This window comes from Herpailurus yagouaroundi, unplaced genomic scaffold, assembly GCF_014898765.1.
Source record: "Herpailurus yagouaroundi ecotype Mexico unplaced genomic scaffold, PumYag 187, whole genome shotgun sequence".
NCBI classification, from domain to species: Eukaryota; Metazoa; Chordata; class Mammalia; order Carnivora; family Felidae; genus Herpailurus; species Herpailurus yagouaroundi.
Genome location: NW_024412418.1, coordinates 17418131 through 17489532, shown reverse-complemented (window position 1 = coordinate 17489532; position 71402 = coordinate 17418131). Strand labels below are relative to the sequence as shown.

General features: G+C 46.0%; 1 protein-coding gene across 4 annotated transcripts; it reads left to right on the top strand.

Moving 5' to 3' along the window:
• The first annotated feature begins 12498 nt into the window (after nt 1-12498).
• On the top strand, nt 12499-52914 carry EHF (ETS homologous factor). 4 transcript variants are annotated; one of them, XM_040495472.1, is made up of 9 exons: nt 12499-12656; nt 33036-33135; nt 36903-37148; nt 39325-39387; nt 42239-42307; nt 42425-42493; nt 47559-47621; nt 48865-49060; nt 49150-52914. In XM_040495472.1, exons 2-9 carry the CDS (start codon nt 33039-33041, stop codon nt 49247-49249), a joined length of 903 nt encoding a protein of 300 aa, XP_040351406.1. In that variant the 5' UTR covers nt 12499-12656; nt 33036-33038; the 3' UTR covers nt 49250-52914. The 4 variants fall into 4 exon arrangements, with proteins under 4 accessions (XP_040351406.1, XP_040351405.1, XP_040351404.1 ...); XM_040495471.1 differs by lacking the exon at nt 12499-12656 and adding an exon at nt 21977-22082 and having other exon boundaries at nt 47562-47621; XM_040495470.1 differs by lacking the exon at nt 12499-12656 and adding an exon at nt 21981-22082.
• The last annotated feature ends 18488 nt before the right edge of the window (nt 52915-71402 follow it).

The following is a 71402-nucleotide window of genomic DNA, read 5'->3' as shown; positions in this document are numbered from 1 at the left end:
AGCCCAATGGAATAGGGAGATGGTGATCAGTGGAAGTCGTGAAAGACAGATGGCTAAGTCCTGGGGAACAAGGAGGCAGAATTCAGCATTGTAGGAATCACGCATAGAATAACGGGCAAAAGTAGCCCTTTACATGTGTTATCTAACTTAATCCCCTTCATTACCCATCACAGTTAGTACTGTTCTAGTCCGCATTTAACAAATGAGGAAGTGAAAGCTCGGAGAGGTCAAGTCACTCGGCCAAAGTCACGCAACTGCAAGTGGCATATGGAACGAAAACTGACGTCTCGCTGACTTGCGACCAAAATGCTGAGTAGAACCTGCTTCGGCAGGGCCGGGCTCACCTTGGGGGTGGAGGATGCTGTCATGGATCGCTGGATATGATAGAGGCCGGTTTTCAGTTTCTGTCTTGAAAAAGGATCTATTTCTGTCCCGTTGTAGGGCAACACGAAGACCCACAAGTTCCGTTTTTCAACCACATGGCTGATTTTTGTATATTTGACTTTCTATTACACTCCCAACAGTGTGATCAGAGCCCTCCTCCCACCTTTTTTGAGAATATTGGGTTAATGGTGGGGAATAGCATTGGGGTCTTTGGCATGGACTTCGGAGGGAAGAGAGGTAAGAAGGTTGTGTGCTGTGCTGGTCGGGATGGGGGAGGTTTTTACTTTTAAAATTCTAATTGGGTCCCCGGTGGCCTGGTGGAGCCTCTAGATCTCCAAGTCTTTTTTTTTTTTTTTTTTGTAAGTTTATTTATTTTGAGAGAGAGAGAGCATGCGCACAGACACATACAAGCAGGGGAGGGGCAGAGAGAGAGAAGGAGACAGAGAATCCCAAGCAGGCTCTGCACTGTCAGCACGGAGCCCGGCTGGGGGCTCGATCGCACGAACTGCGAGCCGAAATCAAGAGTTGGCGCTTAACCGACTGAGCCACCCAGGCGCCCAGGCCTCCAAGTCTTTGAGGTTATGACCCATTGCTCTATAAACTAGTCAGCCCTTGGCCTTCATGTTGCCTCTCCAGACTGTAATTATCTCTGCCACAGGTTGCTGTTCAGCAGGGAGATGCTCTTTCCTTAGTCCCTGGGGATCCCTGTCACTCTCGGGCTCACGTGTGCTTATCAGGAGTGGGGAACCCCTCGCTATCATCTGGGAGGACAATGCAGTTAGGAGAGGAGGAAGTGCTCCCACGGGAACGTGCTCCCACCGCGAGGGCCCTCCCACGTGAGGAGATGGCCCCTCTTTCCAGGCACATTTCAGGAACGGTGGGGCCGAGAACGGTGGGAGGGAGGACGCGACCACAGGGAGGCTGTGAGTTGGGCACGTTCACGTGCATCATCCCATGGAAAGCTGTGCAGTACGTGCTGCAGGAGACAGCGGACAGGGGTGAGGAGGGAGAGAGAGGGGGAGGGCAAGGTTCCTGGACAGCCTGGGTTCAGACCCAGGCTCTGTCACTTGCTAGCTGTGTGACTTCAGCCCAATTTCCTAAGTTCTCCAAGCCTCTATCTCCTCAACCGTAAAACAGATTAAAATAGTGACCTCATCGGTGGTCTGGGTGGCTCAGTCGGTTGAGTGTCTGATTCCTGATTTTGGCACAGATCATGATCCCAGGGGCATGGAATTGAGCCCCGAGTTGGCCTCCAAGCTGGGAGTGGAAACTGCTTGAGGTTCTCTCTCTCTCCCTCGGTCCCTCTCCCTTGCTCGCAGGCTCTCTCTCTCTCAAAAAAGACAAATAGTGACTTCACCAAGGAGTTTTTGGGAAGAGTCGCTACAAAGATGCAAGTATCATGCTTAGCTTAGTATGGGTATTCCGTGAGGGGTGATGCATCGGCTGATGATGCTGGGATGAAATTCACACCCATTTTACAGATGGGAGAACTGAGCCTCAGGTTGTCCCAAGTGGCATAGCTAGTAAGTGGTAGAGCTGAGATGAAAATTGTCTAAGTCAGGAACCCTTGCCTCTGTGATGGACAGCCTGCAGGAAGGGGTCTGTGTATTGAGGACTGAAAAACAATCTGTCCGAGCTACAGTGGCTCATTGGCGTGGGTTGGTTCTATGTCCTCTCCTCGGTCTGAAGCTGGGAGGATGTAATGAGATTATGTAAATATCTATTCGGGGTTTGGGGAAACCCAGCAGGGTTCAGGGTAAGCCATCCCCCAGCAAGCAAGGGCTCACATGCCAATTCTCCTTCCTTTCAAGGCTGATCAGATTGCTCTGTGCCCAGTCAAATGCCAGTTTCCTTCTATGTGTGTTGGGGAGAACAGCAGTCAGCTCCTGCCGAGGCACGGGGAGAGGATGCTTCCTACATAGGGGCAGGTGGTGGTTAGGAATCTAGGTTCTGAGGTCAGGCAGCCTTGGTCTTTGTCTGTCCTTTCCAGAAGTGTGACCTTGGGCCCGTTACTAACCCTCTCTCAGCTCGTTTCTTCGTCCTTAAAGTAGGGGATCACAATGAGGGGCTGTGTGAGGCTTAAGTGAGAAATTGCTGGTAAATAAAGTGCTTAGTATCGGGCACTTAGTAAGTGCTTAATAAAAAGAACAAGGCAGAGCTGAGTAGATGCCAGGGTTTTTACAGTGCTTTGCTAGCAAGCGTCTTGTTTCCTGACCAGTCAGAGACCCTGGTGAGACTGTCTGTTTTGGCCACAAGAACCTTGGCACATCGGTCTCCAAAAGAGATCCACTCAGTGGGCATCAACCAGCTCACAGGTCCTTTGGCCCCCCTGCAGCAACCCCTTTTTACTCTGCCATCTCCAAAGGTACTAACGGCAACCATTTATGGTGTGCTGGTGGCCCCCTAGACCTCCTACATGACTTCTTCAATCCCCGCCTCAGCCCTGGGGCATAACATCATCTCCATTTGCAGATGAGATGGTGGTAACTGCCCAAGGACACAGCTGTTAGAGAAGAGCAGATTGGAGCACAATCTTTGTCACCTTCAGGTAGATTGACCAACCTTCCTGGGTTGTTTGGACCACGGGGTTTCAGTGCTAACCCTGAGGAAGTCTGGGAAGTCTGGGAAGTCTGGGATGGGTTGGTTAGCCTAGCCACAGCCTCCCTGTCAAGGCTTGGCAGTGGTTCTGGAAAAGAGGTGGGGGTGAGAGAGAGGAGAAGAGAGAGATGCACGGTTTCTGGAAAGATGTCCAGGGCTTTTCCTGCTCCTGACAGTGTTCTCTGGGGTCCTCCTTCCCCGCAGTTGCTACTGAACTTTGCACAGAGGGACTCAATAGCTTCTGGGGATTTGATTTCCAGTGGGGATTAGAGTGGCCTGTGTCCAGAGGTGTCCCTCTCTGAGGCTTGAGGAGAGCAGTTGCGATGGCAGGAGGAGCCCCCGGGACCCGTGTACCTGACCTCAGGCCCCTGCCTGCCATGCACTGAATGACTTCTGGAGAGATGCTGAGCCTGATGGGGTCATCAGTTCGACTATCTTGTGTGCATCACATGTGATGCTGGCAGGATCTTAGGAGATACACGGAGGTACGAGTTTCTAAACCACCAGATACACAGGGTGTGTGGGTTAGGCCACTGTTTCTAGACACGTGAGACTCGGCTCTGGGGTTTCAACCTCTGGGAACGGCCAATTCAACGTCCCGCTCCTTGAGAGGGGAGTCATGTCAGGCCTTCCTGGGAATAGGTCAGTGAAGACACTGTCTGCCTGGGTTCCCCAGGCTGGCTGGAGAGGGGAAAAGGCAGTACCCCAAAGCGGCCCCACGTGGCAGAATAGGAAACATGCTGCCATCTTGCTTCATTAGAATGCCCATTCTGTGATGGCGGGAATGTTGCCTTTTCCTCCTCTTATGGCTGAATCCCCATTGCCTCGCACAGAGCCTGGGACATGGGAGAAGCTCAGTGTCAACTCTCAAATGGTTCCAAGTATAGCTCTTCTTCAGCGTACTGTGGGGGTTACATCCGGGTAAACCTATTGTAAATTGAAAACATTAAGTCGATAACGCACTGTTTTGGCAGCCTGACCTGTCAAACATCCTAGCTTAGCCTAGCCCACCTTAAATGTGCTCAGGACACTTATATATTAGCCCACAGTTGGACACAATCATCTAACACAAGTCTAGTTTTATAACAAAGTATGGGATATTTCATGTAATTCATTGATTACTGTACTGAAAGTGACAAGCGGGGATGGCTGTGTGGGTGCAGAAGGGTTGTGAGCGTATGGGTTGTTGGCCCTCGTGATCGCGTGGCTGACGGGGAGCTGTGGCTGCCCAGCCTCCCGAGAGGATGGCACCCCGTGTCACTAGCCCGGGAGGAGACCTGAATTCAGAATTCAAAGTATGTATGGTTTCTACTGAACGTGTACCACTTTTGCACCATCGTGAAGTTAGGTCGAATAGCTAGGTCGAACCACGGTAACTTGGGGACCATCCGTACAAACTGTCCTGGGAGATTTCATTTCTGATGCAGCAGCTGTTCAAAGCGGAATGGGGAAAACAAGTTGCGTTTCACTGGGCAAAGACGGGGAAGGATGGTCCGAGTGGCGGGGCAAGCGGGAAGCTGGGAAGCACGTGACACACGTATGTGGACGTGAGGTGGGTCCACCGTGTCTGGGATGCACCCCGTGAAGTATGGTCGGGGACCGGGGGACTTAAGGCATGGGCGGAGACCTTGGGGGGCCGGTAAACGGCCTGCCCCCAGGGAGTTAGGACTACCCGTCTTTAAGCCATCGTTTCTCAAATTTCAGTCACTTACACGTCCTGAACACTATTTTCGCCATGTCTGTGTACCCGCCTATTTGTCGTCTTGCTTCCTACCCTCTGTAGGTGCACTGCCCTCCGAGGAGCACCTCTAGGGACTGCAGAACTGGCAAAGATTTTTGAATACGGCAACGATCTAGTGGCTTTCTGAGAAGGCTGCAAACATAAAGAATGGGAGTGTGTGTATACAATTCTGGTACGGTTGTGACTGAAACGGTAAGAAGTAGTACCAAGGTGAGTTTCTGGGGAATTTCACAGTCTCTGTATGGGCACTAGGATGAAACACGCAGGACTGGCTCTCTGCCTCTTTCTTTCTCGTGCCACCCTTTTTTCCTAGCAGCTCAGCCCTCCTGCCTAATGCTGGCTGCTAACAGCTCTGGGGGCTGGAGAAGGAGCACAGTTGGAGGAGTGGATGGTCCACTCCGAGGGGGGCTGTGGGCCGTGCCATGACCCGTGGGGGGTCCGGATACCTCTTGATTGTATCCACAGTGTTGTGGCTTCCTAGCCTTGTCTTACCTGGCTGTTCAAAGAATGTTTCCCCCAGCCAAGGCTCAAGTTCACAGAGCATTGACCCATCCCCTAACAGGCTTATTTTCCCTAGCTGTGCATTTAGCTTCCAAGTTAAGGTGACCTGCCAAGCTGGAAAGAAAACGGATCAGCAAAAAGTAGACATTTGCCAAGGCTACCCCTCCTCCACCACAACCACACACAATTGTGAGACCTAGGGTTGGCCTCCCTGAGTCTTTCTGCTCCGGTGGCTTTGGCAACTCGGAGAAGCACAGACTGGTGAGTTAGAGGACTATGAACCTTGCGGAGACTTTGAAGTCTTTTGGAAAAAGTCCATCAACACCAATCTTTGCTATTGATGGAGAACGTCGCCAGCAAGATGACCGTGACTTTCTCACACAGTTGTCTTGTCAGGAGTGGTTCCTGTCCCTGGCCCTCCGCATCCCATTCTTTCTAGCATAACAGAACTCAGTGGCCTCCACGTTTTCCACTGTAAGGAAGTGGGTAGACTGTGGCTGGTCCCTTTCACAGCAGGGCTGTCCTCCCTGACAGAGAAGTTTTCAGATGAACCGACAGTGCAGATTTTTGGTTCAGTTTGCAAAGAAGGAGTTCCTTATTTCAGTTTTACTGTATACCCACCTACATAATATTTTTTGGTTCTCAGAATTTCAGAGCCATTAACCTCCAACCTTAAACCAGGATTCTCATAAAACTTTCCTGGGGCACCGTCATAAAAGAAACTAGGTCTCAAAATATGACTGTTTGGTACGCTGTCCTTGTCCAGGAAGACAGATTGACTAATTTCAAACCCTGAACTCACATGTAGTTTTAAGAATGGGGGTGGGGGAGAAATAGGGGAGAAAAATCACAGATATGCCATGATACATGAGGGAAAATTTCATCTGGATTTCCCCCAAATATGGAATTATTCAGAAATAATTCCAAACGCTTCTCTGTTGACATTCCACCAATGTGTGGATGCACATGTTTTGAGTGGACCGAATGGATAATTTCTTTATGCAAATATGTCTTTTGCACGGTTCCAATGGATGCGCTTGTCATCTCTCAGATATTGTTTCCTTGATGTGCTCTTTCCAGAGGCGTGACCAGATCCAGAATCCTTCATTTCTATCTGAAATACATTTAGGGGCAGAATCTGGTGGATTAGCATTTCGTGTAACCTTGAGACGCTCTCAATTGCTTATGAAGAACGGGGATGGAAGAAACTAGAAATTGATGGCAATTTGTACCCTCAACTAGATTCCACTCAATCTTCACATTTGATGCCTTTATCATCACACTGACTCTTTGATCTATCCCTCTGTCATTGCTGGACCCAGATGCCTACGATCTTCTCGCTGTGGTATGCAGCCTGCCCGGTGCTATTAAGCCTGGTGGGTGGAAGAGTGACCTTTCTATCAAAAGAATCTCATGATTTCCCAGGCAAGACCTATTCACAACCTTTCCAATGGGTTTCCCCTCAACTCTTATTCTGAGCATTTAGCTCTTTAAGTATTTGACATTGAAGGGCAGGGGCAGAAGGTTGTCCTATTGAGATCCAGACCTGTCTGCCTATTTTATACTTCTTTCACTTCAACTTTACCATCCCAATCTTCCAAGAAACAGTCACATTTCCAACAACCTTCCAGAAAGGAGCTCAGTTTTCCATGCCTAAGTAACGTATTATAGTCCAAATTTCAACAAGCGGTTAAGCTTCTCTTTTTTGGCAGAGGGTTGTGGTTAGGAGATCTTGTTTTGGAATGACACTGACTTTGGCCTGAGCTCCCGTCATTGGTTTTACTGTGTGACCTTGGTCAAATTGCTTTTCAGGCTTATGAGGCTTAGTTTTCCTAATCTGTAAAGGAAGAATAGTAATAGCCCTTTTCTGATGGAATTTCATGAGGATTAAACGAGGAGGTGCAAATTAAACTCTTTAGGCCAGTGACTAGGATAGGACATGGCTAAAACTTCGTAAAGATGAGTAGTCATTTTTACTCTGTCTTTCCTAAGACTTTTCCAGTTTCACTCCCTTCTCCTCTTTTGTCTTTTGAAACATGGAGAGTTCATTTTCTGACCACTGTGTGTAACCTCCTATGTCACTAAGGGGATCGCTTAAGATTCAAGCTTCACACTTCGAGGAGACAGTAAACATTTCCTGAGAGCCCACCATGTGCCGGGCACTTTGCTAATGCCTTGTACAGTTTCTCACTTAATCCCCTACAGCTCGCTGAGAAGTTAATATTCCCAATAACACAGACAGGGCAACTGAGACCAAAAGTTTAAATAGATGTGGTAAGGTTGTCCTCGCTCCCTCTCTATCACACCAGGCTGCTCCCGAGGAAGCTGAGCCGTCTTGTTTTTCTAGGGTAAGAGAGCAGGTTCTGAGCACTCCCAGTCTTCCAAAGCCACAGGCTCTCCCAAATAAGTAGGCATTTAGATGGTGATTTTATACGTTTCTCCTTGGGTCTGAGAGTTTGCTGTCTCTCGTGGTCCCTGGGTGAAAGAAACCAGGCACCGAGACCTTCACCGGAGATTGGCTCCATCAAAATGTCCCTTAAATGTTAGAAACCCAGTCTCCTGGTTTACCATCCGTAGAATAATATGGGAGCCTACAAAACATGAATGGATCATGATGAATGAGGAGCTGATTATTGTCTCTGCTATCACCCACCCACCTACCCGATTTGGTAGGTGTGGGGAGGAACCTCTGAGTTGGGAGGGTGGTTCTGGTGCTCCATTGGCTTAGAGCAAAGAGCGGAGTCGGAACGACGGTCTAGTGGAGAGAGCTGTGCGTCAGGTGGATGTCGGGAAGGGCAACGGATTAGGGGAGGCGCCAGCTCTGTCACCCCCAACCCACACACAGCAGTATCTCTTCGTTCTGTGTTCTGTTTGGGGGCTCCATGGGAGTGGAAAATGAGTTATCATGCTACAATAATAAACTAATATGTAAACACACCTGCTAGAATTATAAGAAACTTCTCCAGACAAAAAAGAAGAAAATACTGGCTGCCGGAAGGTTTCCCGGAAGGGGCCAACGTTTGCCTTGTCTTCTCTCCTGCTCTGAGACTGAGAAATGTGCCTTCTGGAAGACCCTGCTGAGAGGACGGTTTAGACACTAAAGCAGTTTGGTTCAAGAACCAAAGTGCTTATTTCCACAGTAAAGTTGGCACTGAGTGTAGAGCAATTTGTGAGGAAAGATAAGGCATGATAAGCACGATACAGTGAAGAAACAGAGCAGGGTGATTTAAGTTAGGCAAGACGGACTTGAGAATAATCAAATATGAAAGGGGAGTTCTGAAACCTCATTGTCGGTGCATAGCTGAGACTGGGGACATATTCTGATGCCCGAGGGGTATCTATGTGTGTGTGCGCACGTGCATGCATCTATGAAATGGGTCCTTCTTTCCAGAAATGGTGAGCCGCCCTCCCCCACTCCACACGACACCTGCCCGCCACCTCAAGCAGTTCAATGGTAGGTGCCATTGGTGTAGGATTTGCTCAGCACAGACGTGATGGCAAAGGGCATGATCAGGGGTGCCACACAAATCAGTTAGGACAGCTGTCAGTGCCAGACCTCCCACATAGAACTCAGAGGCCACCTTCAGAGCCCAGAAAGCTTCTCCTCAGGGTATTTGAAGATTCTCCAGGTATCTAATCTAAGTCAAAAAGTAAGGATTTTGGAAACGTGGCGTTTAGAGGAGCGTAGGGTAAGAGGGAAGATGGCATTTATTAATCCTAGTTCCTTATTTGACACCAGCCAAGGTAATTAATTGATGGTAATGTTCTGCTCTCTGGAACCTCCTCTCCACCACCGGACAGGGCTTCTCATTGCCATCAGTCCTACAGTAATGCTCTTGTGTGGCTCTCGCTAAATAGTTGTCAGGTTCTGCCCTGAAGGTAACTCCATGTCATCAAGAGGGGATGATGGACAGAAACATACACAAACACATACTTGCTTTCAAAAATAAATACAGGGGGCCTCTAGTTAAAAGGTGCTGTGTAAAGTAAGCAAGCATCCTGTTTCTTGCAAAGCAAGCACAGAACTCTCATTAACCTCATAACCACAGCCCGTGTTGATATTAAGACTCAGACCCCTTAGGGCTTGATACTTGGCTTAGAGAGATTCTTTGTCTTGGCCTTGATTTAGGAAGTAAGGTCCCTTGAGGTTCTTTGGTTCTATGTCTACGACAAGAGGTGAGTCTTCTAGTAGACAACCCAACTGAACTCAGGGTCGCCGTGCTATCGCACACGATGTGGTCTTTTCCTCTGGGGGAAGGAGCACTGGGACTTGATTCAAGTGTCTTTGTGCAGATCTGGGACAGGGATAGGGCCTTGGCCTGCAAGGGAGACCAGGAAGAATAATTGGGTCTGTAGGGTTGGTTCCTGTTCCCCAAATTATCTTGATCTTGACCTGAGGGCAGCCTGTGTTGCCTCACTTTCTCTTATGTGAGAGAAACACTCTGTAAATCCCAGGCAAACAGCTCTCCCTCATCACTTCATTCACATCCCCACGTCTTCGTCAGTCTCCCAGGGAGTCCCGGGAGCACAGAATGAATGGAATCTGTGCTAGGATTGAAGGTCTGACGTGACAGTGAGACCCTTGGCTGATTCTTCCTCAAGAAGGTTATGACTTTTAGGAAACAAATGATGTATCCATATAAGAGCTCTGGTGCACTTGATGTTTCGTGTTTACACTTTTAAATTTCTTGTCTGTGAGAGACATGCTAGATATATTTGAAACTCTTGCGATAGAAGGTCTCAGCATTAAGTCCAATTTTTAGCATTCTCAGTTAAAAATTGGGACTTCTATCATTTTTTTCTATCTCTCATTCATCTATCTATCTATCTATCTATGTAATCATCAATCCATCATCTATCATTCATCTTCTTTGATGCAAGTGCTGTCTTGTTGAAGCTGACCATAGATTGAAGGAATTTCTCTCTGGACTTAACATGCCTAAAAATCTACCTTCCCTTCTTTTCTTTTTCTTTCTTTCTTTTTTTTTTTTTTTTTTTTGAGAGGGGAGGTGTTGTTTTTGTTTTTGTTTTTCTTCCAGAAGTTTTGACTAAGACCCACGTAAAGAAAAGAACCAATACTTAATAAGAACCCACTAAGTCCCAGACACGTTGTCAGGTGCTTTATATACATAAAGACTCCACAAATAAAATGTCTCGTGAGTATGAAGTGACATCTCTCCATCCCCTTCCACCGCCATTCCCAAACGACCCTGGTCAGGAATTGCCTTAATGGATCAGTCCTTTGATCTAAAATAGGCAGAAGAGTGGATAAAGGAATGGAGACGCAACCAGAACTCTTCAGCCAGAAACGAAAGGGACTGTAAATTCTAAGTAGTTGGGACTGGACCGGAGAGCCACATCATTTTGGGGCTTGCTTTTGAAATGTGCCACCACCTCTTGACCACACAACCTCTGCCTGCCACCTACCCCACCACTGTCTCAGGTTCATCTCAGGCAAACTTGTAAAGAAGGCCAAGTTTACTTCCTGGAGTCACACTGGTACTAGTAACAGCCCACAGTAACCACCTCCCCTAACGTGTGCGCACGTGTGCGCGCGCACACACACACACACACACACACACACAGGCACCCATGCAAATACCCTGTAGTGGGTGGCGGTGCTACTTCAGACTGCTCCTGATTCATCTCTCAAGCAAACCGTCACCAGCCTATTCCCCCAAGGCCCTGCTCTCAGATCTGGAGCTGATAGACTAATTGGGGCTAATGTGATAATGGGCAGTAATGACATTTACTGTTTTTATCAGACATTTGAATTTTAACAGGGCCCTTGGGAAATGCACAGGTTGACAATAGGGGACAGTGGCAAGTTTGGTGAAGGCTAGGAGGCCAAGGGGCTTTTCAGGGCCTGCCTAAATTGCACTCCCCAAACCTTTAAGACCTTTGAGACCCGCCTGAGTTCCACGACCCTCCCCAATCCACCCCTGCTCTCCCACTGAGTTTTTCCCATATTCAAAAACCTCTGCATTCGTGTTATGTGAACTAGGAACACGGGCGAGAAAGGAATATGGCTACCACTCACTCACCATTTCACCTGAGTAGGACAACCGCGTACTTTTTGTTCTATTCCGTCTTTGCCCACGTGCAGACTTTCTTTTTTATACAAGGAACTTCTTGGTTTTGATCACAAAATCTTTGTGTCTTTGCCAAAACTCAATTTCCCTTTTCTTTCCCACAAAGGGGTGTTCTGATGAGTTGAAGAAATTTGCTTGGACGCTTAGCTCATGCCAGGTCAGTGTCCAGGAAGGCTCAGGAGAGAAAGTTAATGGTTAGGGGATGGTATTTTTCCTTGCCAGGGGCCATCACTCACTTACACAGTGGAAGTACATTTGTGACCTAGTGAAGCAGGCCCTTGGCCCAGGGAGACAGGGCCGCAAGGACACTTGAAATCCATAGCTCCTCTCCGGGATTCCGCTTTTTCTTGTCCAAACTGTTCTCTTTCATTTCCAGTTTCAGCATCTTGGTCTTTTTCTCTCTAGCTCCTAGGGAGACGTCCAGGGAGCGTCAATAATATAGTAAAAAAAGACCATGTAAGTATCAAGAAAGAATAAGAACCTGGATAATCCACCAACTGGATAGCCAGCTCTTGCATTGTTGAGAGTTGACTGTTCCACCTGAACAACTCAGATTCAACCCTCTCTCTCAGGACTCTCCCTTCAAACCTCCCAAAGCTCTTATCTGGGGCCAGGGGAGAGATTGGTTTTTCAAAGTCCATGGAAATTGCCAAGGGTCACTGTCAAAGAGACAGTCATGGCACCTGGAGAGAGCCGCTTCAGAATCTGGTACCTGCACAGCCAGGGCACTGATCTTGATGCCAAAGGAGAGTGGACTAAATACAGATTAGTACACAAGACAGGTGTTTAAGAGACCCCCCCCCCCCCCGCCATCATTTCCTCCAGATTTGAACTTCTGCTTAGCTTGCTTTTACGCGCACCCTTCCCGATGGTGTTCTGGGGGAGCCAGCGCGGTGCTTTTCACCTGAAACAGCCTCTAAGCTGAAAAGAACAGTCACCAAATCAATTCCTCATCCATTAACAGGTTGTCTCTCTGTTCTTGAGACACAGGCATAACCTGGTTAGACCTGTTTTGTTTGAACACTAACGTGTGAGTTGGCCAAATGCAAATGAGCCGATGTTTGTAATCCTTTATTTTATTTTTTTAAAGAGCCCGGCGGCCAATCAGCAGAGGGGGAAGTGACTTAGGGAATTCCCGGTTGGTGGCTTATTGCTTAACATCCTACAAAATGATTTAAAATTATTGTCATATGCATTTATCTCCACTCTGATGAGGGCTCAGACGTGATATCACCCCTGGTTCCCTATCCCTGTAGGAGCTGGTGTGAGTGCTACATGCTGTCTCCCCTCCATTAGCCACAGCTATTGGATTTCCCACCCAGAATCGTTAGGTAAATGAGGTAAGTCTTTATTTTTAAACCTTCTTTTGAATCTGGAGTTCAAACACCTGAGTGGAAAGAGAAGCCTGCCTTGAAGCAGACAGATGAAAATAAAACAGACTCCCGGAGGCAGCTGGCAGGAAGTGAAGCTCGCCTCACCTGCGCTCACCTCACTGGGTCTTATTAGAATTTTATTTTGGAAGGCAGCCGGGCTTCTTTGGATATGATCTGTGAATTGGCTGCATTGAGTTCGGACTCCCACTCACTGTGGATTTAAAAGCCCCTTGGGTTCCCTCTGCGTGACAAAGCCATTTCCCTGGGCTGAGTTCTGAAACCAAAAGGAAGCTCGGGACAGGTGACCCTGATATAGCTCAGTGAAAAGCTGGTTGGTTAAATGGCTGTTGGGGCTCGGAGCACGCATCATCACTTTCGAGAGAGGTCTTCTGTCGGTAACTTTTCTGACTCATTGGTTGTAGGGAAAGGCAGATTTGTCTGTAACATGTTCTGTTGTTGGAAAATGGCTGGGAACGGGCAATGGCGCACGCATCCACACTGGAGAAAGTGGTCGGGCAGTCCAGGTAGGCAAGGACACTGGGGAGAAATGTACACCTAAAAATGGCTCTGTCCAGAAAAAAAAAAAAAAAAAAATTGGCAAAGAGTTTTGCCATATTGCAAGGGGACAGATTAACCCTTTGTTTGTGCCATGATGGGCTACTGAGACCAGACAGGCAGTTGTGAGTCAGCAGCACCAAATGCCTTCCAAAACAGGGACTCTTTTAATATTGTTTGGACACCATGGAGAAGTGTTGGCCTCAGTGTGGATGGAACTGGGAACAGTGGGGAATTAATCTTGTTGGTACGTGACAACATGGTGTTGGGAAGTAACATTTTCACCATCTGTCTTTGAGTGGATTTAGTATATTCCCAGTGTAAGTGTAAGTAAGTGACTGGATTGAGAACTTTCCGATGGAAGGTCTAATTCAGGAATTGGTTCTGTAGGCATAGGCGTGAGGATGTGTTCAGATAGAGCCTTTCTGTGTGTAAACGGGTAGTCGGGGATCACGAGTGGTCATGTGCTAATTCCACGAGGTCGAGGGAAGCGCCAATTTCCAATAGGAAAGACGAAGTCGTTAGGAAACGTCTCGTGGGCTAGAGACCCTACCAGAAAAAGGCTCTTAAAAGATTTCAAGAATAATTTTAATAACTGTATTTGGAGTTGCGGAAGGCTTCTTCGCTTGTCCTCTTTATGAGATCTAGAATTCCGAGGCTGTGAAATAATTCATCCATTCCATGTTCTTATAACACAAAGTTGTGTAGGGTCACATCTTTTCTACACCAACTGCTAATGACTGATATGGACAGCTTTTAAAAACAATGGGAACAGGAAATGAGGGTCTTTTGGAAGTCTGTGATCACATTTGAAAAAATTACAAATATAATGGAGACAATCCTTCTGCATGTGTCCGAAGTATTTTGCGGAGGCATTTTAAAAGAAGGTGACTTGGAGGGAGTAACGCTGCTGTGAGTTCTCTCGCGTTGTTGTTCAAGATGGCAGTGTTAGCCAGGCCCTTTCTAGGGTGACCGTGGGCAGGGCAATGAATTTGATTCAGGCCTCATATGTATGGAAGATCTAAAATTCAATTATATTTGTTCTTTTGTGTTAAAAAGCATCTAGTTGTTAAATTCAAACAATGTTGTTTTCATTATTTTTTTCCATTTTTTAATATATCGTGAGCTCCCCAAATGGAAACGCCTGGGGCCTTTCTGAACCTCTGAAAAGTCCTACACTCACACTTATAGTTCTGTGTTTATGCGCCCGTCAATTTACCTAGATCCTCTTTCAATATCTTTTTGACCCCTTGAGAGGCTGAGATAATGCATCCAATTAACTCATTGGAAACTGGAAGGAACTCATATCAGGTCCTAGGTCCAAACGTGAGTGCTCTGGGCCAAAGTTCACTTTCAGGAAGGACAATTTAGCTCTCTGCAATCTTGTAATATTTTATTTCCTCCTCGTCCTTCCCCGATCCCCTAAATTAGGGAATTTTAGCACTGGGCTGTGTTTTTCAGACCCCCTCGCTCTTCTGAAAGCCCAGTGTGAGAAGCTTGCCTGATGTGAAACAGCAAGCATAGACGGAGAGGTTTATACAAATCAGTAAAAAGCCAGTCTGTTCCCCTTTCTCCAGACGGAGGCATCCCCACACCCTTTCTAACAGATGTGATTTTCAAAGACCTGTGGGAGATGGGGTGGGGTGGATACCAAGAATGCCAGGGCAGAACCTGCCAGCGCACTTGAGAAGCAGTGCCACAATTTTGAGGGACCAAATACAAACTTGGAACCTGATTTTCAGTGACACCTTTTTGCCGCTGTTTCAGCCTGTTTCTTTTGTTGACAGCTCTTTCTGGTAAAATGGAAGCGACAGTCATTTCTGTTGTGGGTGGAGCCCTGGTGGGGAGGCATTGACTCCACTTCAGGCTCTATGTTTAGAGACCACGAGTTCTCACCCTGGCTTTGTTCCTGAGTAACCGATGAAGTGCGGTGGCTTTCGGCTTGGGTAAACTGAGTCCGTGGGGGGTGGGGGGGGATTGTCATCTGAAGACAGAGGCAGGAAGGCAGCCATATCTTGCCAGTGTTCTCTAAAATATGTTGCTGAATAACTGAGGAGATGAAGAAGATACTAAATTTTTCTTAATGTTTTCTTATCTAATTAAAAAAATTTTTTTTAATGTTTATTTTTTGAGACAGAGAGAGACAGAGCATGAGCAGGGGAGGGGCAGAGAGAGAGGGAGACACAGAACCTGAAGCAGGGTCCAGGCTCTGAGCTGTCAGCACAGAGCCTGACGCGGGGCTCGAACTCACGAACTGTGAGATCATGACCTGAGCCGAAGTCGGACGCTCAACCGACTGAGCCACCCAGGCACCCCTCTAATTTTTAATAGTATGATTTTAAATTATATGATCTGTTTTAAGGTGCAGGCTCTTGCTAGAAATAGGTGGCTATTCTGTTTGTTTCCATTGAACAGGGTTTTAAAGGGCCAGACTCTTAGGTTATGCAGGAAACAAATAGTGCAGTGGGGAGAATGGCTCCCGCAGCAGCTGATATTAGGATGAGAGGTATGTTCAGGCCAAATGGCATTGATGTCAGGAAGCCGAGATGTGCTGGAATAGAAATGTCCACAGATCCCTCAGAGTTATTTGACAAAAAGTTTATTGGACTTCGGCGGGGCGGGGTGGGTGGGGGGGTGGCGGATAGGATATTTCTTTAAGAATCTTCCCTGAAGAATTTCAGACTTACGCTTTTGAATGATTGGGGCACAGTGTGTACAAGGCAGTATACAGGACTGGAAGTCAGGAGACCTGGTTGTCTAGTCCTGGTAAAGCTGTGTGCCCAGACCAGCACGCTCCAGCTTTCTGGGCTTCCATTTCCTCATTCAAACAAAGGAGTTTGAACCCGATTATCTTTAAGATGCATTTCCACCCTCAAATGCTGATGACCGGGAGAAAGCAGGTAAGCCTAGTGGTCAGCTGGTTTAGCTTGAGTGGCAGCAGCTGAGAAGGGGTGGGAGCTGCCCTCCTAAGGATGAGATGAGAAAGGAAGGCAGTAGGAGCCCTCCAATGGCTTCCTTAAGGTCTTCCGAACCTTGGCTGAGGGATATACCTGGTGGAGGTATTCAGATCGGATTCCTGGAGTCTTTATGAAGGGCGTTAGTATCTGTTCCCGTGGCAACGTCCCGTCTTTATCGATTCGCCTCATGTGTCCAAAGTTGGTGGGAGTATAGAAGTGGATGAAAACCAGGTGTTTTGTGGCAGCCAGTGGACACAAGCAGGGACTCTAATGATATCTTCTGTAAAACACCAAAGTGGCCTGCTGAAAGGCGAACGTTCAGGCACCCGTGGAGTCTACTCCATTTGTGTGGTGCTGATCAGCTTGCTTGACTGATTGCCCATGGATGATTGGGTAGATTGGATGGATATGGACTCACTTGTTCTAGAGGAAGACCCAAGAGGTAATCAGAAGGGGAGTGTGGCTGGCCCAGCCACTGGGCAGCCAGCCTGGAGACTTGGTGCTCTCAGAGGGCCTCAGCATGACTCTGGAGCAGCCGGAGCTTACAACAGGGTCAAGCAGAGTGGCCCATTTAAAGAGGCTCCAGGGGTTCTAATTGGCCTTGTTTTAAAAGAGACACCCTGTAAAATACCCCTTTGAAAATTGATTTCACTAGCACCTAACCACACTCTGGTTTGTTTTATGGGCTGGGCCCCCTGTTCTGGTTCATCGGATTCACATTACCTCTTCTCTTCCGATCTTTCCACACACCCTTGTCCTTAGAGCCTCCTTCTCAGAAGCATCTTCAACACTATTAAGAGTATCTGCCTATTTATTTAAAATATGGCCAGCATGGGGGCATTTGAACATGTTTTCGGAGGAAAACGAAGCCAAAAATAAAAAGAGAATGAAGTGCCTTGTATAATATTTTGATTATTACTCTTAATAGACCACCTGATTAAGCCCATTATTTTAACATAGCTATGTATTTTTACTTTTGTATGACCCTGTCTCGATGCATTTTTTTTTTTGAAGTTGATGTGATTGTGGTGAACTTAAAATTTCATCTTTTGTCCCTTCCACCTCACTCTATGTCATGGACACAAAATGAACAATCTTGGGGGCTGGGCCCTTATTGGCCCAACCGTGATATGAGAAATTTCCATCACCCTGCCAGCCCTTTCTCAGCTTGGTACAAATTTCTTCTAACAGTCTATTGGCTCTTTCTTGGAATACGAAGGGGGTCTTCCATTTTTTGTGTATGACAATGGAGCTTGGAGAATATGGCTGTCTTGTGGAGATTATTTTGGGATCCCTCTTAGGAACCTTTCAAAACGAACCTCCCTCAATAGGGCAAATGATATATTTTGGTGGACATGGTAAGTGAGATCTGGAAGGTGAAGGCTATTTTCGGCACTGTCTTCATGGTGACTACTCACAAGACTTGTTTTGTCTTTGAAAGGGGCTTTAGATTTGGCTCCAAGTTCAGCCTCTGTCTCAGTTGTGTTCACTTAGAAACTCAGACAGAACTTAGCTCATCTTTCACCCAACTTAACTCCACCAGCCAGAAGGCTGTGGGTTGAGGAACACTGATGAAGAGTAGACTTTGACCACTTGTGTATCGGAACGGGCAGGAGGCTGTGAGTTTGTGTTGCCTGGAAGCAGCTGGAATGTGGCACAGAGAACACCAGGTGTAGCGTCAGAGTACCTGGGTTCAAATGTGACCCTGCCACTGAGTAGCTGAGTGACTCTGGGTGAGTTATACAAGCTCTAGACTCTAAGTTTCCTTTCTGGAAAATGAGGTTAATCACATCTGCACATGGCTATCGTGAGGATTAAATTAGAGCCGCCACCACCCCCCGCCCCTATCTAAAAACACCTGGACAAATGCTTGTAAGTAAATACTTAGTAATTTGTGGAATGGAAATTGAGGCTAAGTCCTCAACAGGGGTGTTCTCAAAGACTCTTGACTGGGTGAGAGTGGATGGATAATTCCGGGATTTTGTTTTCAAAGTGATCAACATTGGTTTTGCACTTAGCCCATGGAAATAAATGCCATAAGGTTTTCACTGGAGAAGGCAGGCAGCAGGGACATGGAGTGAACCGTGTTCGGGGGGGGGCTTCCAGATGGAGCTTGTCCTAAGCTGGCTGCATGCCACCGCCTGTGGGAGTTCCAAGCAAGGCTTGGTGCGGGCACACAGCATGTTCCTACCCATGTGTCTTGATACCTGCCATAGAAGGGGCCTCCAGAAGAAGCTGATCCCCCACAAGGCAGTTCACCTGACTAGCTGCAACCTCATAGACCATTGCCCACCCCTAAAATTCTTGATATTACCTCCGGGTGTGTACTAACCGCCACCCTGGGTGTTCTGGAGGCTTTGAAAACAATTGCCGAGATACCATTGCCAGACCCAACAGGGGTCTGCCTCTTGGTAAATTGGTCAGATGACACTTGTAGTCATGTGGAAACGGTATCTAGAGGCTCTTTGAGTCGAACAAGAAGTGTTTGCTGTTAATAAAACAGCAAGACTCTAACCGGGGATCCAAGAGGCTCCTGGTGTACATGGAGAAAATACAGGTGGTTTGTCAACCTGGATGTGGGGAAAAAAATGGTATTTTTGTTTTTAATCATCTAATTAAAATCTGACATTTTCTTTCAGTGTAAATGTAGGCAAAATTCTACAGTAATGTTAGCTGTAACTGACTGTCACCAAGAGAAATTACAGACATTTTAATATACATTACACCTGTTGCAGATGCCTCAAAATATCGATGTTCGTCATGATTTTGATGCCATGGAGGTTGTTTGACCTGCACTAGATATTCTTATTTAATGTGTTAAGAAGCATATATACTATTATTATATCACATTAATTGTAAAAGTATTTAAAAAGCCGATTGTTGTATTTCAATATAAGCTTCCTTCCTAATCTTGCTATTTTAGTTTGTCATTTAAAAGCATTATTTTGAGGAGGGGTCCATAGGTCAATACCAGACTGAAAAATGGGTCTATGGATACAAGTAAAAGGCTAGGAACCCTTAATTTAGATCATTCTCTTGCACAGGGCCAGTGAAATGATTTCTGAATGACTTCAGCTAACAGATGGTCTCTGTAAAAACAGGGGTATATGTTCTTCCCACTCTTTGCTTTTGCCTATGGGTAGCTTTGGAGTTGTGGAGGGACCTCGGCATAATGAAAATAATGATTAATCATAATTAATAATAATAATAGTAATAGTAATAACAGCTAACATTTGTTGGGTGCCGGCCATAAGCTAGGTGTTATTAAGGCATGTTCAATGTCATATTTTACTTACTACTACCAAATGCTCCAGGAGATCATTCCTGGGGCAGTGACAAAAGATTTCCCTCTTCTCCTCATGTTGATTGAGTATAGATGCAGGTGAAGACAGGGGATGGGACTGACCCCCTGGACCGGGCCAATGTCCTCAGTATACAACCTGTGCAGTAACTCAGGGCTCCACATTTAGAAAGGCTCTGTGCTTGGTTTCACGCTCTGAAATTCATACAGTTTGAACAAGGGGCTCTGCATTTTCCTTTTGCGCCAAGCCCTGCGAATTATGTAGCTCGGTCCGTCTCTGGATGTGACGATGTTGTAATGTGTGACAACTCCTGATACCCGGAAGCTGGGACTCTACTGTGGAGATCCCCCTGTTCCTCCTTACTCATCTAGCTGACCTTTGGTGGAAAAGCTGAGGCCTGTCACAGAGGGAGGCTGTAGTTTCTGAGTTGGTGAGTTTTATGATTTTTTTCTTTTTTTTTTTCTTTTTGAACATCAAAGATTTCTTTCCTCTGAAGCAACTAGAGGAATGTCTGAGTAACAGGCTGGAAGGCACCTGGTTCCCTACCTTTCTGGTAGGGAGCTGCCTAGGTTTGCTGATGAGTTGTCTTCATTTTTTTACTTTCCAAAGTGTGCTCTGCAAGGGAAAATGAGCCCCGGTGTGCCGAGAGCCTGTCATTCTTGTAGGAAGGTGCTATGAATGAACTTGGCTTTCTTGCCCACTGTCATTTAATGGTTATCTGTGGGAAAAGAAAGCCCTACTTCTAAAGAGGAGATCCCCTCGTCTGTGAGGAAATTCAAATAGCATTTGCTTCTCAAGTTCAAAGATGATCATGGAATAAGCTTTATGAGGTTCTGTCTGCATTTTACAGCTCTGTTTTTACAAACTGTCCCAGGATCATGGACCTGGTGGAAGATGGGGGACCTTTCCTAGGTTCGTTTGTCAGGGTGATGGGATTCAGGCTCTAAATGACACATGCACATCCTTTCTTTCATTGGTGTGATGTCTACAACACAGCAGGTCTGTCATCAGGACCTATGTGTGACGGCTCAGGCATAAGGTGCTCTTCCAAAGGAGCCATAATTTCCCCTTAATTTTTCAACAGTGTTTTTTTCCTTGTTGTTATGACTGCTCTTTTATCATGGCTAATAAGCCTGAGGTGGCTTCGAGCAGCCAAGCCCAACCCCTGAGTCAATGCGGGGCTTTCGACGAGAAGCCGGACTAAAGTTTGACAGATGGGTTTGAGGGGCCATGTGCTTCTGTGTCTGTAGCATCTGGGCTGATGGACACCAAAGGCACGTTTCGTGGTATGCCACCAGGCTGATTGGTGTGCCTCCTATCCACATTTAGGGCAAAAATTATGGGAGCTGTCCTTAAAGAATCTCAATTTCCAAAATAAAAGCGTGAGGTCCTAAAAGACACCCCCGCTTCAGAAATACAAAGGATCCGTTTCAAAGTTACAGAGAATTCTGTTGCATTTCCTGTCATTCCCAGAACCCCGCTCCCGGCCCCGTACATTTATTGAAATATATCCAATCCCCTATTTACTAGCTCTGTGTCCCCGGGCAAGTTGCCTACCCTCTTGTGCCTCCTCAGCTGTAAAATGGGGATAATTATTAGTACCAACGTCCGGGGTTATGGCAAGGACTGAACGAGATCATTTAAAGTCTAGCTCAACTCCTAGCACGTCAGGACTGCTCGATAAATAGAAACTATCGTCGCTATCATAGTTTTGGTTGTTGTTTTGTAATTAGTCTGAGAGATTCCACTTAGTGGCTATCGATCTTCCTTTGGCTGCAGCATCTTGGTTTTTTCCTGGAAAGAAACTCGAATCTCGACACGGTCAAATCCATTGTTCCAGTGCATCCCAACCCCTCCCTGGCTCCAATCCCCACCTCTTACCTCTCTCCACCCTTCCCGCATTCCTGCACAGTCGGTCTTCTTTTTTTTTTTTTTTTTTTTTTTTTTTTTTTTTTTTTTTTTTCAGTCAACTGAGGGTGTTGTTAAATCTTTTATTTTTCTGGCTGCCCAGTTTGGTTCGGAGGCACTCCACTCCCGCCCTGCTCATGACAAGAATGCTAGGGAATGCTCAGCCAGCCATGTCCCTCCCCTGTCAGAACACCCAGCTCTTAACGCTCCCTGAGAAGCGGCATTTCTGAGGCCCCACCTGCTGCCATGACTCCCCCATTGAGCCGGTGGTCTGGTGATGATGAAGACCGAATGGCTGAGAGAAAGCCGGGGGTAGGTGGTAATCGAGGGGAACATCACACATTGCCCACGTCCTGTGCTTGCTTCTCAAGGCTTCGAAAGAGACACTGAGAGGCTTTCTCTGATTGTGTACGTTGAAGGCTGGGTAGCGATGCCATTGCTTAATTAGTGTTGTTGTGATCTACATTTGAGTGATTTGTTTAGCTCTTTGTGGCCCTTTTGGGCTTGAGCTCATCATGTGATATTGACAGAGTGATGAGAAATGGGAGGGCAATCATGCTTGAATTAATGCGGAAATCACATCCTCAACGTCTCGGGTCCTTTCCACATTGGACGTGGGACCTCAAGTCACTTGGTGGGACATGAGTGAGTCTACACAGCCCACCTTCGAGGTAGGTATGGATAGCCTCGTTTCCCTGATGGAAAAACTATGGTCCAGGGACCAGAGGTTTTCACATTCTGCTTATTGCCCAGGGCTGGACCGAGGAAATCTGTGGGAGAGGCTGGACTGAGACTCGACACGCTGAGTCTCGGCTTTAGGAGGTAACCTGGAGACCACACCTCCTCCCTGAGCCGTGTTGACTTTCGGAAGTCAACCATTGGGAAGAGCGGGGTTTGGGTTTTGATCGTATCCTGGCAGCCCCTTCTCTGCCCTTCTTAATCTGATTCATGATCTTAACCTGGGCTGACTGGAGGCAGGCCGTGTCACTCTGCAGATCTTGGACACCCCTCAGTGCCTTCGCAGAGCCAGCCGATGGAAAAAAAATAAAAGACTGGAAGCCAGTCTTCTGGCTTCGTGGCCCTGCCAGCTCTGGCCAGTCTATTCGATACCTCCTTTTCTTCTGAGGGAGTGGGAAGGGAGCATCCAAACTGAAAGCACAGGTCTTTCTTTGGTTTTTATAGGAAAAACAAATTGGCATGAATGCTCAGTCAAACCAGCTCAGGCTGTTCGGGCAGATGCCTTTCTTTGCCTTTTTCTGTTTATTTTCCAACAAATCAATGCTTAACTGCGTTGTTATTGGAGCAGAGCAACAGGTGCAAAAAAATAACTCTGCTGCCAACTCAAATGAAAAGGTAGGGCTTATACCCTCTGGGAGGTATTCAGAAGATAACAGAAGACCCTGCCAGCGACTGAATTAACAGCTCTGTTTACGGTGGGTTTTATGTTAACAGCTTGCTCCTAACCCTCCCACACAGAAACGTGCCATTGTCTTGGGGACGGACAATCAGCCAGCCAGACAACTAACTACCTTATTCTCTCCCGAGCGGAGATCGGTTTTGGCTGAGGCTGCTTTGTGACAGTCGGGGGCATTATCCTGTCTGCCAGTTCGATATCTTAGTACGGGTGTCCTGTGAAGGCAAGGGCATGGGGTTGCCAGAGAGAATCCGTCCTGCTTTTAAATGTAGTCACGGTTCTTTCCAAGGTTGGTTGTTTCCAAACGCCAGCAGGCTGCCTGGCTCCCTCTGCTCTGGCTTCACTCTCTCCCCAACAGGAGGTGGGGAATGAGCTCAGACGACTTTGGAAAGAGCTACCATTGTTTCGGAAGTGGTGTCTTTGCTGAATAGTCCATCAGGGGAGGGCAGCGTCTATGTTCTGTTCATTTTTGTGTCCCCAGCACCTAGCAGAGTGCCCAGCACCTAGTAGACATTCCATAAATGTATATTAACTGAAGGGGATGAGTAAATATGTACATTAGCAAGACAAGCATTTCTTGATGACCATTTCTTGCCACTGAAGGCTAAGACAGCAATTTTCTTGGGTATGAAGCCTCAAATCTAGGGTGGTTGAGTAATCTTTTGAAAGCCTAAGATGGGGAGTGGGTTGGGTAAGCTAGCCATGAGATTTTGTGATGGAAGCGATCGTCATCTAAATCCTCTGCAAAGGCTATGTTCTGAGGCAAGGTTTGTTGGTTCAGGTCTTCAAAGGCTCATACTTGTGAATAGCTGAGCACTGTTGAATTTAACAATTCAGTAGGACTGAGCATTAGGGCCTGCTTTATTTCAAGTTAGCAAATAATGTGATAGACTCTCCACAGGTGGCTTGGAGCTTGAGTTCTCTGGACTGCAGGCGTTATCTCTCACTTTGAGAGGATTTCCACTCCGAGGTGTTCCCTTCAAAGATAATATCTCCCGGAGTTAGCTATCTTGTTGTGAAAATTTGAGGGGAGACAAGTAGTGAGTCTAGGACCAGAAGTTCTAAACCGTAATATTGCTTAAAGATTGGTGAAGGGAGCTTCTTAAAAATGAAGATTCTGATTCAGAGGTTTGGGGTGGGACCCAAGAAAACTTTAAGTTTAAGCCCTCCTTAGGTGATGATGATACGGGTGGTCTATAGACCAAACTTTGAGGGACACCTGTGTGACCTCTTCAGCCTGGTTGGAAAACAAGCGTCCTAGGAGTAGCCGTGGATGCTCTAGTCTCCACACCTGGGTCTTTCCAAAGACGTGTAGACACCTGTGGTTGTAATAGGAAGTGAGGCCTGTTTTTCTTCTGCTATACAGTTTCCTCTCTATTTTATGATCATTTGGTTTTAGACTGGAGAAAGGGGATTAGCAGGGAGACAGATACTGATGTTCAGGGTGTGGGGAAAATGGTGAATTCTTTACTGCATTGCCAAACAGAGGTCCAGAATGAATGAAGCCTTGTTCCTACTTCAACTGCCGATGGAGGGGGTTGGTGGGGCTCTTCCTGTTATCACCGTAGGGAAACAGGGTAACGTCCGTGCCAAGTAAGAGGGTAAGAATAGAGTCTCTCAGGCTTTCTCTCATGTGTCAGAATAAACTTCTGTCTCCTGGCCCTGACTCCACTACAAAGGTTTCTTTAAATTTCAATCTACCATGAGTATAAGAGAGATTTCTTAAAGATCCATAGCATACAGAGATCTGTAGGAGTCAGTGGTCTTTAGAGGGCCTGGGACCCACAAAAATATATGCAAAGCAAGGTGTGAATGTGCATTTTTGGGAGAAGAGAGCCCTAGTTTCCAAAGGCTCTATGACCTTTGAAGATTCAAAGCTTGCCCTATTCTTAGTTTGTCATATCTGAAAGGGATTGATAAAGGCCCAGGAGGTCATATAAGGCAATCTTTTAATCAACTTTGGTGCCTGTCCTCTGTCAGTCTCTGCATCTTGTATGAGTCTGGCACCAAGAATGATAAAGATCAGCATGATATGTATATTTCCAAATGGCTTACAGTCAGTAAAGTGTATCTATAATGGATCAACACTTGACTTCCCAACACTGCATCATCACTCATGAAAACGCTTGAAAGCACAGGAATAATGCTTCAGATATTGCCCCTGGGAACGTGAAATGTCTATTTCAAAACACATTATGAGGGTATGAAATTACCTGTGAGGTAATCCCAAGAGGATCAAATACATTCCCCAAGCTTGATTCACATTTTGATTCATTTGGAAAACCTGAATTATTGCCTGTCTTACATTCAGTTAAATTTCACACGTACATGAATTTTCTTTTCTCCTCTTTGGGAGTAGTTCTTTTGAAATGACAGTCGTATTGAAACAGGAAGTCAGGAAGCTGGTGGAATATCCTCAGGGCAAATGCTGTGAATTCACCTGCTGGTAACTTTGATTAAGGACCCAGAATGGTCTGAATATCGCCGTCATCACAAAAGTAATTATTTAAAATGCCTAATTGCTCCTCTGGCTTGAGGAGTAAAAATACCCACGAGGCAGCCAATTCTGTGGCAGTTCGGGGATGATGTGGTTGAATGAATAAAGGAGTTGGGAAGAGGGCAGACCATGACTTTGACTCTTCAGTCCTCTGGGGCTGGGGACAGGGAATGCAGGCCGAGCCCTGCTTCAGATCTACTCTGTGACTCTGATCGCTCCCAGTGTGTTTTCACCCTCACAGCAGGAGCAAACCATGTTTTTTGTCCTGAGGTCTCATTCAGAGGAAGAAAATAATTATGGGCTAGTTTATTTCCAAAATATAAAATACAAATTACTTTACTGAGTCATAGAAAGAGTATTTATATTATATGTGTATACATGTTCATATAGATGGCATACATATCCACATATATACGTGTGCGTGTGCGCATAGATACGTATATATACATAGATCTGTTTTAATGGCTATAGGGCTGTCATGGCCCAGTTTTCAGGCTACTAACACATTCCTACCTGAGCATCTTGTAGAAGTGGCAAAATGAAAGCAGCTTTCTATTCTTTCATTCTGAAGGCTCTCTCTGATATACTGGCAAGAGAGAAGACAGAGACTCACTGGGGGTCCTGGCATGCTTGGATGGACCAGAGAATTTTAGAACCTTGGAGAAGCTCAATAAAGGTGTGAGGCCCCAGATGGCACAGGGAGAATGCTGTGACTCTGTATGGAAAGGGGGGAGGGGTTGAAAGCAACTCTGTCTTCTGGCCAAACACGCGCTTCTCAGCAGAAAGCGGCTAAGTTCCCAGAGATTTATTGCTGGACGGTCCGAGTTTCCATTCTCTTTTGGCTCCAATTCTTGCTAACCTGTGTGACCATGAACAAGTTACCTGACCTCTCTGAGCCTCAGATAGGCCATCTGTTAGGTGACATAATACCTTATAGGGTTATTGTGAGTACTGACTGAGATAACGCATTTAAGACTATCATCATAGAGTTGGCACATTTTAAATGTTCACTAAGCCCTAAGGGCTATACTATAGTTGTTGTTGTTATTTATTTATTTATTTATTTTACAGTGTTCGGTCCTAGATCTCAGTAGCCACACCATGGATCGAAAGACCTACATCCCTCCAGATGAGCATGCCCAAACTAGGTCATGTTTGTCTCTGCTAGCAGGTTCTCTATGTATATTTAAGAAGAGAGAGTGGCACCTGAGCAGCTCAGTCAGTTGAACACCCGACTCTTGATTTCAGCTCAGGTCATGATCTCACGTTTTGTGAGATTGAGCCCCATGTCAGGCTCTGCACTCACAGCATGGAGCCTGGTTAGGATTCTCTCTCTCTCTCTCTCTCTCTCTCTCTCTCAAAATAAATAATAAACATGTAAGAAAACAAAAGGAAGAGAAATCAGTTGAGCAGTGCTTGGTCTTCTTAGGAGCCCCAAGACTGGGCAGAACCTTCTAGGTTCTAAGGTATATGGCTCCAGCTCCCTGCCAGAGTCCCAGCCGTGCCTCCTTCCCCTTGCTTTTCTGTCCCTATGAGACTCAAATCCTAGATTTGCAGTAACCGAGCATGCCTTGGGCCAACGGGCCCCGTAGGATAGAGAAGCCCTCTGGCCACGGTCTTCCAGGAGCTCCTGCCCTTCTCCTCCGCACCTGCAAACCAACTGGTGTGTGGAAGTACGATGCCAAGGCGGTAACGAAGAGCTGGTGGGGTTGTGCTGTCCCACTGCTCCCGGCAGCATGGCGTGTCTGGTAGGAGGAAGGAGGAACAGGAGGGATGGCTTTTAGTCCCTGAGCAGGGACCATGCCCGGAGGGGCAGAGCACAGCTTCTGTGAGCAGAGGCTGAGAGATGCTGGTCATAGCTCAGCCTGATGGCGCATCCATAGAGCAGTCCAAAATGGGAGGTGGGGAGGCCGGAGATCCAGCCTCGACTTGACTATGCTGGCAACCTGGGATTGCAAAGCATTGTATGGATGGTAGAAGTTACAAGCCTTGCTTGAAATGAACTTGGCTCTCAATTTCCTCCTTGGAGATGCAGTAAAACAACAGTAATCACACGATAAAGAATAATAATAATAATAATAATTATAAACACCACCTGACATCTATCGAGTACTTACTATGTGTCAAACACTTTTCCAAGGATTTTACAGGCATCATCTCATTTTGTCTTTCAACAACCCTTTTCATATCATCTCATTTTATAAACGAGAAAATTAGGGCCCAAAGAAGCTGAATAACTTGTCCAAACTTGCCCCATTAGTAAATTGGCAAAGCCAGGATTCGAACCACGTTTGTCTGACTCCAGAGATGAGAGCTCCCAACCATTACACTATCCTGCCTCTGAAGGATCTACCCTGACCCCAAGAATGTCCTCGCAAGGCGATCAACACAGTTTAACGAGAGACTCATGGGCAGAACTTAGAACAATAGCTGACATTTTGGGGGCACTTGCCATGTGCGAGATAATATGTGAGAACTTTGGAAACATTCTCATTTAACCCACACATCAGTCAAGCTGGTACCAGATAGGAACTTAGCCTTTGATGAAAGCCTGGAGGAGGACCGGGGGAAGATAGTGACTCGTCTGCACATCTGACTGGCACAGAAGTGGTCCTAGTCCTTAGCAACTGGGGCACCGTGGGGGTTTGCGTTTCACCTGCATCTTCCCATTGACGAAGTGGGAAGGAGAAAGTGGCCTGTCTCTCCCCCATCAATGTGGGCTGTGGCCACCCCGGCACAGTGCAGTGTTATCTCCCTGCAGAAATGGGTTTTGGATTGACCAAATGCTAGTGGCTCATCATTTACAGGGCAGTTGATGCCTAAGGTTGAATAGGTCCGGGCTGGAAGCCTGGCATGAAGTACTCATCTGTACAGGGTCTACTGGGTAGCGTGCCTGGCTCTCCCTCTTCAAATATAGAGCGGACTTCTGTCTCCAGAAGTGTCAGTCTTAGAAAATGCTGCGCAGGGGGCACCGGGCTGCCTCAGTGGGTGGAGCATGCAACTCTTGATCTCGGGGTTGTGAGTTTGAGACCTGTGTTGGGTGTAGAGATTACTTAAAAATAAAAACAATTTAGAAAGAGAGAAAGAGAGAGAGGGAGGGAGAGAGAAAGAAGGAAGGAAGGAGAAGGGAAAGGAAGAAGGAAGGAAGAGGAAGGAAGGAAGGGAAGGGAAGGAAGAAAAAGAAAAAAGAAAAGAAGAAAGAAAGGAGCTGCTGCACAGAGGGTGATTTCTTGGGTAGATGTGGAAGTCTGGGCAATCACTGGGGCACAGAGTCAAATACCATTCTCTCCAGTTGTTGTTGCTCATGAAGGGAGGGATAAGAGAATGCAGATGGAAAAACCCTCTGGGTAATCCGCATTTCGTTCCACTTTGGGTTTGAAATAGAATTCACAGGTTGTGTGCTTGCGCGTGCAGGCGTGCGTGCGTGTGTGTGTGTGTGTGTGTGTGTGTGTGTGTGTATGAGGTAATTACTCTTTATTTGTACCAAGCACTGCCCTAGGGGCTTTAAAACCCCTTATCTTTTTTAATCCTCTAGCAAACTTATGCTGCAGGTACAAATGCCAGGCCTTTTTCCCAGGAGAGGGCACAGCAGTTCAGAAAAGCTAGGGGACAGCCCAAGGTCGCCACACCAGCATGATCAAAGCCTGAGCTGCAGCGGCCGGCCTCCACGGGCTCTCTTTTAAGTAGTGTTCTCAACTGGGGGTTATCTGGCCCCAGGGGATATTTTGAGAGTGGGGGCGGGTGGGGGAGGGAAGCTGGAAGGGGTTGCATCTGGCATCTAATGGCTACAGTCCAGGGATGCAGCCAACACCCTACAATGCCCAGGGCAGCCATAGAACATTCCCAGCCCAGGATGTCAGTCTCAGGCAGACTTGAGAAAATCTGCTTTTCACCCAGAGCACTTGGCTGAGGATAGTTGCCGGAACCCCCCCACCTTGAGCTGGAGATGAAGAGAGGTGGGTTCTGTTCTCCACGTGCTTTTGACTTGAAAGGTGGAGTCATTCTTATTTAGGCTCTGAATTTACTTTTTCCAACCTCGGAAGAAGTTAACTATGTTCGAGAAACATCTTCAGAACTGATACTTAAAGAAGGGGAAAGGAACTGATTTTTCATTGAGGCCACGTGTACTGTGCCAGACCAGACAGCTTTAACTCCATTGGGTTATTCATCCTTCAACACAGGACATCAGCATTTCCCTCCATGCCGCCTTTGAGGCCAGAGAAGAAATTGAGTTTGGAAAGGTTAGCATACTCCAGATCACATGGCCTCGGATGGGGAGTCTGGATTCTAACCCACACCTCCAAGGTTCCAAAGTCTCTACCTGTATCTACACGATACATTTTCTCAAAGAAATAATAAAAGCTATGCTGAAGGTAAACTGGGAAGCTTAAAGAGGAACATTAAATAATCCCCCTACTTTGTAATTAAAAGGATTTCTTTTTATACCCCATAAAGTAATCACCATGTACCATAGAAAGTCTATATTAGTATATGGGAGTGTGGGTGAGTTGGTTATAGTAATGCTTTTTTACAATTCTCAAGACACGTTTATTATCTATTATCTCATTTGATCTTCTCAAGACTCTTGGGAGGCTGTCGGTGGGGGGCAAATGTCTTCATTTTCCACCCGAGGAACTGGGCCTCAGAGGGAATAGAACTTGGGGAAAGTCCTTCAGCTATGCTAGCCCCGGGCCCTCTGTGCCCACCTCCAGGGCACTGCCCAGGCAGCATGCCATGATGGGTTGGAGACGCTGACCTTCTTCCCTCATAAGCCTGGGTGAGCTTAAGTGAACTCTGACTCAGTAAGGGTTAAGACACATAAACTCTTTTATGAGTAGTAACCATTTACTGCGCCCCGTAAAACACAAGAGAACAAATGCTGGGGGCCCCTTTCTGTTCTGGCTGCTTTCCCTAGCAAAGGGGGTACCAGCAAGGAGCAGCAGTGCTCATGGGTAGAGGAGCCTCTTGGGGCGGGAGGGGGGCAGGTGGTAATGGGGCAGCTGTGGCCGCCTTATCCTAAAGGCTTCCCTGTGGGTTGAATAGTTCTGGATGCAGTCAGGGGATTGCAGACAGAAAAGATGCCTGTCCCAAGGAAAGGGGCCGTGGGCACTTGGTCACGAGTGGAGAACTGGCCTGCGTCGTCCCGTGGTATTTATGGGATCCCTCTTTACTAATTGCTAAGCTTTCCACATGCACAACCTCATCTGATTCTCTCAGCCCTGTGAGTTTGCGACTGTTCTCAATTTATAGGTGGGGAAAGTGAAGATCAGAAAGTTTCTGGCTAGACAGACGTGGAACTTGCTCAAAGTCCCACACAGCAGGGGACCCGGGATCTGAGCCCAACTCTCCCCAGATCTAAAGCCCGGTTGCTTAGCCCTCACATCAATCTGCCTTCCAGATTTGGGGGAAGTAAGTGGTGAACAGAAACCCTGAGCTGGCCGAGAAGTAGCTAGCTGGTGGTTGGCCCAGGGCACATCTGGGTCCCACGGAACAGCCACTTTGAAACAGCCCTGCAGGCAAACCCTTGTGAAAGAATTTCAGGGAAGACTTCCCCCACCCCAGCCCTGCAGGGCCGATCCCTCCATGCAGATGGGCTGGGCCCTGAGCTTCGGCTCTTGCAGGGTTAAACAGTAACCTTTCTACTGCTTGTGGTTGAGCAAATGCTGGCGAGGAACAAGCCCAGCCTTGAGCAAACAGGAGACCTGGCCGTGCCCCTTCCCTCCCCCAGCTGCCCCTTTGGGGGCCTGCAGGTTTCTTTTGCCCTGAAGTCGCCCATTGGATTTCTTAGCTGAGGGCAACTGCTCTAGAAAGCTCAATGGGAAAAGAAGAAGAGGGCTTGCCTTCTCTGAGAGAGAGAAGCAAAGAGGTTTCTGGAAGGGGACGTAAGAATCGATTCAGTCACCTTTTTAAAATTTTTGCACAGGGAAACTGAGGCCCAAGACTGTTTCTGGTTTGGGTTACCAGGGGGGGGAGTGACTCTCCTCCTCATAACACCTGCCATATAGCCGTGTCTTAATTTGTGCCAACCGCTCCAGGTATAGAAACTCAATCTCCAGCCAGCGCACATAGTAGGTCTGGTGATCTGCGTTCTGCCTGTGAGGAAACAGGTTCCGAGAGGTCAGTGACTTGTCTGAGTTAATACTAACCGGCCGGTAAGGGGTAGAGCTTGGAATCAAGCCTGTTCCTTCTGGCTTTGAACCTCATGTATATGGTGCCACCACACAGATCCCGGCTCTGCCCACCTCCCGGCCCCTGGTCTACTGTGGTGCTCACCATTCTCTTCTATATTTCTTTTGCTACTTTCTACTTAGGCTGGATTCAGGCCTAGTTATTTACCAAACAGCCATGATGATGTTAATACTCATCACGAATGTTCCTGTTTGGCCTAGCTTGACTCCTAGTCACAGCTCTGTCCCTGGTGCCTGGAATAGTACCCAGCCCATTGTATGGCTGGTAAATATTTGTTGAGTGAATCAATATGCGAATGAAACTTTTATGCCTCTTCCAGACCCCCTCTTCTCCCCTCTGAAGCCCTACCTAGAACCGGAGGAGTAGGAGCTAAGTTGGAGGAAGGGGTTTGGGGGCTGGAAGCTCTCTACTGGAGCGATTTCAATCTGGGGGATGTTGGTGACACCCAAGGATATGATTTCCCTAAAACAGGCAGAAAATTTTCCATGAGTCGCTGCTATGAGGCTACCTCCCCTCCTCACCCCAACATTTTAGAAAGAACAAGTTATCTTTACAGGCCCTGGGTCATGCTCAATTGCCTTCTGGAACAGGCCGCTCTTCTTTTGAGTGACTGAACCTACTTCTAGGGCTTGGGTCTAAAAGGAGGAGAGCGTCCGACTTGAGAATAGGGAATGTTATAAACGCCGAAGGGGTGAGACGCATTGTTCTAAAGTGTAGAATATTTATGTTGTTTAAAAAACCCAAACAGTTCCCCATGAGAGAAAGGCTCTTCTCCTGTGTCCTTTGCTGAGAAAAGGAGACTGAGAGAGCCACCTTCGGGTCAGTTTCCAAGCCCGTGGTATTCTTCAGGGCTCTAAAAGGAGAGAGAAAGCTCGTCAGAATTTTTACTGGGATTCCTGACATTATCATGGAGCCAAATACTGGAGGAGCTCTAAGTACCTACGTCTGAAGTTCTTTGACACGTGGACACGGGCTGTGGCAGGTATCTACACTGAGGAAACTCGGTTAGGTGTTCGAGTGCAGGGCTGCTCAGTTGTGTTGGGACTTGTGAACGTCTGATTTCAGATCCTAGGGCCTGTGCAGGTGCCGGGTCTATGCCGCCACCGGCTTGGATTTTATTGATTGCAATTTCACTTTACATGAAATCTCTTTGGCATTTTCACTTTTTTAAAAAAAAAAAAAAAAAAAAAAAAAAAAAAAATCATGGCTGCTGGCCAGACTCGCCCTGTGAGCAGGTATTGCATTTTCCTCCTGCTTCATTCCTGATCAGAGATTATTCATTTATGAATGGGTGGCTGTAAAAACTTGCCTCATGCATATGAAAGTTGAACCTGGAAATTTTTAATTGCCAGTGAGTTTTGCTTTTACTGAAAGGGCTGTGGTAACGTGCTTTGGAGGCAGTGGATGGCAGGACAAATTCTTTTTTTTTTTTTTTTAATTCCTGAATTAACTCTATGATCTGTGCTCCCAAATGACGTTTGTCCGAGAGGCACTGACCGAATGAACTGTTTGATCCCCTTACAGATCATGATTCTGGAAGGAAGTGGTGTAATGAATCTCAACCCCAGCAACAATCTCCTCCACCAGCAGCCAACCTGGACAGACAGCTACCCCACGTGCAATGGTAAGGGGACCAAGTGGGCGTCAGTGTCACGCCCCGTGGGGCTTTTTCCTCTGTTTTAATTACGCTTCGTTTCTCCACTTAATGTTTGAAAAACGCAGGTTTTATTCAGCAGGGGTGTGGGGACGAGGGGAAATGGAGCAAACTGCGTGCTGGAGGTCCCCATAGGCTCTTGGGGCTCCAGACAGAAGCCGGCTCCAGATATTCCATTGTTTCCTCCCAATATTCAAGGCAGCCTGGCAGAGAGGGTGGTAGAAGATATGCCCAAAGGGAAGCTTTTAACAGTGTTTGGCTGGGGTATCAGGATAGGATAGCAGAGAAAAGGGTGTGTGTGTGTGTGTGTGTGTGTGTGTGTGTGTGTGTGTGTGTGTGCGCGCGCGCGCTGTGTGGCAGCGTGGAACTTAAGGAAGACAGGGTTACAGCAGCTTATTCTATTTCATCTTCCGTGACCAGCCTTCGTAAGGGGAGAGATTTGTGGGACCACGTGTCTCCCTTTGGGGCTTTCATTTGGAGCCGATTGATTCGAAGAGGGAGGGCCTGCTGATGCGGCTTCCGGAGGGTTTGGGGATCAAGCCCACGGCTTACTGTAGAAGTGAACTGGATGAAGACAGTAGCTGAATCAGGCCCCACCCCCCACCGTGAAGGCAGACTGCCGTGCATCAGACTGCAGCGGGTTTAAGGAGCTCCAGGCTCCTCTCCTGCCCCAAACTGGCTGCTAGTCTCCTTGCAAGAGAATCTGCTGCTCTTGGTCCTCCGGAGATGTGGAAATGTGCTGTCTGCGGGGAGCACATCCGGAGAAGCAGAACAGGAGGATAATGGAAGGCTTGTGTTCTCCAACCAGCGGTTGATCGAAGTGCAGCTCCACCCCTTTCAGTTTGGAACCCCAGTCAAACAGGGTTGGGAAGCATGGTCAGGTGACCTTCCCTCATTTGGCCACCTGTCCACAGAACTGCTGCGCTTTCCGGGCAGTGGCATTTTCTGATGCAGGCCTCAGATTCCTCGTGAGGACCTCAAAGGAGGATTCCAGATAGGGTAGGAAGTTTCTTCAGCCTGGAGAGTCTTTGGCATCCCCAGTCTGGACCCCGGATTAGGACAGCCTTCTTCCTGTGTGCTTTGGAGAAAGCTGGGGCAGTGTTTTTTAGCAGGGAATAGAACTTAGGGGCCCCAAAGAAGTCCCAGTCCCTGGTCATGATTGACAGGGGTCAGTTGAATAATAGACAAGAGTTGAACTTATGGGATTTTCAGGGATTCTCCTAAAACTTGAGGAATCGGATGAGTCCCCTGGCAGATGGGGAGAACCCATCTTTAGACAAAACTCTCTGGTTCTCCCAAGTTCTAATAGGATACAATATCAAGAACTATCCTTTATTCTAGGAGTTGGGAGAGGAAACGGAGAGGCCTGTTGTCGGGTTATTGAGAGTTATTTCTCTTATTTGTAAACTCAGAGCTATACTGTCACAGCAGAGTAATTATCTTGGGGAAAAAAAGATCAAAGACTCAGGGAGCCACAAAAATATACCTCATCCCGAAACAGCTGTTTTTGTGAGACACCAAAAAATTGGAGGGACGTGGAAAGAGCCAGTGTAAGCTCTGCATGTTTGTATATTTGGGAATATTTCTGTGTAATTAAATTTTGGGACCAGATTGTTCCAATCCTTGTCCTTGTTCCCCATCACAATTTGCTTCCCCTTCAGGGCCCCAGTGGAGGGTTTAGGGCTGCTTTTGTCTGGCCATGACGGGTAAAGAGTGAAGCACATACTATGAGTGTAGATATGACCCGTGGCAGTCACCTTCGTACCTAAATGACCTCTATCTCTTGCTGTTAATGCTTCTGGGCTCTGGAAGCAGGGGATGAATTCAGACGGGGTGAAACATTCCCCCTTCAGCCTTTCTGAGGGGTTGAGGGCTAGGCAAACAGCATTAAGGGAATCAAACCCTTGGAGCTCTTTAGCTGCTTGTCACTCAAACTGTATCCACAGACCATCGTCATCATCACCATCATCATCATCATCATCATCATCATCATCATCATCATCTTGTGGAAGCTTGTTAGGAATGCAGAAACTCAGGCCTCGCCCTAGATCTATGGAATTTGGATCTGCATTTGAACAACATTCCCTGGTGATTGACAATCATATTAAAGTTTGAGAAGTACTCACCTAGCATGCCTTTGAAGAAACAAATTAGAGATGGTTTTCTTGCGCTGTGCTTTCCCGTGTTGGTCCATCATTCAGTTTGTGGGAGTATCTGTGTGCCATGTTCAGTCAGACTCCCTTCACCTTGGTGGGCTACAACAGTGTTTTCCCCTTGTCCCTGTCCCTCGTTTTTCTTGGATGAGAGCTCCTCCCCTTGACCTCTGTTTTCAAGGGGACTGTAAGATCTCAGCCCTATTACCATGTCCCCAGGCACAGATTCCACCAAAGAAATAGAAAAAAAACCCTCTCCATCCACCCCCCCACCCCCCGCCAAGGACCAGGACTTTGGGGTGACTTTGTGAGGTTCTCTTGAGTGAGACAAGAGAGTCACAGATGCGGTAGGTTAGCCCACATCCAGGTCAGTGATATTTGTTGCCTTTGATGAATTTTACTTCTTCACTGGTATTTAATTTAACCATCTTGTGAATGCACCTCAAACTCGTCTAGAGTCCTACGTGATTTCTTCTTCAGCAACAAATTCCACCAAAGAAATGGAGAGAGACCACCTACGATGGCCTAGTCTCTGAGTCTCTTTCGGTAGGAGATACAAAGATGAGTTAGACAGAGTCCATGACCTTGAGTTTTGCAATTTGCAAAGAAGGATGAGGCAGAACTTAGAGATGTGTGAAGAAAAGCAGAACATGACAACAGCCATCGGGAGAAATGCCAAGCACATCTCCTGGAGACTCAGGGGACATCAAGCCCTTGCAGCAAGCTGGGGGGATTTGTGATGGCTTTTATGGGGTGGCCAGCATATGCAGGCTGGGTAGGACTTCAACAGGGAGTGATTGGCAGGATACTAACCAGGCCCAAGGAACACCTTCAGAAGTGATAGATCGCTTGAACAATAGTTACTGAAGAGCCCCAGTGCTGGACTTGTCAGTTTTGCCCTTAATTTCGGTGAATAATGGGAAGCCACTGAGGGTAGCTGAGTAGGAAAGTGACGTCATAGAGGCTGTAATAATCCATGGGGGGCAGGGGTATATCAGCACCGTTAGCAGATGGCTAGTCTGGACCACTCTGGGGAGAAGCAAAGGTATCAGAGAGAAAAGAACCTTATTCTCAGGCTTCATTGTTGGTTGAAAACGGTCTGAATTTGTGTGTGTGTGTGTGTGTGTGTGCGCGCGTGCGTGCGTAACAGAGAGGAAAAAGTGGGAGAGAGAAAGAGAAAAGAGAGGAAGGGAACTGTGTGGGTGTGGACAAGAGGCTATTAGGTTGCTGACACTGTGGCGACACTTTAGCTTTCATGGCACTTTGCAGGAGGTGGGAATGAGCTCATGATCTCAGAGTACTTCAGGTCAAGTCTGTGTGCTCACGAAGTGCCCAGGGGTAAGTGTTATACTAGGGAGGACACGAACTGGCAGGGAGGCTGACGATCAGCCCCTGCCACAACTGAGGAAAGGACTGGGTTTCTGAGAGCCTCCTCTCCAGGGCCCGTCTCATGCCCCAGCCCCCACGCTGCCGTCCCCTGACTGTAGCGGTGCTGACGCCTGGCAGCCGGCGGTGCATCTCGTGTCCGAGATGATGTCCGGGAAGAACCACGGGGCGCTCACGGGACCGCCTCCTGTTTTGCAGTTTCCAGCGGGTTTTTTGGAGGCCAGTGGCATGAGGTCCATCCTCAGTACTGGACCAAGTACCAGGTGTGGGAGTGGCTCCAGCACCTTCTGGACACCAACCAGCTCGATGCCAGCTGCATCCCTTTCCAGGAGTTCGACGTCAACGGCGAGCATCTCTGCAGCATGAGTTTGCAGGAGTTCACCCGGGCGGCGGGCACGGCGGGCCAGCTCCTCTACAGCAACCTGCAGCATCTCAAGTGGAATGGTGACTATCTCTTGTCTACCCCTCTGGGAGCCGGCTGCAGCGAGCAGGGACCCCTCAGCTGGCAGGGCTCCTTGTCAGGGACATCAGAGGACGGTCTCACCTCCAAATGACTGGGTCCTGAGGGAGGGACGGAGAAAGGAGGCGAGAGAATAGGCACAAAGTCTAGGGTTCCAGGTGTGTCTAATCCCATATAAACCCAAGATCATTTCATTTCTCCTTCTGGTTAATTTTTAAACTGGATATTCACAGACTCGCCATCAGAAAACCTTTTCTTCTTTCCCTCGCAAGCAGGTTTCAATAGCTTAATTCCCGATCACTTGCTTGTTAAGATCATCATGGATACTTTTTCTTTTTTTGAAACTTCTGGACCTAGGTTCTTAACATGGGACCTACGGGGGGTAAGAAGAAATGCAGAATTAGGTCTATGTTTGTGTTTTGGGGACGAGATGGCTCGCGGTATTTCAACAGATTCTTAAAAGATCTGAAACTCAAAAAAAGGGGGAGAAGTGGGGTTAGAACTAATAGTCTGCGCACGTGTGGGATGTTTCTGCAGCGATTTCCGGAGTCAGGGCCGCCCTAGCGCCCCAGATGTGTCTTTCTTGAAGCCTTGCCTAGAACACAGGCAGGCTACCCTTTCGCACACTGTGCATCAGTGATAGCTTATTCACACACCTTCCATACTGGCTCATCAGACACGCTAGGGCAGACAACTCACCTTGCAGAATGTCTTTGACACTGACATAAGGGTCTCCTGATAATACCAGTAAAAACCTAGCTCTTCTGAGAACCGTGGGCATCTTGGAAGGCAGTAACTTGTAGGAATTGCGAGCTGGCCTGTCCACATCAGAACGGGCATGTCTGTCTTAGCAGAACCTATGTTTGGGCAGGTAGCTGTAACTTTGGGAAGGCGTCAGTTCCAGGGCTCTGAAGCAGAGTCAGACTGTGACAGCCGTTACCAACACTGAGGAGGACCCAGGGTCTGGCCTCAAAGCTGGCAGCTGGGGTGGCCATTTTGGATGACCTCATCCAGCTCCCGGGCACTCCCTTCTTCCCAAGTACCTCACACAGACGGTTGCTCATTTTTCTTTTACTAGAACCAGACCAAACAAGGCTCTATAAATAACCCTCGGGAATCTTCAGAAGGAGCAGACTTACACTTGAAGATTTAAAAATATTTACCTCCCTACCTGCAATTAAATCCACTCCTTTAAAGCTTCGCCCTGATTGGAACCTAAGGCAGACAGGCTTGGGAGGCAGAGAGCGAAGGTGCTGCGGCCATCTTTGACCTCCTATGACTTGTCTGGTCCCACTGCATTCTGTTGGTGCCTCTGAGTGCCTGATCACCAGATTTCTTCCCTTTGTTTCCTTGTTCGCCTTTTTGTAGACATTATATTAACTTATATTCTTTGAGTGTTTATTTATACCGGACACTCTAAGTGACTTGATTCATTTAATGATCTTATGACAAAAACTAAACATTGTACCCATTTTACAGACGGGAAACCCAAAGGTCAGAGAGGTTAAAGGTATGACCTCTTCTCTTGAGATATTTAAAATCTGTCTGGAGAGGACACACATACTCAACTCATTCACGTGTGTGTGTGTGTGTGTTTATTTTTGGTATTCATTTATGTGGACATACCTCATAGATTGAATCTAATCAAATGGGTTTCATTACATTTAAGATCAAAGAAGAATCAAGCCAGTCAAAATGGTTTCTAGCCTATTTTTGTTTTCATTTTGTATCATATCTTAGTAGGGGAAAGCACCTTAGAGGCCATCTAATGACTTTATCTAGTTTAATCCCCTAAATTTACAGATGACGAAAGCAAGACCCAGAAAGGCGAAGTGCCTCGCAGCTATTAGTGGGAAAACTGGCCCGCTGACTTCTGAAGTTCTATTTCCATCATACTGGATGGCGTCCCTGTACAAGGCCAAATAATTCCATCCGATGTAGATGCCCTAGCTACTGATTTTCTGGGCCGGGACTCCAGGCTCAAGTTTGTAGGTGCTGAGAGGGAAGCGCCCTCGCATAAGCCAACAGAGGCGGACAGGTGGCAGGACTGGCGTAAGGTCTTCCGAGAAGCCAGCTCTATCCTTGTTTAAGCTTTTGCGGCTTGTTTAAGTTTTGGCTCCACGTGAGCCGGCTCAGACTTTCCCAATCTGTCCTTCACAGGCCAGTGCAGCAGTGACCTGTTCCAGTCCACACACAATGTCATTGTCAAGACGGAACAAACTGGTGAGTAGCCCCAGACAAAGGGAGCCAACTCGGTAGGCAAAGCCCTGGGGGAGGACAGTTGGAGGGAGTCAGGAGAGCGTGGGAGCAGACGGATCCAGTGTGATGGCAGGAAACCCAAGGATGCCTCTTCCCTGGCCGCCTCCAGCGGGCCACTCCACCATGAACCTCGTTCTTTGCCTTTGGGACCAGTGACTGCCATCTATTTCTGATCTAGACTGGTGCTGCCCACACTTCTCTGCTTCCCACTACTGGTCAAGGCACCATGCAGGCTCTGGTCCAAGATCAAGGAAAAATGCAGAGCCTAGGTGGGGCCGCCTCCTCGTAGGAAGAGAGTCAGGGCGCTGGGCTGAGCCGAGTTAGAAGAAGCAAGGGGAGAGAAGAGACAAAGGCCAGTGTCTCCTCCCCGCTCCTCTTTAGATGGGGGTATATTTCACAAAAAGGAGGAACATACAGACGTGCTCTTGTAGACACTGTAGCTTCTGGAAGGCCCTGGGGGGACATCTAAGAGCAGCTGCAGAACTCAACTCCTGCCTCAGGTGCATTTTTAGACAAAAGACACTATTCTAGGCTCTGAGTGGCCTGTGCCATCTCATAGTATCTACATTTACTTTTGTTCTTCCCCTGACCAGTCAACCCTCCTTTCTCTGTCCCACATCTTTCTCCTGGGGACTTTCTGCCGGTCTGTAGGACTTGCAGAGGGCAGGCAGGAGCTGCCTTGAGAAACTGCGCCCCAGGGCCTGGCACCAATCAGAGCTCCTTGCATATTGGCCTTTGGCCTATGACCTCTCCATCCAGGGAGACCTATGCAAGTCCCCCAAAGTCTACTGGCCACGATAAAATCGTGCGGCTGCCGCTCCTCCAGGGTCACTCCCTACAGGCACGTCAGTGAGATTGTGGGACGAGTTTGCCACAGGCCTCCCTGAGGGTTGCACGCTAGTCACGGAGGACAGGATTTGACCTGGGGTGGTTTGTGAGTCCCTAGGGGCTGAAATTGACCCCACACGTTATTTGCTCTCTTTATTTGAGGCTAGTCTCCCATCAGCAAAGAGAAAACAATAGCTGCTAAGCATGTTAATTAGGTTTTCCTAGCCTTGCCCTCCCCTGCTCCCCCAGAGACCAGCGCTTGGGTTCCCCAGATGGTCTGTGCTTCTGGGCCTGATTGCCCTAGAGGCAGACACTGGACTTGTCCCAGAGGCTGGGATTCCACCCCTACTCCCACCAGGACCTGAGAGCCCCACTGGAGGAGCCAGCTGGTATTGGAGAGGGCCCAAATAACTTGATAATTCCTCCTTGACCATCCAGACATTCTTGTGTTGCCAGTTCAGAAAAGCTAAGCCAAAGGGTGGAGAAGAAGGTCCACCCTAGGAGGAGGGGAGAAGAGGCTCAAGAGGGGGCAACACCCCCCAAAACTTTTCGGTTCAATTTGTTTCCAGAGACAACAACAGGTGTATGAGGTGACCCAACAAGGAGAGAGGGTGTGACCCCAGGAGACTGGGCTTGGGGTGGCCAAACACGTAGCTATTAGCTAAAATACCAGCTAAATCCCTATGGCGTAAACAGGAGGACTTAGCCAGTGAGTCAGGTTTTATGCCATCTATGCTATAAAAACAAAATGAAACTCGGCCAGTGGCTTACCACCCTGACCCTGAAATTCAGAACCCAGACAGGAGGGGAGCTGAGGGCAGCCTCCATCGGTGAAGAGGGAAAAGCAGGACGTTCCTGGTGGGGACAAGGTGAGAGCTCCTGCCAGGTCTCACAGCTCTTGGCCAGGAAAGAAAATGCTTCTGTTGGCGATCAGCCCAGACGTGGGGGTTGTGTAGGAGTTGGGCTCCATTTGGGGTAGGTGGGCGGGAGTTTCCTTCAAATCTGAAATCTGAAGAGTCAGACATGCTTACCCAGCACACTGCAGGGGTGGGGGTGGGGGGAAGAAGCACGCTTCTTTTCCAAGATGAGGCAATGGGGCCTCACTCTCCAAAGTCGTTTGCTTGATTAGGTGACACGCTCTTCTCCTCTGTTTTGTTTTGAGAATTTTACGTTGCCCCTTAAGATAATTGGAGAAATCCTGGGGGGAGGGAGCTGTCATCCAACTGGAGGGGGACTTCCAGAATTTCAGCCACAAAGACACCGTGATAAGACTAGCTTGGGGCGCCTGGGTGGCGCAGTCGGTTAAGCGTCCGACTTCAGCCAGGTCACGATCTCGCGGTCCGGGAGTTCGAGCCCCGCGTCGGGCTCTGGGCTGATGGCTCAGAGCCTGGAGCCTGTTTCCGATTCTGTGTCTCCCTCTCTCTCTGCCCCTCCCCCGTTTATGCTCTGTCTCTCTCTGTCCCAAAAATAAATAAACGTTGAAAAAAAAAATTAAAAAAAAAAAAAGACTAGCTAGACTTCCTGCAAGGAAACATGAATTCTCCCAGGAAGAGATTTCTAGGAAAAGACGCTCATTAATTAGGAATTATTTGTCGCCAACAATTTCTTTTCCTAATGTGAATTTTATCTAGTAGAATGCAAGACAATGCCAGGCTCCCGAGCCCAGCCCCTGCCATGTGCGGACTGGAAAAATTCCCAGGAAGCCAAAGCGATGGTCTGGGACCGGGTCTCACTGCGGTAACTTGTCTCATGTCCCCAAAGAGGCAGCAGGTATAGAACATCTGGCTGGGGCCGTGATAAAGCCCATTTCCCCCAGGACCCTGGAAGAAAAGTGAGTTACATGTGGCAGAAACAGAATCTTACCCTTTCTCTGTGAGGACCACCCACTAGGTCCCGCCCCTCTCTGAGGAGCAGGGAGTTAGAAAAGGCAAACTCATCACCCAGGGGAAGATGCTTGCTGACCATTCCCGTTTTCCGTCTTTTGTAGACCCTTCCGTCATGAACACCTGGAAAGAAGAAAACTATTTATATGACACCAGCTATGGTAGCACAGTAGGTAACTAACTCCCTGACACTTAAAGGCCTTTGACATTTTTACCCTGTTTTCTAACAGCCACGAAGTTACATTGTAAGGTGGGGGCGCCTGATGTCCTTTGTCTTTTCATTGCCGCAGATCTGTTGGACAGCAAGACTTTCTGCCGGGCCCAGATCTCCATGACAACCACCGGTCACCTTCCTGTCGGTAAGTTGTCCTGACCTCAGGGCCCAAGTGTGCCACCTGCAAGTCCTTACTGAGAATGAATGAGAATCACCCGCATCCTAGGTTTCCACTTTGCTGGATGGAGTCTTTCTGGTTAAAAGACTAGGAAAGGAAAAGACTTACTCTTTTTAAGAGGCTTGCTTGCCAGCCAATATTTGTACCTCGAAAATGACCACCAGGGAAGCCTCTAGGAAAAGTGTTTGTCTCCTGTGAAACCAAGCCACCCTCTCGTGACAACAAAAACCTCTCTTTTCAACACGGACTTGCTCTTGGGAAACTATCTGATAAAACTATTCAGACTTGGGCATAGTTATGGGGGAAGAAGGCTATATCTAATTTTCAACAAACGATATCTGACTTTAGGGGAAGGATATCTAAAAGTGGCCTTCAGAGATCAGCGAACCTTTGCTGATGGTCTCTGAGTAGAAGGGTGGCAGTTGGACATTTCTAGAACCCTGGTTTTCACAGGTCAGTTTTTAAGTCTGCCCCTGATGGCTCAGATTAGTCAGACCACCTGCACTTTATATGAACTACGTTCACATTAGTTGTGTTTGCTTAAAATTGGATGCAACTGGGGGGCTACCCTTAGCTCTCGGTCAAGGTTCCACTGAGGGGGTTGGTTTGTTGGGAGTCTGGAGAGGCGCTTTCAGATTCTCTCTCCCTCCCCTCACAAACAGGGACATTGGCAGGTGCCATGTGAGAACTGGGGAGGTGAACAGAGGGTTCCATGTTGTCCCTTGACCTGGGTACGAACCCGTAGCTCTGCTTGGGTCTGTGAGGTTCGGAGCTTAGACTTGTCATGAGTCAATTGCTCTTTTGCCGGAATTGAATTCGGGGCATCTTAAGAATTGGGATTTAAATGAAGAACTTGGAATCAAACGGCCTCTCCTCCCCTGACCTCCCCCTCCTTTTTTTTTTTTTTTTTTTTTTTTTTTTTGCTTTTGTTCACTGTGTTTGAGAACTGAAGTAACAAGATTTCAGGTTCTGTTTTCGGGTCAAACCCCTTGAATGAAACAGAGCTGGGAGCCGGCGTAAATGCATCTGGAACTGAAGTGAAGAACGAAGGCCAATTCGTTTCCCTACTTCCCCCTCCCCTGATGGCCCAGAGTGTTATGTGTCACCGGAAGGATTTGTGTAACTTAGGAAATAGATCAGACACTGGAAAGGCTCTGCAGTGGGTTCGCCATTCTGGGGGAACAGAAACAATTGGGGGGAAATTTCTGCAGCAGTCATTGCCACCCAGTCCAGACCCAGGATTTCAGAGCTGAGGAAACCATCCGGTCGCACTCTGACTCCCTCTCGCGCTTTGCAAGGCGGCGCCTCCTGTGTCCTTCCGGTTGGGTCTCTGGCTTATGGCGAAAGACGGCAGCTGAGAATAAACTTGCACAAACCACTTCCTAAGCTCAGAGGTTGTTAGGTCTTCGGGCACCTGGGATACATAAAAGCCATGTCACAGCTCCCCTGCCCTCACGGCCTGTCCAGGCTTCTCTCTTCTGCCTCCTGCCTTATCTTCTAGAGTCTCAGAACCAATAGGGGCCCTTTCCGCTTTCACATTTGCAGTAACCGGGAACTCACCGTCCCCTTATCCCACCTTTGAATCATCCTGAAAAATGGACTTTGCAGATCTGCACACCTTTGCCTCCATTGATCCTGGATGCCCCCGTCCGCTGTTCCTATCCTACGATGGAACCGCAGCGAAACAATCCGGGACCTCTACCAGAATCATTACTGCAAGAAGCAGCTCAGTGTCTGGGCTTGGGAGATTCTTTGGAGGAACGGCCCTCCAGTGGGATAGTGAATTACAGCCTTGTGTGATGGGGCCACTCCTTCCAGAAAGGTTTAGTCTCTGCCGAACCCCTGTAAAAAGACCTTTGTCATTTGTCTGAGTCTTTAGATTTTCAGTTCCCATTAAATCGGGTGCAGGTAAATATCTTTCTATGTTTTAATGCCAGTTACAAGCCAAGCGAAGGCGAGGCCCAACATAAACTGATGCCCTCTGTGATAAACGCAGGTGGGGAAGCAGGCTTTGTTTTGATTTCTCTGTCATCTGCCCATTTCACAAAATGGCTGCTGCCAGTGTTCCTGATCTGCCCGATAGTCCTCGAGCCAATCATGCCAACTCGGGCTTGATGTGTTTATTCACTGACTTGTTGAGCCTAGAGCTAGGGTGGCACGGTCTATTATAACACTGACATTTGGATATCCCGTAAAGAAATGGCTCACAGCTGAATCACATGCAAATGCTTCTAATCTGCACTTCTTGCGAAGCGACTTAGCTGAAGTCATGCTCTGGAACTTGCGTCACACACCTGTGGCTTGGTGCTGCCCTTGCCCAGACTGGACCTTGGCCTGAGGTACCTGGGAGCAGAGCAAGAGAAAGCCAAGCTGGACAACTTCCCCAGAGCGAGCCATTATTTTATACGAGTGAATCACTCAACCACATGGCTAACTTCAAAGGTTTTGACTTTTATTTTGGGGTGAGGGGAAGACACAGGGGGAGAGGCCATCGTATTAAAGTGAGCTTTCAGATCAAAAGACTTTAGTGCTAAGGCAGGTTGGTGATTCCACAGCTTGTCCACACACACACCAGGGACAGGAAGAGGAGGCTGGAAGAAATCTCGAGTTTCCTTTTGCCTTTGGCTGTATAGTCAGTCCTCCGTATTATTTATGATGGAAACACTTTTATTAGGAGAGTTGTTTTATTCTTTGTTTTTAGTTTTTCTTGAAGCTGGATAGAGGTCCAGTCTCGGTAAATGGCTGACATCTCACAGAGGAAACTCCCTCATGGTCTGTCTGGTCTGGGGTCTTTAAGTCTAGAGTCCACAGACTGCTAAGTGAGCCTAAACCCCTAAAGTTGTTCACAGATTCTCCCTGAGTATGCACATATGTGCATTTTTTCGGGGGAGAGGGTCTAAGGTTTCCATCTTATTCGCTAAGTTACCTTCCCCCCAAAGTAATTGACTCTATGTCAGCTTGGAACCCCTAAATATTATTTAGGCCAATATTATTATTGAGGCCAATAAGCCAAGAAACACTTGGGTTTTTCTGAGTTCAACCCTGGCTCTGAAATAATGGCCCCATATCCCTCTTGGATGCCATTGGAAAATGAGCTTTGCTTGTGGCCTCCTGGGTAAATGCCACTCTTTGTCTGCAGAACAACGCGGCCCTGTCAGAGTGATGTATCACTTGGAAACCGGGGTGGGTGCCAGGCCTGTCGCAATACTGTCACATCCTGATGGGATGTTGCAACCTCACCCTGAAACCTACAGGGAGGGAGACTGGAGTCTCCTCACATTTCCTGTGAATTTGCCCTTCCAGATTTCAGAGAAACCCAAGTCAGGCGCAGGCCCTCTTGCCGGCAATGCCTGGGGAGAGAGTCTTAACCAGAGTGAGAGGCTTCTCTGCTAACCAGAGCTGGTGAAATCCCCGTCCACCCACCATGGCTTACAGAGAAACTGCTCGGAACGCTGAGTCGTGACAAGCCGGGTGCTCCTATAGGTGGACGTGTCCATGCATGCTGGAAAATACAGAATCCTCAAGTCAGAATTGCTTCTCCCCCCCCCAGCTAGAGCATTATAGAACTGACCCTGATTCTCGGCAGGGAAGACATCTGTGAAATCTGTGCTGTGCCACCATCTTTGGAAATGGCACCGAGTGGTGGTTGGGATGAAGCCTCCGCATTCAAACTGTTTGTGTTCACGTCCTGACTCTCCTCGCAGGCTGTGCGACTTTACACAAGCCATCTGACCTCTCTGTGTCTTAGCTCCACCACAGCTATAATCTGTGAATCATAACAGTACCCACCTCATAGGGTCATGGAGTGAAGTAAATAAGGTCATTCAGGTAAAAAGCTTAGCACAGGTACATAGTAAGTGCTCAATAAACAGTAGCTATGCTTCTTAACCATTTTAATTAGGAGCTAATGGTTATTCTAACTCTTTGAATGATGACACTCTTGACAATTGAATGCATGTCAAGAACCCTCTCCCTTTGCATACAGTTTCAGTCAGTCTGAAATGCCCTTGAAGGCCACACGGGTCAGTGAACCCTAGCTTAGGGAGCCCCGATGTAATGCCCACAGAAGAGATGCATTTTACTGGCCCAGTTCCTTAACAGGATTGGCTTGCATTTAGAGACTACTCTGTATTAAAATTGTGGATTTCTGATTCAGAGAGTTTTGGTGAGATCTGCTTTGGTCCTCCAAATACCTGAGGGGTCCAATCTCTCTCTCCTCTCTCTCTCTCTCTCTCTCTCTCTCACACACACACACACACACACACACTCCATATACCCATGCGTACATGTACTGCTAGACCATTTAGTTTTCTTTTTAAGAAGTTTCGTTTCACAGATCTGCCTCTGCTGTCTTCTCTTTGGCGATACTCTCAAGGGTTACCATAATGAGTCATTTGTTAAACTAATCTGTGTTTCCATAGTCCACTGGTGGCCCTCTGTACTGAGCTCAGGCCAGTCAATGGTCCCTTTGTCAGGCTGATTAAAATGTAACTTTGCATGCCAAAAAAGGGCACTCCTCTGGCTTAAAAGCCATTTTCTTTGTTATAAATGTTTACGTTTTATATTATGTAAAAAAAGAAACACACACACACACACACACACACACACTCAACTTACTTCAATGACCTAAATCCTTCAATGGCTTCTTATCTGAGTATAAAAGCTAAAATCCACAGAGTCCCATCAAGCCTGAACCTTTACCCCTTTGTCACAGTTGCACTGGCTTCCTTCTATTCTGTGCATGTACCAAACACACACTGACCTCAGGGCCTTTGCACTTACTATTCTTATTCATAGCAGGTTCTTCCATAAGCTCTCTGCATGGCTGACTGTTTCCCTCACATCCTCCTGGTCCCCTTATCCACGGGGGATAGTTTTTATCATCTCTGTTTTGTTTTACTCACCGCATATACAAACAGTGCCAGGCATGTACTAGGTGCTCAAAAAATATTGGTTAAATGAGTGGATGAATGAATGGAAATCACGATTGTAGGAAAGAGGTAAATTAAACAGTTCTTGTTTTTTCCTTTAGCAGAGTCACCCGAGATAAAAAAGGACCAAGACCACCCTGCAAAGTCCCACACCAAAAAGCACAGTAAGTTGGCGGGCTCTTGGCCCTTCCTTTCACGTTGGTCATAATTAGAGGCCGCTAATTTTTAGGCAAATATTGCCTCTGCCTGTTGCCTCCACTTTTCTACCTCCGCCTGTGTGGGCGAGAGAGTAGGGACCTCGCTTGCCCGGGTGAGCAGTTTCTCACATAGAGGACCCCCCCCCCCCCACCGCCGCCAGAGAGTTCCTCCTCGTGCTGCTCTATATGCTCTAAAACTGAGATACCAAAGGAATAACCGCTTCTTGCAGTCATGAGGTTAGTGACTCCCCCCGTTCCAGAAAAATGGGTGGGAAGAGAAGAAGGGTGGGAAGAAACAGCTGAGATTTTTTTTTTTTCCCTTTTGTTGACTCTTGACTTCCTACCTCTGTCAAGTTATTGATCCAAGAGGTGACTGTTTGCTCTGAAGATGCAGCAGAGCTCTTTGGAAGTTGCATTTCCCCCAATAATCAAACCTCGTGAAGATACAGGAAATATCAGAGACATGGAGGAGAGGGCACAGAAAGAAATCAAGACGGTGCGATATACAAGTGATAGGGAATCGGACATCTTCACTATCTGTACTCCACATCACTCCACGGAATCGAATGAACACAGCACCTCAAATCACGGGAGGAATTGTGCGGCCCAAGTCTAGTGGGAGTCAAGTGGGATTTGGTTGCTAATCTTATTATAGGAGCTGCTTCATTTTCATATTGGCCCCCTCAACTCCCACAAGACCTTGCCCCAATATATTCTAGGAGTCAAAGTTCCAGAGCCCCGTCGATGCGCATTTGACTAAAGCACAGTTGCCGGGTGAGAGCGATTTACTTGGGCTGAGGTCCTAAACGAAAGTGGTTGAAATTCGCTCTTCAGGGAAATAACGGTTTAAAATGAATCCTGAGCGATTTGTCCACGGTAATTCGAAGAGACTCTCCCTGGCATTGGAGGGCCGAGACCTATGCCTCCGTCTTAGCTTTGACACTGGTTAATTGGGTGACCTCGGTCAAGTCACTTCCATTCTCTGTGTCTCAGACTCCTGATTTATAAGCTAAAGCCCTGTGCTAGTTCATTCTCAAATGCCTTTTGTTTCGATCCGATACTTGGTCTTCCCAAGTCTGGCTGTGCTGGTGGGTAGGGGAAAATGGGATGTGTCCTACTTGCTAGAAAATGTCACAACTCTGTGCCTCCTCTGCCCCTTCTTTGCCGTGACTTAGGCCGTTGATACACTCCTTTTCCAACCTCTCCTCAGATCCACGAGGGACTCACTTATGGGAATTCATCCGTGACATCCTCCTGAACCCAGACAAGAATCCGGGGCTAATCAAGTGGGAAGACCGGTCTGAGGGCATCTTCAGGTTCTTGAAATCGGAGGCTGTGGCTCAGCTGTGGGGAAAAAAGAAGAACAACAACAGCATGACCTACGAAAAACTCAGCCGAGCGATGAGGTGAGGAGTTTCCAGTCCCAACCGTGACCGGTTGTTTCCTCGGCGGTCTGGGTCTGACCAGCCACCTCATGCGATGTCCTTTGTTACAGATATTACTACAAGAGAGAAATTCTGGAGCGTGTAGATGGACGAAGACTGGTCTATAAATTTGGGAAAAACGCACGTGGATGGCGAGAAAATGAAAACTGAATCTGCCAACACTTGGAACTCAAGCCAACACATACCCCAGACAATAGCAAACCAAGAAATCCTGCACATGCGTATTTCAAAGACTACTTTTCTCTGATATTTATGTACCATGAGGGGGAACAGCATCCGCTTCTAATGGGAAGAAGGAACACTACAGTCGATAAAATTATTTTGTTACTTTGAAGTATGTCCTATATGGGGAACAAACGTACACAGTTTTCTGTGAAATATGAGGCTTGTATGTGGCCGTGATTTGTTTTTGCCTCTACTGAAGTTCTTTTCCACTGCAAGAAGGACAGGATTGGTAGCCTTGTGCTTCCTGCTAAAAGAAAGAAAAAAAATATTAGAGGGCATTCAATGTTTTTATGTGCAAAATGATTAGGGAAAGGTGATGTGTCTTCTGCGCTTACGAATCCACGTGGTCTCATCAAGAGAGGTGGGTGTGGTTGTTAGCATGGACCCCGAGGTCTCAGATTGCCAGGATGAACCAGAGGATGCTGGGAAGTTTAACCTGGGCTTTGGGAGCCGGTGAGTGGAGCATGAAGCCTTCTGAAATCCAAGTGGACTATAATCACTGCATAATCACAGGACTTGCGATGCTTAAATCAGCGAGAAGAATAATGGTGGGGGCTTTCTACTCATTCAAGAATGATTTACCTGATGCCAAGTCTGTTTTTCTCTCTCTCCCTTGCTCCGCCCCCCCCCCCGCCGGCCGCGGGGGGTGGTGGAAACTTCAGTTGCCACCTCTGCTCACTTCTAGATATTTAAGAGAGGGTCTAGCCTTGGTTGTTTTTATCCCAATTGCTCCAAAATAAATGGGAAAAAGGAGGTGGTGATGAGTTTGCTCTTGGAGCCCTACAGCCCCTGAGTAATTCTTTGTTGTGCGTTATTGGGCTGTTTTGTGCATTGTAGGATGTTTAGCAGTAGCCACGACCTTTAGCCACTAATTGCCAATAGCGCTCCCATCCCCAAAGTTGTGACATCTTCAGAAATTGCCAGGTATCCCTTGCAGGGCAAAATTGTCCTTGGCTGAGAACCACTGATGTAACCAGTCAAGATGAAGGTGGTGATTTACTCTCAGGACAAAGCTATGTGTAGATCTTTTAGTCCCTAGAGTGAAGTAAAAGCAAGACTGCAAAGTCAACCAATTTTTAATTTTTAAAATGTTAGGGACGATGGGAATTCAGGAGTGGGGCATCTAGAGGGAGTTTTCAGAACCCCAGATGAGAACCAAAGTCAGATGACAAACTAAACATAGTAATGTAGCAAAGAACTATAATAGAAGACATTTCACTAGAATGAAAAAGGAGTAAAAATTAAATTGCACAAGGAAATGCTGAGAAAAGAGAGAGAGAGAGAGAGAGAGAGAAGAAGGGAGGAAATGAGAGAGAGAGAAAGAGAGAGGGTTCCAGGGAAAATCTTTGCACATGTTAATTCTTATCATCATTCCTCTTTTGGATAATCTCTTTCTTGTCTCATCTCGACTCATCCCGAAGTGAATGATACGTCGCCTAGATTCGTGTCCAGAGGGATATTTTTGTTTGCTTTGAAAAGGAAAGACAGAAAAGAAAGGAAGAGGGAAGGGAAACAGAGAGCTCAGCTCCGGAGTTATGGTTAGTAAGAAGTTGGGGATTTCTTCGGTGGAATTGTTGAGAGGTTCCTGGAGACTCAGCACTGGGCCCTGCAGTCTGGGAGGAACGTGAGCCTGGGGACACTTTGGAAGTGACTTTAAACACTCAGATCCCTTTTGCACCTTTTCGTTTTGGTTTCCCGTGTCCTTGGCTTTCTCCCCCCCTTTTCGCCTCTCTACCTTGAGCAAAAACGTGGGGGTGAAGACAATGGGTTTCATCAGCTAATGGACCACCTACCACCGTGTCTCACCCAGGGAAGGCGAGTGATTCATAGTCGAAGGTTGTGAAGTGTTTGTAATGTATTCAGAAGGTAGGAAGTAAGAATTAAGAATTTGTCCTGATTATAATGAGAGCCGTTATGGACGGTGACCTTGGAGGCCCGGCTTAGGGAGATCTTCTGAAGTTACAACCAAGTCCATTTTTATTTCCGCCTGCCTCGGTCACCTGCACGTACGTTGTCAAATAACAGTTACTGAGGAAACTGAGGGAAATAACAACGAGCAGCACAGACCTGAAACATGCCTGCGTAAAAAACCACAAGGTGCTTTTCCAAGTGAAGTGAAAGAAGTGTGAGGCCTTTCCAGCATTTTAGCACTTTTCACATGGAATGAATTAAACATCCAAATATCTGAATTGGTGTAAACGCATGCATTTTTGCACATCTGCGTGCATCTGAACCATGCGGCGTCATTAGGGGCATCTGCTCACGTGCTCTCTGCCTTTTCCCCCCTGGCTTTGCCTGCTCTTCACCTAAAGTGGCTAGATCCTTCCCGGAGTTCACCCTTCCCCAAACCTGTACGTTTCTCACACTCCTCCAAATTGGCCTTGGCTCTTTCTGCACCGTCTCCGTCAAGAGCACTTTCTGGTAGGTAGTAAGTAAATCTGGGGAGTACCGACTGGAACAGTTCTGCAGATAATTAACAGATTGTGTTATTTGCCGAAAGTGACAGTTTCTTGGCACCTGGTTCCTGCTTAAATAGGCTGGAGTATTAAGTTCTTAGCATATCTCTCTATTGTCTTGGCTTGAGTTGATGCATTTTCTATGTGTTGTTCGTGACTTGGAGAACTCATGGCAATTGGGCCATGCCAACTTAGGGTGTGAACGGAATACTTCCCACCACAGTGTTGCAAGGGAGAGCAAAATCCCAGAGAGAAGCCAGCATCGGGTGAAGCACCTTCCCCCCCCCCCCCCCCACCTTCTCTTGGGGACTCATAGCTTCTCACTCAAGACGCTTATCTGTGTTGGATGCTTACATGGTTATCACACCTGGTCTCTTGAATTCTCAAGGCTTGGGCTCTAATTTGTCATTTTCATGGGAATCCGAGGCAGGAAATGTGTTGCTGAGACTTGGCCAGATTTAGATAATCTGAGACTCCTGGATATTTGACTTGATGAAATTTGAGCTAGGCCTTGGATCCCAGAGACCTACACCTGCGGCTTCTTGAACTTGCCTTCTGACCAGGGCAGACCCAGGTGATGAGTTTTCCTTTGAACATGCCGGTCCTTCCTTAAAGTCCTTGTCTTTCTAGACTGTAAGCTCTTTGAGGGCAGGGACTATATCTTACCCATATTTCCCAGCACCTAGCATGAGATAGGTCCTCAGCAAACATTTGTTGACTTAATGAGCGAATGTCTTCTGGAAGATGTCTCCATATCCATAATTGGGATGTGAATCGTTTCTTCACTGGAATAGGAGCACAATGGCCACAACTTCAAGGACATGTTATCTATTAGATGAACATTCTACTGTGAGACTTTTTACTTTGCCTTCCTCCTTGTGCTGAAATGAAACCAAACAGACAAGTTGTTTGGTTCCACAAGCCAACATACATCAGAGGAGAATTCTGTTGCCTGATTAGGAGCTGTGAGCCTTATTTAGTACAAGAAGCCAGTAATGGACCTTTGACCTGTTTTAACCAATGAAGATTATGAATGTGTTTATACGATGTAAATTGCTATTTAAGTGTAAACCAGTTCTGAATTTTAGTATATGGGGGTTGGTTTATATATAAATATATATATATATATATATATTTTGTCTTTTTGAAAAATGCTGAGGGATCTTTTGATAAGGTTAGTCATGCATGTTAGACTTTCATTGTGCAAGTGTGCTGTTTTTCAAATGTATAAAATATAGGAGAAGGTAAAATAGTGAGAGGGAAAGGCAATTATGTTATTCTTCTATAGTTACTGTTGAGTGCCTACTAAGTGCACAGGGAGCCATATACATGAGGAGCTTCTTTAATTAGACAAAATGTACCAGATGTTCCATAGGACCCTATTGCGTGGACACATACTGTGTGAAAAAACGGACAGCACAACAACGATGATATCAGAGCTGACTTAACTTCAGCTTTGGTCCTCAGGATTCCATTTCTGGATTAAGATAGCACTTGGTAAAACCCCACCAAGACTGTGCCTGATAAGCCCCTGAAATGTATAAGCCCTCACAGTTAGCTTAATTGGGATTGATCTTTCTGTAGGTATCTGCATAATTCTTGCTTTTCTTCCCATTTGGCTTCTGGGCTGACAGTTGGGGAAAAACAATCCTACTGCCGCTATTTTTTTTTTTTTAATCAGAAATCTTGCCCTTTATGTGAAATTAACACTGGGTATTTTTGTTTTATGAAAGAATTATATTTTTCAAAGTATTGTTTTTTGTTTGATGGGTCCCAGAAAACACTAATAAAAACCCAAGACCAGCCTGTAATTGTGTGTTTCATGCTTCAAGGAGCCATCCAAAACTGGGCTTAGAGGAAATGCACTTAGTCCATAGCAACAAAATGCGTGTAATTCTTGCATATATTTAATTTAATACGCATTTATTGAGCATCTATGATGTGCCAGGCACTATCCTAGACACTAATCTATCGTAGAGAATGAAAGGGACAAAATCTCTACTCTCATGAAGTTCATGTTTCATGGAATGGAAACAGACAAGAAACAAAATACTAACAGGCAAATATTAGATGTGTAGTAAAGAAATGTAGAGCAAAAAGGAGTGGAAGATGCTGGGGTGTGTGTAGGGATGTATGTAAGTTTAGCTCACATTTCAGCGAAGACCTGCAAGATGGAAGGAGTGATGCACGTAACTGGAGGAATGATACCTTACAGAAGGGACCAGCAAGTGCAAAGTTCCTGCGGTTCCTGACATACGTTCCTGACATGTTCAAGGAGCAGCAAGGAAGACTTTTTGCCAGAGCCAAATAAGCAATAGTAGGAAATGATGTCAAATAGGCACTGGCAGGTTACATGACGTAGAACTTGGAGGATGTTATGAAAGTTCCAGTTTTTCTTTCGAGCGAGGTGGGGAGCTATAGAGAAGTGACATGTTCCCACTTCTGGGTTAAAAGAACCCCTCTGGGTGTCGTGTTGAGAATGAATTGCAGGGAGGCACTCAATGCTGAGCACACATTCTTCCTGAAGGATGAACAAAGGGAGGCAGAAAAGATCACACATCCGGGCTTCCAGGACAATACTTACAAATACTTCAAGCCAGTAAGTGAACTCTAGAGGTTCCTAACAAGTTTCTCCTGGGGACCAGAAAGCCTCAGCCATTTGGTTTAACTCTGTAAACAATAACATGAAACGAATATCTGACCATTTGGAGAAGATCTACGATATGTTCTGTATATACATTATTACATTTCATCCTCCTGTAAGTCCCTGATACATAGGTATGATCTCTAGTTTTCAAAGGAAGGAAATGAAAATCATAATGGTTCCATGACTTTCTTAAGGCCACACAGCTAGTAATAAGCCGTAAAGCTGTAATGTTCTCTAGTTCGTCAGGATCCTACCGTTACACAACACCCGCACACACAGTTTTGTGGTTAAATATGTTGGAGTAATACCGTGTTAAGCAATGTCCTACAGACTTATTTGCGGTAGGAGTTGTTAGAATCTTTATTATGACAGTGCACACTGTAAATCTATAAGGCGGGGAAAAGGGTTAACAATTTCCCAAACATATCCATCAACGGGTGAATGGATAAAGATGTGGTATATCCATACAACGGAATACTACTTGGCAATGAGAAAGAATGAAATCCTGCCATGTGTAGAAACACGGATGGAACTGGAAGGTATCATACTGAGTGAAATAAGTCAGTCAGAGAAAGACGGATATCATATGTTTTCACTCATATGTGGGTCTCAAGGAACTGAACAGAAAACCAAAGGGAAAGGGAAGGGGAAAAAAAATAGTTACAGAGAGGGAGGGAAGCAAACCGTAAGAGACTCTTAAATATGGAGAACAAACTGAGGGTTGATGGGGGTTGGAGGAGAGGGGAAAGTGGGTGATGGGCGCTGAGGAGGGCACTTGTTGGGATGAGCACTGGGTGTTGTATGGAATCGATGAACCATGGGAATCTACCCCAAAAACCAAGAGCACACTTTACCCACTGTGTATTAGCCAATTTGACGATAAACTACATTTTAAAGAATAAATTCTTGAATAAAGTATTACAGTCTTTGTAATTTGAAAAATAAAATAAAATGGACCCTTTTCATCAAAGAAGTCTTGATGAAAACAGCACCCTTAGATGCCCAGGAACGTGATAATATGTAAAGATTACTTCTCTGACTTAGAAGAAGCGGTGTTTTCATGTTTGGGCCAAAGTAGTATGCTGATAATATTCATGCACATCACGTTTGACCCACTCTGAATATATTCTATTGTTTTCTCATTGAGAAAAAAATTCCCTCCCTGCCCTGGGCATTATTTTATTTGCATCGATGCATTTCTCAGCAATCACAGAGAACTTGCTGGTTGCCAAAGAGTGAGAGTCCTCTTTGAGAACTGTGAACCCTCATGAATGTCAACTCTTTAGAACTATCTGTCCCAAACTATAAGCGCTGGCCACATGTGGTTATTTCAGTTTCAACTAGCTAAAATGACATAAAGTGAAAGCTTAGTTCCTCAAGCACATGACCCACATCCCAAGTGCTGCCCAGCCACACGTGGCTAGTGGCTACGGTCCCTGGACAGTGCAGATGTGGAATAATAGTTTCGTAATCAGCGAAAGATCTACTGGACAGCGGTGCTCTAGAATCTGACGCTAGGAGGAGCGGGTAGAGGTGGAAAGGGTGGCGAGCAAATCTAACCCAGGGTGAAATAAGATCCGTTGAGCCTTAGAAACTAAAGGTGACCCTGAATGGTAGAGAACAATAAAAATAAAGATCCAAAGCAAATATCTCTGCAGTTGCTGGAGTGGTGACAGTACCTGCGAGTGCAAACAAGTTAAATGCTGTCAGTGGAGCTTTTGAGTGGGAAGATTTTATTATTCTTATCTCCAAACCCCACACATACCCTACAGTCATTCGTATGAGTGTTCCAAGGATGTGGCTTTCTGGTTGAGAATACGGGCGTTGAGGGAAGATCACTGAAATGGGCAGGGAAATGAAAGATCCTTAAACAGGAATGGCTGGCACGCCAGCCATTTGTCTGCTGGCACACCAGCCATTTGTCATTTGTCTGCTACAAATGACACTAACACCATTTCCTTCTTTTTTTCAGGACTAACTTCTTGAATCATTAGTTTACCCATCAGCTCGCTATGTCCTTATAAGTAAATTCTCTTCTATGAACTAGCATGACCTGGCGTCTGGTCACATAAAGTCGCTGAAAATGCTTTCTTGAGGGTCAGCGTCAAACTCATTGCTGCCCCGGGGAGTTTGCTTTAGCTCTTCCCGCTACCTAAAATGCATTTTTGAGCTTCATGTGGATGGCTACGTCTGGTCATGCAGATTTCAGTTCAAAACGTCTCCATTCCTACCTACACTCAGAGCTGGAAGATATTTGCTGCAAAATCCCATACTAAGAACACAGAGAGCATAATGCACAGACCCAAGGTCATGCAAGCTTGTAACGAGGAGGGGAAGCCAGTTTTCCTGTTTTCCCATTCATGAATCCTTACACCCACGGGTCCTGGGGTCTCCTAATCACAGGGATCTTTCGTCCCCAACACGGAGACGTCCTCAAGGAAGCTCCTTTTCCTCTGCCTCCATGGCGATGCCAGACAACTTTCTTATGCTGATTTTTTGAATCTGGCCAACATCATCTTCCTTCCAGAGTCCAGCCAGATCTGGGAGGGAGAACCACACATCCTAGACATTAGTGGAATAGCAGAGGAGACCAAGTTAGAGCTGCTAAGACACCAGAAATTCAGAGGTTCCTGGCATCACTGAGGAAGGAGCACGGGACAGTATAGAATCTAGTAAAAGATCCAATTAATCATCAGCTTTTTGACTTCTTTCCTAAGCTTCACTGTGTGTGTGTGTGTGTGTGTGTGTGTGCGTGTGTGTGCCTTCCTCTCTCCTACTCTCTGTGTGTCTTTCAGAGTCTTCATTTCTTTCCCATACCTTTCCTTCCTCTTGCTCACCAGTCCCTTTAGGACTCCTTCCCACTCCAAACCTGTCTTTCCAGGTTGCTGAAAGATCGAGGGCTGACAAGACGACAGTCCTGGACCAGGAATGGAGCCACCTCTTTGAAAGCCTCACTGGTGACAATAACAAATGGTATTTACCTAAGAGTTATTAACACATCAACTGTTCTCCCCTTGACTGTTTAGTCATGTCATTCAGCATTAATGGACTTTTCCAATGGCAAATAGAAAGAGAAGAAGGAAAACAAACAGTGTATTCACACTTGATGGAGTCGGTGATCCCTGCCAAAGCTGTGAAAACAGAGGTGATCTCTTAAGTTTGACCTGAGGACACGTCTGACCTGAATGGGAATACACAGGATTCTGGGTCCATGTTGGACTTTCCATTGAGGTTTCCCATGAGAGGGAAAGCAAGCAGTAAAGGATGTGGCAGCATGGTGAAGAAGAAAAAATACTTCACTTGTTTCCAACTCCGTGACGATTCCAGCCAAGGTACCAGGCACGGCACCAGATTGACTAAAGGCAAAATCAAGTGGTCCAAGTTCACATCGCAGATTCGTGTGAAAGCCCACTTCACTTCCGGTTCTACTTTGCTGTATTGTCTCCATCAATGTCCACGTTTTCTTTAAGAAGGAGACATCGTTGAGTCACGGGGACTGGAAAACAGGTTAACAGAGTAAAAAGCATAGGCTTTTGAGTCAGAACAACCCCCGTTCCAAATCTCATACCTTCCCCTACAAGCTAGATGACCTTGGCCAATTGACTTAACCTCTCCCTTTGAAGCTCAGCTTCCTCATAAACAAGCAGGAGTTCTAAGCTGGAGCTTATGCTTTACGGGGGAGACAGCCAAATAACCAGGTATTACACTGTAGTGTAATCAAAGATGGGAAAATGCAGGAAGGTGAGACCTGGGTTCTGGTCATGGCTCCACCACCGACCAGCCATGGCCCTTCAGGAAGTGTCTTAAACTCTCTTGCTTTGGCTTCTTCCTTTATTAATTGGCTGGTTGGACTAGATCATCTCCAGAGTCGTTTCCAAATAGAAAGTTCCAGGAATTTATGAAAATAAATTTGAGTCTAGTCCAAATTTTATTTAAATGGATGAGTTGGGTTGCTAAAGTAAATACGGAGGTGTCTCTGGCGGTTCTGTGGGACTGTGGAAGTAGGAGGCGGCCGGTGACAAAGCAGCAGAGTCGGGAGCCCTGGACTCATGCAGCCAGTTTCAGCAGAAGCCATCCTTCTGGATCCAAGAACTGTGTCTTCGCCTGGTGAGACTGCTCCCTGGGGAAATGGCTCATGCACGACAGTGATGGCATATATTTATTTAGCGCTTACTATGCTGGGCAGAGTCCCATACACTGTGCTTTTATGATCTCATTTAATCCTGTGAGGTAGGTAATATCGTTATTACCGTCTTTCCCTTTGGATGAGGAAACTGAGGATCAGAAGGATTCGACCATTTGCCAAATGGCAGAATTAGGACATGAACCCATCCCGCAAGCAATGATGTTTCTATCACATAAATTCCTGAGCTACTAAGGGAAGCACTGCCTGAGCTTTCAACTGCTGAGTTAAGTCCCTTCTTTGAGTAGGCTTGCTCAGAAGCAGGAAGTAAAATTTGCCAAAAGTGCAAAAATAAACAGGACCCCGAGGCGTTGAGTATAGTCTGAAATTCAAAACCTACAAGAGATACTACCTTTCCTCGAGCTGATGGGTCCCAGTAATGCTAATGGTGGAACAACAGATTGGACTCCCAAGGAGCTGCTGCGTGAGGCAGACGTTCTACGTCCACAGACAGTGCTGGTCTCAGAGAATATGTGTGTGCTGTGTGAGTTGAGTGGTGCCAAATAAGGAATACAGAGTGATAGAGAAGAGAAAGGTAATTTCTGGTCCCAACCACCTGCAAAACCTTTACAAGAGTGGGATTTAACTGGCCATTGGAGGAGAGACAGCGTTTTCATTTTTAATATGACAACTTTAAAAAGTGTCTAATCATTAGTTTATATATATAAATAGTCAGAAAGTTAAAAACATACCTCAAATTCCAACACTCAAAATAACCAGTGTATGTATTTGGTAGACACCATTCCAGGTCTCTAGCATAATAAAAAGATAGATGGATATATACACCACATCTTCCTTATCCATTCATCCATTGATGGACATTTGGGCTCTTTCCATACTTTGGCTATTGTTGATAGCGCTGCTAGAAACATGGGGGTGCATGTGCCCCTTCGAACTGGAGGGTATTACGCTAAGTGAAATTAGTCGGAGAAAGACAAAAATCGTATGACTTCACTCATAGGAGGACTTTAAGAGACAAGACAGATGAACATAAGGGAAGGGAAACAAAAATAATATAAAAACAGGGAGGGGGACAAAACAGAAGAGACTCATAAATATGGAGAACAAACTGAGGGTTACTGGAGGGGTTGTGGGAGGCGGGATGGGCTAAATGGGTAAGGGGCACTAAGGAATCTACTCCGAAATCATTGTTGCACCAAATGCTACCTAATTTGGATATAAATCTAAAAAAATGAAAAGTAAAACAAGTTAATAAAAAAATAAAAAATAAATAGAAAGACAGATTGAGAGCTGGAACTAAGGTGGTGGAGAATACGGGTGAAAGCAAGATTTCAGTGTAAAACCTTATATCTGAACCATATTAATGTATTAGCTACTCAGTAAAAAATGGGTGTGTAGACAGAAAGAATTTTATAAAACCGTGACCTTAAATACTGCTTAACAATGAAAACATACCATTCAATTTGACTTGAACTCAACTTGAAGAAAAAGAAATGGAAGGGATCTCTGAATTCAAATAAATGTTTCCTTAATATGAAACATATTAGTTCAAACCAGAAACTTCTAAGTTCATGACAATAAAGAATATTGACATTGGGGTGATTATGCTTTCTGAGGGTACATGTTTCCACTTAAGACACTATTGGCTGACTCCTTGTTCTGAAAGATGATAAAATTAACATGTGCTGTCCCTCATACTCCACCGCCTCATTTGCTGAGTCCCATTGAAAATATGAAAATATGAGGATTCAATACTTTTATTATTTTTGATAAAACCAAAACCCAGCTTCCAAAGTTGTTTAGTCTCAGATATAAATTTCAATGTGTTAAGTGTTTGCCACCAGACCTTCCACCTTGCTTCTTCATTTTGTATTTCTTTCTTTCTTTGGATTCACTTCTCAGAGGTCCGGATTCATAATGTAATGGGTTCCCATTGATTCCTCCTGTGTCTACCTTCTTCTCTCTTTCTAGTAGGTCCCTCCTGTGAAAACATTCTTCTCTCTAGTAGTTCTAGGGAATCCACATAGTTCTGAGGAAACTAGCTCTTACTTGAACTCCAGGTACGGAGCACATGACCCAGGCTGAGCAAATCAGAGCATTCTCTATCCTTGATGAGGGTTATCTTTATGACCTAGGCTGGTGTACTCAGAATGAGTCTCAGCTCACTTTTTTTCTGGGAAAGTGAAGACCTAGAAATCTCTTCCTCGGGATTGTGTGACGTGAGGATGTGAATGATAGAACCAATGCAACTTTCTTTTTCTTTTTCTTTTTGCTTCCACTGGGGAAGTTAGCCTGAGGATAAAGTCAGTACACTGAGGAGGGGCAGAGAAAGCCAAATTTCAGAGAACTGCACTGGACCCCTGATGACATCATGTACCCTGGATCAGGTTGCAACTGAAGCCCTCCGACCACCGGGCTTCAGTTACAAGAACCACAAGTCCCTATTTTAGATTTCTGAGTTTTCTATTAACTATAAAATGAAGAGTACTAGTTAACGCAATTGTGAAGGTAGCTGCTGATAAGGGTTAGTGGAAAGAGTATTCCTGTATAGGCAATGACATCAACAAAGCTTAAGAGGCCAGAGAACAGACAGCACGTGACTTAGTCTTTGAGAGTTTAGTTTTTTCCTCCGGTTACAAGCATCCTTATTCTGGTTAAAGAGGAGTAGAACCTTGGAGTGACAACTTGCCTGTCACAGTATAAGTTATTTCTTCATAGGAAGGTCTTACCTGGTGCTGGGAAAATGCAAAGGAGACAAGAAGATCTTGGTGGGGGAATGGGGAAATTGGGGAAAGGAATCATCCGGGCAATTAGATGAAGCTCATTTCATTCTCTTGTGGAATATTTTAAGGCATTGGTTACAGTCCAGTCCTGGGACAAGTACAGACAGAATCCTGAGTAAGAGAAACCTCAACTCATACTAATGAAGGTGACAACTTTTTATCGGAAATTCTGACTGTAGTTTTCTATCTACGGGTCAAAGTCCTCTTTTGCAACCTCCTGAAAGAGTCCAACTTTGGAGCCAGTGATCTCTGAGCTGGTTGAAACTGTGAGCCAGGACAACTGCAGGACGTGGGTGACCATGCAGGGATCTCTACTGCCTCCAAATTCACCTGTGCAATGGAAAATATTGCCTTTGGAAATGTTTGACTTGGGGAAACTCAACAACAATCTCTGATTCTTAGAGAGGCAATATACTGTAGTACTTAAACACTTGGCTCCAGAGTCAGATTGCTTGAGTCTGAATCCTGGCTCAATCACGATCCTGAAATTCCATTTCATCTATAAAACGACTCTATGTGCTATTAGTATTCTCATTGTACAGATTAAAAAATGAGGTTCAGAAATGTTGCGAACTAGGGTGCCCGGGTGGCTCAGTCGGTCGAACGTCTGACTTCGGCTCAGGTCATGATCTCACGGTTCGTGAGTTCGAGCCCCACGTCAGGCTCTGTGCTGACAGCTCGGAGCCTGGAGTCTGCTTCGGATTCTGTGTCCCCCTCTCTCTCTGCCTCACCCCTGCTTGTGCTCTGTCTCTCTCTGTCTTTCAAAAATGAATAAACGTTTAAAAAATTAAAAAAAAAAGAAATGTTGTGAACTTACCAAATTCATACAATTAGTTAGTGGCAGAGATAGTGTTTAAACTAAAGTCAATCTGGCTTCAAAGGCTTTATTTTTATCCCTCAACTACCTTTTATCACTTCTGTGAGGGGATGTCACCCATAAGCTCACTGTTGCAGGAAGAACACCTTTTTCTGATTTTTCTAGAGCAAGGAACAGGAGTCTAAAAGATTGAGTCATTTCTCAGGCAGGGACACAAAGTGGGGAAAAATTGCCAGTTTCTTAATTTTCTGCCTCTCTCACCTCTATTTGATCGCATACGCTCTGTCAGGAAACTCTAGATAATATGCAGCTCCAGTCATGCCATCACTGGGCATTAACATCTTCAAAATCTTCCCACTAGACCTACAAATCAAACTCTAGCTGCATATTTCTATCCTTACCCTTGATAAAAATAAAATTATGGTCCAACTCTTCAAATTTTTAATAACACCATAGGCTTCTACTTTCAACCATAATTCAGTAGCTCCCATCAGAAGGACTAGAAAGGTTGGAAGACCTGAAGGCAACCAGGACTTGAGGGGAAAAATCCCAAGAAAGAGGGAATCATGCAAGGTGAGTTGACAATTTGAGTGACTTTTTAATCTCAAGTCATTTTTCAATTTTGGATTTGAGGCAAAAAGCCCAGGTAGGAGGCAGCCAAGAAGCAGAGAAACTACAGAGGTTTTGAAAGTCTTGTGGGGCTGGTGAGACAAAAAGCAGATGCTTAAGGAATCAGAATAACAACGGGAAGAGAAGGCTAGAGAACTGATCACAACATTCCATCAGATTCCTCACCCCTCATGACATGCCAAACTCTGAAACTGTTTATGGCAAGAGACCTAGGCTCTGAAAAGCAGAATGAAATGTTGTTAGTGTCATAATGCCAAAAAAACAAGGATTAGGATTCAGGGCCAAAAAGGTTAGAAAAATCTTCCATAAACACCTGAGGTTTTTATTAGGAATTCCAGAAGGTAGAGATAAACTCAAAGTGATAAATCCTTGCCACAATTGCAAATCTACTTCACATGAGCTTAGTACTTGATTGGTGGAAGTTGATAGTCCCTAATCTGGCTCACAAAAGAAAGAGTAAAGCTTTTCAGGAGAAAGATAACACCATTCAAAATCTCGACAGTTTTTTACACATATTTCAATACATTACAAGGACCAAATAATGAAAACCTAGAAAAAACTAGACAAAAGAAAATATATATGGATGCAGTAAATAGGCCTAAAAACTGTATAATTGGAGTGGCAGAGTGTGAGAAGAGAAAGTGAGCCAAAGCAACATTGAAGAGGTAACAGGCAAGAATTTTCCAAAATGGACGAAACCCAGCTGTTCAGCGATTCCTGTGAACTCTGAGAAGAAAGAAACAGAAACAGAAGAAAACCACACTCAGGCTTTCATTGCTACACTCTAAAAACAAAGACAAGAGACAAAGCGAAAACCTTAAAAGTAAGCAGAGAAAAAAATTAGGTATGTGACTTTTCTAAAGAAATAATGGAAGCCAGAAGACAATGGAATAACTTCTATAAAGTTCTGAAAAAAATTCCCAATTAAAATTGTGTACCCATCAAAAACATCTTTCAAATGTTAAGACCAAATAATGACTTTTCACACCAAGAAAAATAAATACAATTAGCTACCGGCAAACCTACAGTAAAATGAATACTAAAAGGAGCTCTTTGGGAAGAAGCAAAACCATCCTAGTCTGGAAGGGACCTGATAAGACCATTCAGTCCTTTCCTCTGTCTCTGGGAACACAAAACTCCTTGATCTTGAGTGTGCTTGGAGCCCAGTGATAATCTGTACCAAGTCTGCACATTGCCGGACACAGAGTGACCACTGACCAAACGAAAGGGATACTTGCAATGTCACAAGATTTCATCTAAAATCTTTACCTTTCCGCTCTTGTTGGATGAACAGTGGCAAAAAATTTCTTGGTCAAGACGAAAAAGTCTTAGAATTCTACAGCGTCTAAATTAGGAGGGTTAATAGTCTGGTTCACTGCCTAAGGGAAAAGGCATTGAGGATTGTATCACCTGGTGGTAACCAGTCTCTAAGATGGCGTCCCAGTGATCCCTACTCCCCAGGATTCACATCTTTGCATATTCTGCTCCACCGACGTACCAGGTTTGGTCTGTGGAAGCAATAGACGATGGCAGAGTAACGGCATGTCACTTCTCACGTTAGACTACAGAAGACATCAAGCCTTCCATCTTGGGCATTCTCTTTCTTTCTCTTTCAGATTAGTTAGCCTAAAAGGAGTCAGCCGCCATGTCATGAGCAGCTTCACAGAGAGGCCCACATGGTGAGGAACTAAGGTCTCCAGACAATGGCCACCTCAAGGACCTTGGAAGTGAATCCTTTGGCCCCAGTCAGGATTTCAGATTATGAGCCAGATCTACCCAACTCAGCAGCTCTTAGTCCTGGTCCTCAGAAACTGTGTGAGAAGATAAACGCTTCTTATTTTAAGATGCTGAGTTTTAGAATAATGCGGCAATGGATACTAATATACACCTTATCTGTGCTTACTAATATTTGTGGAATAATTTAATGCAACTGTATTTGGTTTCTCATCCTAAGTTCAGTGTAGTAAGTAACTTTCCCAAGATCCTACACTTGCCTCTTTCTTTCCAATGAGTCATCTTTTGCTTCTCGATCATGGTATTTCCCCTGGTTTCAGGCAGATGGGGCAAGCTGGTTAGACTATGGGTCCCTTGACTTGGGTTGGTCCTTCTCCACTGCAGTGACTGGGCCTGTTTTCCTTAAGAGAAAATAATCCTGAGCTTATTATACATCCAGAAGCTATGGGAATGCTTACTTACCTACAGGCTTCTTTTCATTACATTCAATGTCAACACATTAATGAAGAAAGCTTATGTTTGAGCTCCTAAATTATTTTAAGATTATTCCATTCTTATCTTCATGTTTCTTTCCAGAAGGTAGGCTAGGGTGGAAGAAGCACTTGTGGGAAAGAAAAAGGGCTTTTCAGGTCACCCCGTTATACCAGGCTGTGGGCAAAATCAAGGCAGAGGTTGATAATAAATCCCAGGGTCAAACCAGATGAAGGAAAAACACAGGCCTGTTAAGATCTTAGCAAAGCCTGAGCTATATGAGAAGCCTCTGGTGTTTCTCTTGCTTCAACAAGAACCAGGACAGGGATTCTCAGAGTCTAGGACTCCAAGCTGTTGTGTTGTCATAATTTGCCACACTGAAAAGAGTTTGAAAATTTCCTGTGTGTGTGTGTGTGTGTGTGTGTACAATTATACATACACATGACTATAAGCTCCTCCAGGGCAAGGTAATAGTCACAGTGTTTATTCCATGTCAATACCACCCACTTCTAGGAACAAGGTAAATGTTGAATGAAAGCAAGGATGTGCATTTCTCAGCCGTGGTGATTATGTATGCTGGTTTTAGGATATGTTTTCTTTATTCATTTTAACCGTTAAAAATGTCTTCTTCTTTTCACAAGACAAAACAAAACAAACCACCAAAACAAACCAAAACTAAAATTCAGACTGGAGACCTAATAGTTGTTCCTCTTGTTCTGCGTGTGGTTTACTGTCTGAGGCCATTTTCATCTATTACTGCATTTTCTCCCTCACCGACCTTCTTGGGTTGGATCAGAGCTCCGTTTTACACAGGAGGAAATATGCTCCGAAAGATTATTTCCTTTGCCCAAACCACACACGTCAGAAAGGGCAGAGATGAGATATGAACCAGGGACTTCAGGGCCCCGTGCACTTTCCACTGCCCATAGTGTCTCTATCCACATACCGACGGCATAGTTCTTTAGTCACCAGCTGCATGGCCGCCATCTTGAATTATGAGGTGACTATATCAGGGCTCCTTGGAGGAGGTGAGGCTCTGGGCCTTCCACTCATTTTCAACAGACCGGTTGTACTTTTGCTGACTTTACACTTTGGGCCTTTCTATAAAATTTCATTTGAGCAAAGCTTTCCAAAGCAAACCAAGTCCACCTGGAACAACTGGCTCCATTGACCTTAACAATTAAGTAACCTCTAAGGTCCCTACTACAAAAACCCACTCCAGTTCCTTCCTTCTCAGCCATCGGTTCTTCAGTCTCAGGCTCCTGGCAATGGAGAGTATGAAGCCAGACCTCCTTTGGCTCAATGCAGCCTCTATGCCCTCCTGCTATGCTCAGTTTCAGGGCTCAGGTCTCATGGGAAAGGGGAACCCTGGACAACGTTAAACTGAAACTATTTAGCAGGTCACAACTTCCACTAGCAGGCTGACAGCCAGCATATCCTAAAGGCTGAAAGTGCAGGCTTTGAACTCAACATACCTAGTTTGAGTCCCGATTTCCTTTCAGCTGTTTGACAGTGGCCACGTTCTTTTGTCCCCCTAAGCCTTCGTACCCTCGCTAGTAAAACAGAGAGAGAAGTAGTAATAATCGCTTCAAGTTGTTGCAAAGATGAAACGAGACCTTGTGTATCGTGTCAGCAACTACCATTTATTGAGCACTTACTGTATGCCACAAGCTCTGCTAAGTGTTTTAGACAGTTTACATTATCGTATCTTTATGGTAACTGTGTGAGGTAGGAGTACTTGGCCTGTGACTGGCTACCTGAGAAGCAATCAGTTAGTGGGAGCTGTCATTATATGGTTATTGCTTTCTAGTGACATGGTGTTGGGTCAGCAGCACCAGATGACTGCGGCGAACTCCCACGCACCATGGTCCTAGCTGTCCCTTCCCATGTGCTGCCTCCACCTGGCTGTCCGGCTGGGGCGGGCCACACTGCCACGGAGCTCCCGGGCTCATCCTATTAGGATTTCTCCCCTCTTGGCCCCTCCTTAGCCTCAGTTCCAACCAAGTCCTCACCAGCTGGCATTGACAGACAGGAAGGCAAAAAGAATTTTCGGAAAATAAGATTTGAAATCAGAAAGCTAACTGGACTCGAATCCCAATTCTCCCACCTCCCAGATGAAGGACAATGTGTATCATTCACCATTGATGTGGGAGACCCTTGGCAAATTGCAGCATCTCTCCAAGCCCTAGTTTCCATAGCTCACAAAACTGGATAAGGAATGAAATGTTCACTGAGCATGTATTGCATGCCAGGAGATCCATATCTCAGTCGTTCCTATCAACACCCTATCATTGTGGTCACCATTTTCCAGATGATAAAACTGAGGCTCAGGGGGAATTAAGACTCACCCAAGATCATACTGTCATTAGGTGACAGAAGTGGAACTTGAAGGCAGGTTTTCATTTTTTTTTTTTTTTTTTAGTATGTTAATGTTTATTTATTTTTGAGAGAGAGAAAGAGTATGACCTGGGCGGAAGGGCAGAGAGAGACACATACGGAATGCGAAGTGGACTCCAGGCTCTGAGCTGTGAGCACAGAGCCTGACGTGGGGCTTGAACTCACGAACAGCGAGATCATGACCTGAGCCGAAGTTGGACGCTTAACCGACTGAGCCACCCAAGTGCCCCTTGAATGCAGGTTTTCTTAAACCAAGTCATATGTTCCTTCCGCCATACCAACCAACAACTCCAAAGGCTATCCTGAAACTGCTTCCCATCCCCACTCCGGGGATAGAGAAGGACAAAAGTCTCCCCGTTGCTTCAACCTTTTCATAGGGAAACATCTCCTTGTGAACCATCCACTATACTGGAAACGAAACCCTGCAGCTGAATTTCAATGGAGTTTTAAGGGCTATCCCACGTCCCCCAGCACGTAGCCTGTCGCTCTCTTACAGGTAATTTGGAGTAATAGGAGCCTTTGTTTTTTTCATGAGATTGTTTCTTCTCTGGATCTAAGAGCTTGGACACAAATGTAGCTTTGGTCCCTGTAAACAAACGCAGTGACACAGCTGCATGACTCACCCACCAGTCACTTCCAAAGCCTGGGCATGGCATGGCCCTGACCACCCGTTCTGTCTCCTGGAAGCTGGTTCTGCAGACATGGCTGTGAGGACTAGTTTATGCGCAAATCACCTGCACTGTGCCGTCCTGGTAGAGTAGATCTGAAGAGGTGAGGAGCAAAGCCTGAAAGCAAGGAGAATTCGTGTCTTTGTTGGGAAAGAAACAGGTCTTCTCTTTGCCAAGAGAAATTGAGCATTAGACAACCAGCTGATTTAGAACCTGCGAAGAGCCAGATGCCTGGAATACAGAAAGGGATGGGCGCTTGGAGGCAAAATCAAGGTTGGGACACATTGCCTGAACCAGCACAAGTAGCAGAATATTCAACATAATGACCGTTTAGGAAACTCCGGAATTGTGTCGTAGGTTTAAGACACAGAACTCTGCCATTACTTCTGCCATCTTTTGGTAAAGGAAAATGAAGTTCTTGGGATTGAAAAGCTCTTCTTTCCAAATCTCCCCTCCCAAATATTGGGCACCTAAAATTCCACCTGGGGTTTTTTTGGCTTTCGCCTGAAGTTCTGATCTAGTAATGAAATATGCTTGTAGTTAACGTGTAAATATCCCGGGGAAGAATGACACATGAGACCACAGATACACTTCACCCACTGTACTATTTTAGTTGACTAGAAAGAGAGAGCTGGATGATTGTACTGGGAAGGATTATAATCTCCGGGAGGATTCAGGGGAAGAATCACAGGAGGCCGTGCTTGATTAGCAGTGGCCTTCTGTGCCTGGAATGAGACGTCCTAGGACAGAGGCTTTGTAGGCACATTTTTTGGCTTCACAATAGGTACGTTTGTTTATGCATTCACTGGCAGATGTGTGAAAAGAAGCTTTCAAGTGTGAAAGAAGCATCTAGGAGTAAATCAAAAAATAATCAAATATTTTTTCTCCATTAAAACGACTATTATAGAGAAGTTAGGAAACCAGAAAAATCAGAAAAGAGAAAAGAATAATCCATAGGTGTGCCCCAAATATGTGTTACATATGTTAATAACGTGTGAACATTTTGGTCTGTTTCTTTGTGGCATTTCTTCCATGCCTTACTTCTTTTGAAGACAGTTGAGATTAAATAATAGTAATTTTGTATCTCGGTTCTTTATTATCCTTAGACCATGAGAACATTCCACGTTATTACACACCTTTTGTTAATCCTGAAGTTGCTAATATATATTTTAAGTATCGAGGGCAAGCATGTGCTGGATAGAATGCTGGACACTTAGCATTCACAGTCGCCTTTAATCCCCACATAAATCCTGTTTAGTGGGTACGATTACTGTGTTCCTATTACAAAAGCCGACACTGAAGCTTAGAGAGGTTAGTTCATTTGTTCACAGGCACACAGTTGGACCCGAAAGAGCTGGGATATAAAGCCTGGCTTGCCAGGCTGCTGAGCACATATTGTTGTCTTTTTTTTTTAAAGGATGCCATTATGTCATAGTTTAATCGACAGCGTTTTTTCTTACTTAATGAAACATAAAATAATGGAGCACTTTGCAATCAATTAGCATAGATGAAATTTAGTTGTATTATGCCAGGATTACTCACTATACCTCTATAAATCTCTACACCCTCACCCAAACAATTTGGAGAAAATATTTTATTATATGTTTTTATTCGAGTGTGACCTGCCGTTGTCAGCCATGATCATCCTGAACTCCCGAAGGGTTAGTAGAGGCGTGGAATTTGTTAAATTAAATGCCACTTGCAAAGCAGATGAGACAAATCTCTAGGATACCAGCAAAACAACTCACTGGGGGGAAACGGAGCTGGATTGTGAACTCGTTTTCCTAGACGAGGTGCATCAATGTCCTCTGTAGTGCTCTGTCTTCCTCCTCTCCTTCAACATAATTGCCACGACTTTATACGATTCTATCAGGTGGGCGAAATGATTGACTCGATTGTCCCCGGATTGTCCCCTGAGCAGGCCTGTTATTTTAGTGTCTCAACGATGACAGGGGAGGGATTTGAGGGAAGGGGGAAGAAAGGGCAGAAGGGAAGTGTTCCTTTCTTCCCCCAGTACTTTATTCTTCTACAGGGTCATCTTAAAATCTAGAAACATAGGCAGATATACATAACAGATGGCTTCTTGGTATTATATACAATAAATATGTTCCTCTTTCTGTCCCTCAGTTATCAATGCATAGTGCAAAGCGCTGATAAAAATGGCGGTGAAGGCAGAGCCCTTAATGCATGTCCACCAATGCCTATATACGCATCTGTGATGTGATGCCTCATGGAGTGTGTGCTCAGATTTCCAGAATAAACTGTGCCATTAATGTTTTATTTTCATTTCCACTTTTATGGGCAACCATTCTACTCCATTCAATGTGTTTGTTGCTGTGGTACACATTTAGGTCTTTTTTGGTTTTATTTATTTATTTATATTTTTAATATTTATTTATTTTCGAGAGAGACAGAGACAGACTGAGAACAGAGGAGGGCAGAGAGAGAGAGAGAGAGAGAGGGAGACATAGAATGTGAAGCAAGCTCCAGGCTCTGAGCTGTCAGCACAGAGCTGAATGCAGGGCTCGAACCCACGAACCGCGAGATCATAACCTGAGCCGAAGTCTTCCGCCTAACCAACTGAGCCACCCAGGCACCTCTAAGTCTCTTCTAAATGTACATTCCTCAACTGTATGTTTTTGTGGGTATGTTTTTGATGTTATATAAATTGTATATCTCATTCTATTTTTTGCTTTTTTCCCCTTGTAATCCTGGGTAAAACATTTTTAAAAAGCCTCTCCATGGTACCGTATTTACACGTAATCCATTGCCTCTCATTGCTACACAATGCCCCAGGGGCAGTCGGCTGACCTCCTCTCCTCTTCTACTCATGGATGTGTTGGTTGTCTCCAAGGCTTTACCACCACTGCAATCACACTGCAGTGAACATTATCATACCTGGGCTCTTACGGGCCTGGGAAAAGAATTCGTCTGAGATATATACCTAGGAATGGAATTGCTGGAGAAATGGCACAGAGCGCAAAGGGAGCTCTGGGCCTCACCAAGACCGCCGTTGTCCAGTCTTGCCATTATGTCCCGATTCTTTGGGAATAAGTATTTGAAGTAAAGTGATATCTTGCCTTGAATTGCTTTCTCTGGTCACTAATAATGTTGAGTCTTTCAAATACTAAGGAACGTTTTATGTTTCCTCTTCTGTAAATTGCCTTTTAATACCCTTGGCCTATTATTTTTTTTTTTATTAGGGCTCTTGTCTTTTATTGAATTTCCTTGAAAATTTTAGATATTGGTTTCCGAGACTCTAAGTTCTGTCACTTACTATTATTTTTGTTCATGGCGTCCTTCTATGAACAATAATTCGAAATTTTGTTAT

What these genes read in the sequence shown, in the direction of transcription:
- EHF (XM_040495470.1), top strand. Translation starts at nt 22,053, where the DNA reads ATGAGTGAGTCTACACAGCCCACCTTCGAG. An exon ending in CTACACAGCCCACCTTCGAG is followed by an intron (nt 22,083 to 33,035) that starts GTAGGTATGGAT and finishes ATCCCCTTACAG; the next exon opens with ATCATGATTCTGGAAGGAAG. An exon ending in AAACTCAGCCGAGCGATGAG is followed by an intron (nt 49,061 to 49,149) that starts GTGAGGAGTTTC and finishes CCTTTGTTACAG; the next exon opens with ATATTACTACAAGAGAGAAA.